At 50.7% G+C, this 59,203-nt stretch overlaps 1 protein-coding gene across 1 annotated transcript; it reads right to left on the bottom strand.

Moving 5' to 3' along the window:
- Positions 1–3,685: 3,685 nt before the first annotated feature.
- LASP1 (LIM and SH3 protein 1) lies at positions 3,686–45,713 on the bottom strand. The gene is made up of 7 exons (XM_084751127.1): positions 45,453–45,713; positions 36,747–36,841; positions 26,600–26,684; positions 18,172–18,279; positions 9,152–9,305; positions 8,662–8,765; positions 3,686–6,506 (listed from the first exon to the last, which is right to left on the bottom strand). The coding sequence occupies exons 1-7, from the start codon at positions 45,519–45,521 to the stop codon at positions 6,333–6,335; spliced, it is 789 nt and encodes a 262-aa protein (XP_084607253.1). The 5' UTR covers positions 45,522–45,713; the 3' UTR covers positions 3,686–6,332.
- Between the last annotated feature and the right edge of the window lie 13,490 nt (positions 45,714–59,203).

Raw genomic sequence — 59,203 nt, 5'->3', positions numbered from 1 at the left:
TCAATTTTTATCTTATGTATATGGGTGTTTTGCCTTCATGTACGTCTGTGACTACATCTGTGCAGTACCTGTATAAACCAGAAGAAATCATCAGATTCTCTTGAACTGGAGGTACAGATGACTGTGAGCCTCCATGTGGATGCTGGGAACCAAAACGGGGTCCTCTGCAAAAGCAAAAAGGACTCTTCACAGCTGAATAATCTCTCTAGAAGATAGGATCTCATGTAGCCAAGGCTGGCCTTGAAGTCCTGACCCTTCTGTCTCTATTTCCCAGGCATTGACTTCTCAAACATGTGCTGCCATACTCCACTTGGGTTCTTTTCTTTTTATTTATTTATTTATTTTTCCCAAGACAGGGTTTCTCTGTGTAGTCTTGGCTGTCCTGGACTCGTTTTGTAGACCAGAATGGCCTTGAACTCACAGCGATCCACCTGCCTCTGCCTCTCGAGTATTTTTTGTTTTTGTTTTTTTTTTGAGACAGTGGTTTCTCTGTGTAGCCTGTCCTAGACTTGCTTTGTAGACCAGGCTGGCCTTGAACTCACATCAATCTGCCTGTTTCTGCCTTTCCAGCACTTTTTTAAAATTTTTAACAGCAACTGAACAACATATTGTTACAAGAAATTATTAATTCATTCTTCTTGTTTATTTTTAACCTAGAAAAGAAAACCAATGCAGAACAGTTATGACGGAATTTTCAAGGCTTCAGGTTAGGGCCAAATCCACCCTGTATCCTAAAACATAGTTTGTCTGTCTTTTTTTTTTCCCCCCAATCCTAACAGGACAAGAAAGTATGGTTTAAAAAAAAAAAGTATGATAACAGTTTATTTTTTAAAGAAAAGGAACATTTAACAATTCATTTTTTAAAAATGTTTTTAAACCCCCTTCCTTTGGGATAAAATTTTCCCCTAAATTAATCTAGCCACTTTATTTCAATGCTTTATAGCTAGTTACAAAGAATAAGAACTTCACAATCATGTTTCTCATCAAATAATAAGCTGGGGACAAATGGAAAAAGGAGAGAGGAAATGATAAATCTTCTTAAAAATGCAAATGACAGTATCTTTTGGAGGGAGGGGGAAAGCTGGAGATCAAGGGGGATACCACACAACCTCAGACTGTACATCTGTAGATTACTGATAAGACAGACAAGCTCAATTTGCCCTTGCGTTTACAAGGTAACGCCTGCTTGTGAAACAGAAAGGCCATTTTAGCATCGTGTGCAGGTGCATTTAGACCTGAGGAAAGGCTGCCCATACGAGTGTGTGGGCAGTTCTCTGCTCGCCTTTACTGTTTCAGCCCTCGCTAGTCTCCAACACCCTGCCTACAGGTCAGACGCATGCAGCAGCTGCCAGTGGCACCCTCGAACTCCTGCTGTCTCCGGGGCGGCTGCTGCCTCACAGAGCCCCTGCTTGCCACGGGTTAGCCACATCCGGATACACTGGAAGAAGTCAGAAGTCAGTTGGGCCTCAGGACTGCTGTTATTGGTAAGAGGCCTCTTGCTGGATGGATGGGACACAGCAGCTGTGGGAAACCCAAAAACAAAGTGCTCAGCTGGGAACTGCAGCAGTTATCTCTGTCAGGAACTCGCAAGAGAGCTAAGGTTCCACCCCGTTCCAAATTCCACTCCTGGGAAAAGTGGGCCCCTCCCCCAGACCTGACCCCCAAGTAAATTTCATTTGCCATTATTTCTCAAGAGGGAAGGAATCCCTGGGGAATTAATGAATGCAGTTGTGGCAGCAGCAGTGAATTAATGAATGCACTTGTGCCGGCAGTAGTGAATTAGTGACTACAGTCATGCCAGCAGTTGGAAAATGCCCTGCCCATACATAAGGATGTGCTGTAGTCATTGCCGAAAGAAAACGGGCAACTTGGTTTTGCGTCAGTCCTCCCTAGCGCATACATCCCTTCCCTCCCCTCCCACCTAAAGCCAAGTGCATTGTGAGGTTTTGTTTTTAATTTTAAGAAATTACATTTGAAATCGGTTCCCAAAAGAAAGCTTGCCTTTCTTATTCTTTTCAGATTGATCCAAGAAGTGCTACGTCAGTGCGTCTTGAGAAATAGCTACAAAAACAAGCTCTGTTTTCATTTTGTTTTTGAATCGATACCCGAATAACGACCAGAAGCAAAAATCCACCGGCGCGTCAGCAAGCAAGATGCTCGGCCCTTCAGCTCCATCCTTCCCCTCGCAGTCCCTGCAGCTCCAGGCCACTTAGAGCAGATAGATAATGTAGGACAGAACCACCAGGCCTATGATGGCAAAGAACATGAGGATGAAAATATCCAGCATGATTCAGGAATATGCAGAGAGGTCCCCTAGATTCCGGGGGAAATGGGAGCCGCAAGCGTGGAGGTCGGTCAACGCGGAGAAATGGCTCCTCGTCTCGCCCCTTTCCTGTCCCCTCCCCCTCCGGGGACCTGAGGCTAAAGGATGCTGCGGTTCCATCAGCAGCTTACTCCCCACCTCCACCATCGCGGTCAGCCAATCACAAAGCCCACGGTGGGTAACCGGGGAACAGCTACATTTAGACCAGGCAAAACCAGAGCGGTTCGATTTCTTCCCAGGAAGCCAGCTCCGCCCCTTTGTGTGGAAAGGCTCTCTGTATTTAGATACAGTTTTTTGCAGAGTGGGAGCCTCCGGGAGGTGTGAGCGGAGGCTCTCTACAGACGTCTTAGGAATGGGTCCTCTTGCCTGCCTTCATCCATTTTCCTCTCACGCATCTCTAGCAATTTATCTCAGAAAACTGTTACCAGTTTTGTGGACCATCGGCTAGTTCAAAGGAGAACCCATAGGAAGGTCTCGTGTGGTTCTCAGGGGGGCATCCCTGGGTATAAACGTGAGTTTTACACTGTGCCAGGGATTACACACGTGGGTTAATTTCAACCCATCTGAAGTCTTTTATAGCCTTGGGCTCAGAGGTAGTCAGGAGCTTGCCTAACATTTCAGTCTGTTAACAAGGGAAAGGACTCAAAGGGAGGCTCTCACATTCACAAATCCATTTTTTTATTTTTATTTATTTGAGTCCACCTTACACTGGCTTGCCTTGGTGGTCTGGGTATTGTCACAGGAGCCTTCCCAGACCCACTGAGCGGAAAAGGCTGCTGTGCCTGCAATCCTGGCTGGAGACAGGCCATCACAGGCCTGGGAAATGGGAGAGGAGCCGGGAAAGCTGCCTTGTGTTGCCTGCCAGACCAGCCTATGGAATGGAGAGTTTCCACTCTGCGGCACTGTGGCCTGTCCTAGTCGCTATCATTTTCCAATTCAAACGTGGCAGTGGTACACACTGGCCTAGAACACTGCCTGGGCTGAGTTTCTTGGTTGGCCTGAACACTTGTAAGGCAGCCTGGCCCTGGCTAGAGACCAGGAACTTCAATGAGACCCCCTGACAGTTCCTGAGCATACCGGAAAGAAGATGCTTAACTGAAGGAAGAGGACAGTGTGAGGAGCCTCAGAACTCAGGCTGGGCAGAGAGAGATGTCACTGATGGATGCCACCAGAGGGCCGAGGTATGTCCTCAATCAAGGACACAGATGCCAGGGCATGAGGAAGAGCCAGCTACCCTTTGGTTTCTAAATCAGTCCTTCACCTTGAGGGGGTAACTGGGCTTACTGTGGGTGACAGGTTAATGGCCCCTGGCTGACAGGACACACACAGAAGTTACTTCAGAGCCAAAGAGGAAGCCCAGTCCGCAGGTAAAAATTATACTTTTATTTGAGTCACCAGGATAAAGATTCACTTTGTGGTTCAAGTCAATGTTGAGAATCATTAACAGGCCAGAAAGAACTGATCCCAAGCACAAGGCCAGGAGGGAGAGGACCAAAGAGATCAAAGAGAGACAACAACCCCATATAAAAGATGAATGGACGGCTTCACACGCACACACGCGCGCGCACACACACACACACACACATAATCACTCACACATGAAATGTCGGACAGAGGCAAACTTCACAGGGACACTTCTGTTTCTTTTTAAATACAGGCTTTGTGGGGTGGTACTTCTTGTCTTGTGTCCAGCTATTAGGAAATAAAATGTTCCCTGGAGGGACATGAGGAGGGAAAAACAGGAAGCAGTGTGGGGAGAATTCATGTCCCTCGCCATGGGGCTTTCTTGCATTACAGGATTGGTCCACAAAAGTTAAGTTCACAGTCTAGCCAAGGCGCCTTCTTTCCTGGGTTTTGATTGGCTGAAAGACCTTTACAAAGGAACAGATCACAGGCTTGGGGACGCTGTGCTCTTCTGGGGGGGTGGGGGGTGGATACGTCTGGGAAAAAAAAAATACATGGACTCCAGCAACCCTGGGGCCCTCAGCACCTTAGATGGTTCCTCTTCCCTCTGCAGGTGTGGGAAAGTGTGCCCGGTTTCCAGGGCAGTAGAAGAGCAGCTGGCTTGATGTGTTGGGAAGGGGGTAGGGGCTCAGCTAAGTGGAACCAGGAAGGTTGTGGCACCTCCCGGAACACAGGCCTTCCAAGAGTAAGTGTCCCTGACCTCTGGTCCCCAGAACTACTTTGTGCTTTGAGATCAAGAGGAAATGGAATGGACTGTGCCTCCCAAGGGGGCTCATGAGATGCTTCAGCAAGGTTCTCCCCATACTGCTCAACAGGACCCCCCCCCCCTCCTTCCCTCCAGCCAGACTAGGGCCAGAAGGAAAGGGACTGACCAGGCAGGAAGTTGGTTACTCTAGCAAGCGCTCTTGACAACCACCTTGCTGACCCGACCGGTGCCTTCAGGTTCAGACCTCCCCCTGCAGCAGGGTCTAAGTGTGCAAAGGGACCTGGTATCAGACTCACAGCGAAGATGAGAGAGTCAGGGAACCCAGGAGGGGTGACAAGAAAACCCAGAGATGAATGAAGCTGAGTGAGGGCTGCCCCAGGCCCCGGGTGCAAAGAAGGAACCTGAGAGTTTAGCACCAGCCCAGAGACGGTGCTGCCCGCTTTGGAGTCCTGGCCTCTCTCCCTTGCTCCAAGGACAGGAGAGCCCTGAGAGAGGGGCCACAGTATGGGTGACTTGGTCCTGCTGGTACCGTACTCTGTAGCCTCAGACACAAAAGACAGGAAAGCACACATGTAACGCAGAAGGCTTCCCTCTCCTCCCGAGTGAGGGGGCCAAATGATGGGGCCTCCTGTGCGGCCAGAAGACTGTCTTCACCTTCTGGCTCTGCAGAGAGCTCCAAGCCCATCTTGCCTTGTTCCGGGGAGGAAGGCCACAGGGAAACCCAGAGACTTCTTCCCAGGGGAGCAGGAAGGAACAGCTCAGTTAACTCAAGTCCCAAAGGCATTCCTCCTCGCTCTACCCTTCACAGCAGGCTCCCATCCAGGGAGATAAAGAGAGTCCCCTGAAGGCTGGGGGAGGCGGGAAGCAAATAGGTCTGAGGAGAACACCCTGTTCCCTCCTTCCTGCTGCTGCCCCTAGAACTAAGACAAGAGCTTGACCCAGACTTTTGCTTCCTGGGGAGCCCTTTGTGGCAGCCCTGGATTTGTGTGGGCAGGGGCGGCACACTCAGTGTGTGACGGAACACACACATGGGGGCAGGGACTCATCCCACAGAAGGAACTCTGCTCTCCTTTAAATGCCCTGAAGAGGCAGAGGGTCAGGAGGGAGGACTAGCAAAAAGGTAAACTCATTACATGGGTCGCTAGGTGACTGAGGCCTCAATCCCCACCCCCTGGGAATGTGTAGAGCCCTACCTGGAGGTATGAGGAGGAGTATGGGGCTCACCCCAACTCTGGGATGAAGGGGTGTCAGGGGAACTGGGCCAGGGAGTTATGAAGGGGCCTAGGGCAGGAAGTGAGGCTGAGAACTAAGCAACAACCCCGCCCCCCACCTCCCCGACGACAGGGTCCTCACTCTATAGCTCTGGCTGTTCTGAAACTCATGATGTAGACCAGACTGGCCTCGAACTCAGAGATCTCCTGCTCTGCCTCCTTTGAACGCTGGGATCAAAGGTGTGTGCGACTACACCCCACCTAACTTATCTCCTTTACTGGGTCTCCCATTTCAGCCCTGTGAGCCCACCCTCCTCAGAACAATCCTGCCCTCCCCAGAGTGCCCAACCTGTTTCCTCCAGAGAGAGAGAGAGAGAGAGAGGGAAGGGAAGAAAAAAAAAAAATCAATCAGTTGGTTGGTCCAAGGGAAAGCCTGCCAGAGGAAGGAGCCCATAACAGTGGCAGAACAAGGCTTGGGTTGGCCAAAGCAGCTAGAGAAGGGGTAGGGGACAAAGAAGCAGTCAAAGATCTTAAAAGACAGAGACACTGAAGGGTGGATGGGCCAGACCCCAGGACAGATGTGATGCCATGGAATGCATTGGAGACAGAGGGTCGGGCAGCACAGGGCTCAGATGGCCTCCACGTAGTTGGCTGGCAGCATCCCCGTGTCACCGGTGCGCTCCACAGTCCCGTACATCCAGCCGTCATCGATCTGCTGCACATTGACGATGGTGTCCCCATCCTGGAATGAGACCTCGTCCTCGTCGGCGGCGCTGTAGTCATACACTGCACGGTACCGTTTCTGGGGGAGCATAGCCAACAGTCAGCCTGGGTGTTGGATGTGGGCTCTCCCTTCTCATGCCCACACCTGCTGGGCCAGGCAAGCGCTCCACAAAGGGGCTCCCAGGCCTTGTGTTTCCCTCTCTCTCTCTCTCTCTCTACCTCTCAGGGGACCTCAGGGGAACAGTGAACCAGAAGATGGGGCCTGGGGTGGGCTCTGCCATGGAGTCTCTCATACCTGTTTTCCATAGAGCAGTAAAGCCCCATAGACTCAACACTGAAATAGTGGTTTTAAAGTGTGCTACGCAGGGACTGGAGAGATGGCTCGGCAGTTAAGAGCCCTAACTGTTCTTCCAGAGGACCCAGGTTCAGTTCCCAGCACCCACATGGTGGCTCACAAACTGTAACTCCAGTTCCAGGTGACCAGACACCCTCACATAGACATACATGCAGGCAAAACACCAATGCACATTTAAAAAAACGTTTTATATAAGTTGATGAGAATCCTGAGCTCAAAGCCAGCCTGGGCTACATAGCTATCTTAGATTAAAAACCCCAGTATGGAGGCTGGAGGGATGGCTCAGAGGTTAGGAGCACTGACTGCTCTTCCAGAGGTCCTGAGTTCAATTCCCAGCAACCACATGGTGGCTCATAAGCATCTATAATGTGATCAGATGCCTTCTTCTGGCCTGCAGGTGTGCATGCAGACAGAGCACTGTATATAAAATAATAAATCTTAAAAAATGAAAAAGAAAAACCCTTGGGTGTAATTCTTTTTTCTTTCTTTCTTTCTCTTTTTTTCTTTCTTTTTTGGTTTTTCAAGACAGGGTTTCTCTGTGTAGCCTTGACTATCCAAAACTTGCTTTGTAGACCAGGCTGGCCTGAACTCTGCCTGCCTCTGCCACCCAAGGGCTGGGATTAAAGGCGTGTGCCACCACACCCGGCGTCTTGGGTTTGATTCTTAACATCACAAAGCAAAAAAAAAAAAAAGGGAGCATGGCCTAGTTACTATTATTTGAAGGAATATTAGTACCAATGTTTTCTTTTTGAAACCATTATTAGTCTCATTTCAGTCCCAAATCGGGGACAAAAGGCTTCTAAGAGATTCCAAGCCTACATGCTAGCAGATCCTGGTCAGTATATTGACCGCCCTCTAAATGACCTCTCAGCCCACCCAGCCCTCAGTCAGCTATCTTTCCCCACATGGGGACCAAGGTTAACCTTTCCTCCCCCCCCCCCCTTTCTTTTCCCTTTTTTAATGTTTAAGACAAGCTCTAGCTATGTAGCCAGGCTAGCCTTGAACTCGCAGTAACTCTCCCGCCTCACGCGCCCAAGTGCTGAGATTACACCCATACTCAACTGCCAGGGTGATTTTCATAAAGCAAAAGACAACTGTCAGTCTGTGTAGATCACTGGCCACAAAGGCCTCCAAGTCCCCAAAGGACCTGACCTCATCTACTTCCTCTTCCTGTCTCCAGGAAACCTTTCAAGGATGTCTGTCACGTTGGCCTTTGTACCTACTGTCCCCTGGTACCATTCACTCCTCTACTCTGTACGGGACTGTCCGTGAATGTTACAGTTTCACTCTGCTGCCCTTCGTCCCTGACCCCACCGTGCGCACAGGTCACTCACCACCCTCTCCTCCACACAGCCTCTTGCTGCCTCCTCCCTAGAGCGAGGCCACTTCTCCCGGGCTACTTTATTTCTCTTCCACTCTGTCTCGAGCGGCTCTGAAACCAGAAGCACCCGCTGTGGAGGGTCAGCCGCGCGCAGCCGGCAGAATGTATCTTTGAACATCCGGACTAACACGTTCACACCCAGGACCGCCCGCCCGGCTTCCTACTGTGGTTCATTTTCTCATCCAGCAAAACTGATGCGTCCTACTATAGGCCTGGCTCAAGGCAGCAGCCACAAGACTACTTCCTGCCCACACAGGAAGTACACAATCCTTTTCTGTGGGAAAGGGGACATAGCACTGGGGACAGAACCCTAAGATTCTGTGCAGAATAGGCAAGTGCTGTGCCACTGAGCTACATCCTTAGCCTTTACCATGTATGTGTGTGTGTGTGTGTGTGTGTGTGTGTGTGTGTGCGCACGCACATGCACGCCTGTACAGAGGTGCAGACAGCTGTGATCTCTCTCACCCCAGGGTCTCCCCATTCCAGGGAGTTACTCACCCCACCGCCACCTGGGGCGCTGCGCTGAACGGAGACAGGAGCTGCAGGCTCCTTGTAGCCACCATATGATGGGGTCACCTGCTGCTGTTGGGGCTGCTGGTAAACTGGAAGATGGAGGAGACAGAGCTCAGAAACTGTCTTGCCTGGCTCATTCCCCCAACCCCTGTGACTCCAAAAGCCACGCGTTCCCTACTCTCCCGAACCCCGCAGCGTTGCTCAGCATCCCCCACCAAAGGCTTCGGGCTGGGCACTCACATTCATCTGCGTCTTAGGCTTCACGCCAGGACTGCACGATGCTCCTCACACACTGGGATCTGCTTTTCTAGACTACCCCCCCAACCCCCGCCCCTGCACTCACCTCCTTTGCAGGATGGGCGTGAGGCTTTAGGGAGTGCTCCTACCTGCATGGCCATTTTCTCTCTGCCCAAGTCTCCTGACCTCAGGGGCCCTCTCGCCCCCTTCCCCAGCGCCCGCCCAGGCTGACACTCACCTGGGGCACTGGTCGGGATGTGGTGAGGCTGAGGCTCTTGTTCTGGTGGCCTCCTGTAGCCACTGCTGTCCTGGAGCTCTCTGCGCTCTGGTTCCACACCTTCACCTCCACTGGGCCCCATGCGGCTCTTCTCAAACTCCTCATGGTATTTGATCTGCAGTGCAGGAGGAATGGACAGAGGGCTCGGTGATAAGTGCCAATCACCTTAGCTACTGAGGCAGGAGGGAGGGGCAAGGCCAGTCTCAGCAGCATAGTGAGACCATTTTACTTATGCATGCGTGCGCGCGCACACACACACACACACACACACACACACACACACACACACACACACACACACACTGTAAGAGACTCCTGAAGAGCTACAGCTGTTTAAGTAACTTAACCATAACAAGCCTCAGCTAAGCCATGCAAGGACTGGCTGGTTTTAGGGTTCAGTTGCTAAGAGTGCTTGGTCTAGCATAGGCCACACAAAGCCCCACACTCTACCCAATATCAGGCACGGTATAGTCCTTTCCCATCAGCAGACACTCAGGAGGCTGACAAGTAAGTGGATCTGAGTTTGAAGCCAGCCTGGTCTACATAGCCAGTTCCAGGCCAAGCAGGGCTGCACAGTGAGCCCCTGTCTCAAAATAAAATAATTCAAGATCATCCTTGGCTACCTACTAAGTTTCAGGCCTGGCTGGGCATACATGAGGCCCTCTCTTTAAATGGGGGGGGGGGGAGGTGGAGAGCTCGTCCTTGTATGAGCCTGTGGCAGGGACTGACCTCTCTAGTTCCCACACCATGGTCAATATTAATCATCACATCACCCCCTAGTTTTTGGCCCTTCCTGTGGTCCAGGCCGTGAGTTGCATACTTAGTATCACAGGCTGTTCATTTGACATGGTCAACCCGTGACACAGTGACTGTGCCAGCCAGCCTCCAGGACTGCCAAAAAGAACTGACTGAATATTCCCCTGGGTACTTTGGCACAATCCTCACGAAGCACGCTACTTTAGAATCATGAAGTATCACCGTACAAATACAGAATGTATATTGTAAAATGCACACACACACACACACACACACAAAACTGATGGGACAAAATTTGAGCTCCAGAAGCAGCAGGCACAGAGAATCTAAGTGTCCTTCCTGCACCCTCATGGGGCACATCCTCACTGCCCGAGCCCCCTAAGAGCCCCCCAAGAGTGAGGTCTATGCCCTGCTCTCCCACAGAAGAAACCGGAGCAGGGAGGGGTAGATCGGCCCAGAGTTTTGGGTAGGAGAAAATGAGACAGAGACAGGAAAGCAGCAGGGGTGACTGCGCCATCCCACGGAGGCTTCTGCGCCTGCCCTTGCCGAGGAGGCTGCTTCCTGGTGGTCGGCAGGACTCTTCTCTGCCCTGTCTTTTCCTAAGGCTGGAGAGCGGCAGTGGAAGGGACGAGAAAGGGAGCCAGCCAAAGCCTGCTCATTCCCTTAGAACAGAAAAGGAAAAAGCTGGGCTCCAGAGCCCTAGAGCCTTGGGAGTCCTGGTGAAGGCTCCGGCCATCCACTCCCAGTCATCTCTCTGTTGCCTCCTCACCCTTGGCTTTTTCTGCACACAGCACACAAGAGGCACGGGGCTGCGGCTAACTTGGAACACCTGGGTCACTACCACTGGCTAAACAATGGTTATTACTATAGCCTGGATGTCAGACTGGCAAGGGGCAGCAGGCAGCATGGCAGTGGGGTGTGAGAGGAGTGTCGTCTGGAGACAGTGAGCTACTGGCACAAACTAAGATCTCTCCCTTCCTCCGCTGTCTCCTCTGTGACCAAGCAGGGATACACACCCAAATGATGAAACAGTCTAACGCAAAGCAGCCAGCTCGGGCTGGACTAAAACCGGAACCCTCGTACCTCCTGGAAGGATGCCCAGGTGTGAGGGGGTGCAAAAGGGGACCTCTCGAGCTCCAGTTCCTTAGGGACCCTGCTCCGTGGCCATCGAGGAGCAGTAGAAAACAGCACATAAAAGACTCAGGATGCCGCCGGCTCTTCCAATGTCTGTTTGTGTTTACAACCTCCTCATATTTAAAAACAAAATTTAACTTTTGGTTTTTTTTTTAAATGGAGTTTCTTTTTCATGTTTATTTATTTATTATTATGTATACAGTGCTCTGCCTGCATGTACACCTGCAGTCCAGAAAAGGGCATCAGATCACATTATAGGTGGTGGTGAGCCACCATGTGGTTGCTGGGAATTGAACTCGGGACCTCTAGGAAGAACAGACAGTGCTCTTAACCACTGAGCCATCTCTCCAGCCCAAAATTTAACTTTTAACGATTACATTCATTTGCTTGTTTGTTTATTGGGAGTGCACATGCCACAGAGGTCAGAGGGTGACCTGTGAGCATCAGCTCACATCTTCCACCATAGGGGGCCTGGGGAATCTAACACAGGAGGGTAGGCTTGGCGAAGCACTTACCCGGTGAGGAAGAGGAGGGAACAGGTCTGCATCTAGCCTGCAGAGCCAGGTGCCCCTGAATGAGAGCCCTTCCCGGAGTGGGGCTCTGCCTTATAGATGGCGAGTAAGGGACCTTTGGAAATGTATGTGGGGCCCACAGCTCCCCACTTCCACGGCAAGACCTAGACGGCACTCTCGCTGGAAAAAACGGACAAAGTCCCAGCTGGACAGACAGGCCTTGTCCTGGGAACAAGCGTCTACACACTCAGTCCCCTGTTCTCGTATCTTCTGTTCAAACACTGACAGTACCTCAGGGGCCCCTAAAAACTGGGGGAAATCCCAGGATCACCCTACCCTAGGGAGGACACAGAAATGCAAACCAGGTGGCCGAAGAGATGGCTCAGCTGCTTTTCCAGATGGCCTGAGTTCCATTCCTAGCGAGCACATGGTGGCTCACAACCATCTATAATGAGATCTGGTGCCCTCTTCTGGTGTGCAGGCAGAACACTGTATATGTAATCAATCAATCAATCAATCAATCAATCTAGCTGGGCAATGGTGGAGCACGCCTGTAATCCCAACACTCAGAAGGCAGAGGCAGGCGGATCTCTGTGAGTTCGAGGCCAGCCTGGTCTACAAAGTGAGTCCAGGACAGCCAAGGCTACACAGAGAAACCCTGTCTCGAAAAACCAAAAAAAAAAATTAAAACTAACAAATAAATAAATCTTTTTTTAAAAAGAAAAGAAATACAAGCCAGAAGAGGAAGCAGGGAGTATAACGGCTGAAAAGTGAGGCCCTGCTTAGGCTGGCCACTGCCTTCCACTTCCGCTCCAGCAAAATGGAGAAGCTGTGTGCTCACTCCTGGTGCACTGAGCAGTTTCTTAAGCAAACAGGCAAAGCAACAGCCCCCAGAGGATCCTGCTGATCATGACTCAGTTCTCATCAGTTTTTTTTTTTTTCCTTCTCTCTCCTTTATCCAAGATAGGGTTTCTCTGTGTAGCCTTGGCTGTCCTGGATTTTCGTTTTGTAGACCAGGCTGGCCTCGAACTCACAGAGATCTACCTGCCTCTGCCGCCCTGAGTGCTGGGATTAAAGGCGTGTGCCACCGTGGCCGGCTCTCACATCAGTTTTGTTTTCCTAACACTATCTTCTGTGTGCGAGTGTTTCGCCTGCAGGCTTGGTGGCCTCAGACGTCAGAAGAGGGCACTGCATCCCTGGCACTGGAGTGACAGCTTGTGAGCCATCACGTGGGTGCTGGGGACCCAACCTAGGTTCTCTGCGAGAGCAAAGCGTTCTTAAGTGCTGAGGCGTTTGTCTCTAGCATCCAAAGATCTGAGCTTTTTAAAAAAAGTCAGTATTTATGGTTGTTAGCCTAGCCTTTAAAAGCCGGATGCGGTGGCAGACGCCTTTAATCCCAGCACTCGGGAGGCAGAGGTGGGCTGTGAGTTCGAGGCCAGCCTGGTCTACAAAGTGAGTCCAGGACAGCCAAGGCTACAGAGAAACCCTGTCTTGAAAAACAAAACAAACAAACAAACAAATAATAATAATAATAATAATAATAATAATAATAATAATAATAATAAAATAAAAGTCAAATAGCTGAGGGTGGTGGCGCACGCCTGTGATCCCAGCACTCGGGAGGCAGAGGCAGGTGGATCGCTGTGAGTTCAAGGCCAGCCTGGTCTACAAAGCGAGTCTAGGACAGCCAAGGATACACAGAGAAACCTTGTCTTGAAAAAAACCAAAAAAACAAAAATAAAAAAAAAAATTAAAAAGCCAAATCCTGGGCCTCCACGGAGGTCTCCACGCATGTGGGCTCAGTAACTGGGGCAGAAAGACCCTTAATGGGCGGACCTTTGGTGGGACTAGGTAGGGTCCCCTTGAGGCCGGCCGGCTTATGTTCTGCTTTTTGAAGTACCTGTTTCCTGACTGTGGTGGGGAAAAAAAAAGGCTGACTGGCCACACGTCCCCCACATGATGCAGCATCATGGCTTAGTCAGTAACACCAAGCCTTAAATGGAATAGTCAGGTCACTCTTACAGCCAGCCTTTTTTTTGGGGGGGTGGGGGGTGGGGGGGGAGGATGAAGTCCTACTTTGTGCCTTTATATGTTTATTGCTCCTTTACTTTTCTCACCTAGCCCTAGAGTATAATATGTTGTCCTTGTCCCCATTTTACAGATGAGGAAGCCAAGGTTGAAAACAGGGTAGGTTAAATAGGTTGTAACAGAATCTGCTCCTAACATAGGAGGCTTAGTTTTTCTTTTCTTTTCTTTCTTTCTTTTTTTTTTTTTTCTTTCCTTTTTTGGTTTTTCGAGACAGGGTCTGTGTTAGCCTTGGCTGTCCGGAACTCACTTAGTAGACCAGGCTGGCCTCGAACTCACAGCAATCCACCTGCCTCTGCCTCCCGAGTGCTGGGATTAAAGGCGTGCGCCACCACGCCCATCTGAGACTTAGTTTTTCAACCATGCAATATGGCTTCCTATTAGAGACTTGTGTTGTATTGGTGTTGTTTTCGAGACAGGGTGTGTGATGCCGGCTGTCCTAGAACTTGCTTTATAGACCAGGCTAGCCTCAAACTCACAGAGATCCACGTGCCTCTGCCTCCCGATTAAAGGCCTAGTGAGGGACTTACGGTATTGTCCAAACATAGAAGAAGCCGGGCATGTGATACCAGCACTCAAGCAGGAAGTCTTGTACAGAGCGAGACGGCTCAGCAGGTAAGAGAGCTCGCAGCTCATGCAGAGGGGCCTGGCTTCAGTTCCCATAGCCCACAGGCAACCCATAGTCGCCTGTACCTTCAGTTCCAGGGAATCCCATGGCCCACTCTGGCCTCACAGTAGCAGGCACACACTACGGCACACAGACAGTCATGCAAGCAAACACTCAAGATACGTAAAAACAGATCTCAAAAGATTTAATTAAAAAAAAAAAAAGCTTTGGGTAAAAGCACAAAATTAAATTGGAGAATTCTGACTGCAGAAGCTCAGTGGTTAAGAACACCTGCTGCTCTTCCAGAGGACTCGAGTTTGGTTCCTAGCACCTGTTTGTGTGAGATGGCTTCACTAGCACCTGTTTGTGTGAGACGGCTTCACAACCTCCTGTACCTCTGGTCCTGGTGATTCCAAACCCTCATCTGGCCTCAGAGAGCACTCACACACATGGCGCACAAAAACACACATAAAGACAAGCAAAACAAATCTTTCTTTAAAAATGAGAACGCTAGGAGCCTGCCTCCTGATGGTTTAACTCTGGGAAGGAAATGGAATTTTCTTTCTTCTTTTTCTTTTTTTTTTTTTGAGACACTGAAGACTGAAACTAATTTCCTGCACAGAAAATGTAGGTTACTTTTGGCTGACAGAAAAGCAGAGTATTCTTGCCTGGAGCAAAGGTGTCTGAGGAGCTTATGGCTTTGCTGTCATTAGCCAGTGTGGAGCCAGCACGGCTCCGATCCACCTCTGCCCCTCTCTTGCCCAGACGAGTCTCTAGCTACTTATAACGGTGTGACGGGAGCTTTGAGAGTCCCAGATCCAATGCTCAGCAAACTCCTTTGAGCTGAGCACGGGAGTCGCTCTTTCTTCCCTTTTTCCCCTTCTTTCTCTCTCTTTCCGTGGTGCTGAAGATCCAAGGCCGAGCCTATGCCGGCATTCCTGGAAATGCGTCTCTGTTGACTGAGGCTAGACTTCACACCCCCAGGCACTTGGTTTTCAACTGCAGTGATCGGTGCAGGGAAGCCAGCCTCATCTCCACGGGACAAGTCTCCGACCAGCCACATACAGGAACCCTATTTATCCAGTGTGGCTCTGGACAGCACCTTTCTCAAGAGTTATGCTGAAAGCTGGCACAACGGAGCCACAGCTCTGCCTGTGCTCCTGGGGATTCTGGGACACAGCCAGGCCTGGTGTCCTCTGACTTCAGGGCTGGTGAGACCTTTTCAGGTTTTGGGGGTATTTGCTTTTTTTGTTTGTTTTTGTTTTTTGAGACAGGGTTTCTCTGTGTAGCCTTGGCCGTCCTGGACTCACTTTGTAGACCAGGATGGTCTTGAACTCACAGAGATCCGCCTGCCTCTGCCTCCCGAGTGCTGGGAGACCTTTTGAATTTTAAGTGATAATTTTCACTCAGTAAGTATCACAGTAAGGCAGTGGGGGCGGGGGGTGGGGGGGGGAGAAGGGAAGTGCACCACACAGTCCAGAGGTGCCGATCTGTACCAATATGAGAGCACAGAGCTAGCATTTATTGTCACCAAGTGCCCTATGATCCTAGGGGGCCCTCTGTGTGGATATCGGGGTTTGTGCAAGCTAAGCACTCTACCACTGAGCTGGGAGGGGGTGGGGGCAGCGCGCTGATAGCCCAGCTGACTGTGGGGCGCCTCTGACAGTCCAGCACAGGAGGCTCTGACAGAGACAGACTTTGATCCCAGTCCCCAACACCAAGAAGAGAGACTTGCAGCTTTTCCGTCACCCCTCCCAGCTCAGAACTAGAGCAATCAGCTAACTGCAGCCCTGAGGCGGCTGATAAGATTCTATCTGTGGTGTAGACACCTTGGCCACAGTCAGGCTTTTGTTACCAGAACTCCTCCCGCATTAATGTGTCCAATGTCCAACAACAAGGTGCAAGGCGGCAGGTGAAACCAGACTGGGTGTCAGGACATTCTGGAAACCTTCCAGAAAGTGAGGCAGAGGTAACTAGGGCTCACTTGTCCCCTCCAAACTCACAAGGTGCATCACTGAGTGATTGTCCTAAAGGTTGGCCTTGGTGACTGAAGGTATCTCAAGACGCCAGACCACATTAATTCCAGCTCTGTGAGCCCATTCCACACTTCCCCAGTCACCCAAGGCCACGGGACTTCCGGCTTTCCATCTAGGGAGCTCCCAGGCACACCCTTTAACCCTCTGTGTGGCCCGAGCCAGAAAGGGAACTCTACGATGTGAGTCAGGCCCAGGCTGGAAGAGGGTAACTGTAACAGGCTTTCCTGGGGGGGCCAAGAAGGGTTTGAACCCCCTGAGGAAGGCCCGGGAGAAGCCATCCGACTCATTTTAAACTTCAGTTCAACTACTGGGTTGCAAAACCCACTTGGTTAGACTAGACGGTCACCAGTAGTTTTGTTTGTTTGTTCGTTTTGTTTTTAATGAAGCAAAACCAGAAAAATATCTGAATGAGCGCTCCAAGTCAAAAGTACCTGTATACACAGGGAAAGGTGGCACACACCTTTAATCCCAGCACTCGGAAGGCAGAGGCAGATGGATCTCTGTCAGTCTGAGGACAGCCTGGTGCACAAAGCGAGTCCAGGCCAACCAAGGCTGCACAGAGTAACCCTGTCTCAAAAAACCAAAACCAAAACCAACAAACAAAAAAAGCACTTATTCATGACAGTGTTTTCCTCTTTATGGCGCTAGCTAAAGAGGGTACTCTGGGCCCAGTGCATTCTGGGTAAATCCTCTAACACTAATATACATCCTCAACCCGCCTTCAGAAAGTTTTGTTTTACACAGGCTTTCACACAGCCCAGGATGGCTTCAACCTCTTCCTTAATCTTGCCTCAACCTCCAGAACGACTTTGAACCCACAACTCTCTTACCTCCTCTCTAGGCAGAGGGCAGAATTTGAAAACTATCGCTCTCCAGCGGGGGTGATTCTGCCTTTAAGGAATCTCCCTGACACAAACACACACACTACACCTCCCCAGGGACACAGCCCAGCTAGCTGTTTAGTGGCAGAATGGAGACAGAGGTGGACCCTAGGTGGGCCATCCAAATCTGGGTCCTATGCACCCCAACCCCAGTCCCTCAGCCCAGAGTGACACAGGCAGGCAACCTGGCGGACCCTGTCCTGTTACAGACGCGAGGACACTGGCCTGCCTCATCCTTCACTTCTAGGGCTCTTGCTGCAGCTGACCAAGGCACATTCTAACTCTGTGCTCGGCCTTGTGCTCACGGTCTGTGACGTCACTCGCGGCAGCACCCTGACTCCCACGTACTCCAAATCGGGCCCCTGCAAGCCTTGGCCATACAAGGAGGAAATTGAGGCCTGTTGTCTAAGCCCCAGCTGCTCTCAGCAACCACACAGAGATCACCACAGCACCACCCACTCTCCACGCCTCTGTCTAACGGCCAGACACCCAGTCAGACACCGATGACCAGCTCCAGACCGGGCCTGAAGGGGCCTGGAGGGGGTGGAAGGCAGGCAGGCAACGCCAGCTGGGTTTTCACACAGGAAGGAAGAGCAGGCTGAGGTGGGAGGGAGGGCGGAAATGACTACAGCGTTAGCACCCAGAGGCAGGCAGGAGCCTCAACCCCCAACCCCAGCTTTGACCCTGGTGCTAATCTGCACTCCAACAACCGCCATGAAAAACACACAAACAATATCTCTCTCTCTCTCTCTCTCTCTCTCTCTCTCTCTCTCTCTCTCTCAGGGCAGTCTCTTTAAGGAGGAAATGCCATTTGGGCAGAATGCCTAGCAAAGAGGGAGGACGAGGAAAAAACACTGAAGTATCCTGACCACTCCCTTCCCTCTGATCAGGCCTTTCCTGAGGCTGTCAGGGGAGCAGATGAGAGAAGGGGCAGAGAGCAGTAGCTAGGGCAACAGCGGTAGGAGCTCACATTACTGATCTGGTCCTGGGTCTTCCTGATCCTCTGCAGCTCAGGTGTGTCTGCCACCACGCTGAAGCCTCGGCCCTTGCTCTTCTCAAACTCCTCCTTGTAGCGCACCTGGAAGCCAAGAAACGGGGGGAGAGAGCCCAGGGTTAGGTGGAATGTGATGACAGGATAGGCGGCCTGCCTAAACTGAGGCCTTGGGCCAGAAGCCACCACCACAGTGTACAGCCCAAGCCAGAAAGGGTCGGAACAATAATAACCCCATTGACACATATCTAGAAGGTTCTGAAGGGAGGTCACACATTGAATGCCCATAGAAAGGCAACACCTTAGGGCTGGAGAGATGGCTCAGGGGTTAAGAGCTCAAGCTGCTGTTCCAGAGGACCTGAGGTGAACACTCGGAACACAGAATAAAGAAAACAAAGATGGAGGTGCTTGTGCCAAAATCCTGACGTCAGGACACGCTGACACCAGAAGAGAGCATCAGTTGGGCGTAGTGGCGGCACATGACATTAATCCCAGCACTCAGGAAGCGGAGGCAGGCGGATCTCTGTGAGTTCCAAGGCCACTCCAGACAACATAATGAGTTCCAGGACAGCCAGAGCTACATAAGAGAGGCCCCTATCTTTACAAATAAAAATTACAAAAGCCCCAGAAGTGAGCACCTGGGTGTGACCAGCAAAACCTGTACTGATCAGAAGCAGTGACCAGAAAGTCTACAAAGGGGAAATAAGCCCCTGCCTGCCAGGCAGCTCAGCAGACTCTGGTCTCTAATGCACCTCAGTGTATATGAGCCGTGTACTCTTAGAAACAAGGACCGTTCCCACCAGGATCCCTTGTCCTGGCTGCCACCTTGGTGACTGGAGAGTGTCAGGCATCCTGGTTGACCTGGCTAAGCACGACTGAGGCCATGAGGGGCTATGAGGGGCTAGCCTCCACTCACTGTCCGTGCCCCAGCAATAGGCTTGCTGTGCACTGGGCTTGCACGGGATTTGCGACCTGTTTGTGCCAACTCTACCCACTGTGGGTGAGCGGGCTCTGTCCTCAGGTGTCCATTGCATTAACTCAGAGCTAGACTGTTAAGATTCATTTGCTGTTGAGTTATTCCCTTCTCCTAAAGTGTGACATGGAAACAAAGTGTGCATTCAAAAAATTAAAAAATAAAAAGACACCAGGCTAGCTGCCATGTAACCCAGGTCCAATTCCTAGCACCCACATAGTAATTCACAACCATCTGTAACTCTAACTCTAGGGGGTCCAAGGCCCCTCTTCTAGTCTCCGAGGCCATGGGGCACATACTTAGTACACACCATGCAAAACACCCGTACACATAAAGCAATACTTTTTTTGGGCAGGGGGCAGCGACTGGGCACTGGTGGCACATACTTTTTTTTATCCCAGCACTCGGGAAGGCAGAGGTAGACAGATCTCTATGAGTTCAAGGCCAGCCTAGTCTACAGAGTGAGTTCCAGGAGAGCCAGGGACAACCACACAGAGAAACCCTATCTTGAAAAACTAGGAGGGGTGGGGGAGCAAAAACTTTTCTTCTCTCTCTCTCTTTCTTTTCAACACAGGGTTTCTCTGTGTAGCCTTGGATGTCCTGGTCTCCCTTTGTAGACCAGGCTGGCCTCCAGCTCACAGAGATCCACCTGCCTCTGCCTCCCTGAGTGCTGGGATTAAACGGGTGTGATATCACACCCGGCTACAAAAACTTTTCTTAAAAGGAAAAATAAAAATCTGTTTAATTAAAAAGGTCATTTCCCCTGCCTGAAGTCACATGGCTTACCAGCAAATGTCCCGAGACGCCAGAATGCCTGACTCCTCACCCTACCCTCCCTCTACAGCTAGCTATAAGAAAGTCCTTGCCAAATCCGAGGCTCCAGCAGCTGGCATCCCAGCCAGGATGTGGTGGAGGCACCCACCAAGAGTGTGGGGGAGTTTTTAAGCAACCAGCTGAGCAAAGGCTGTGCTGAAGGACAAAGCGGCTGCCCAGGAGAGCGGTGAGGCCATCAATGAGCCTTTGACAAGCCAGAACAGCTTCCTGGAGCCTGCCAAGCTGGCCTCTGAGAGGGACTGCTGCCCCAGAAGACTCTCAGAAGAGGGGTCTGAGCTCTGGTGACAGCCCCGCCACACCACTGCTGCCCGGTCTCCTAAGAACTCTCTGGAAAACTAGTGACCTCCAGGATACACTACAGAGAGAACTTTCTGGACACCAATGGAGATTTTTGGAGAGCGGAAGCTAGGAAACACTTGCGGGGCAGAGTACTGTCTCTTGGCTTTGGAGGCTCACTGTCCACCTCAGTAAGCAGCTGCTCCAGGCCTCACCAGCTGCCTAGATTTTCTCTACAGTGGCTGCACTATCCTGAAACAGGTCAGCTCAGGACATGGGGGGGGGGGGGGGGCCAGGACGTTGGGAGTTTCCAGTTAGCTCCCAAGCCACGAGTCACTCACTGGTCCCACGTTTGGACTTTTGCACTGAAGACCCACAGCTTGTGAGTCCCATGGCAGGCCGTGAGTACAGCCAGCTCCTCCACCCGCAGTACGGATCGTACTTTGGTGGGATTCTTTCTCTTTTGATGCAGATAAAAAAAAAGAAAAGAAAAGCCTAAACCGGTTCGGTAGGTCAAACCTGTAAGCCAGCATTCAGCAAGCTAGGTTAGGGTACACAGTGAGAAGACCTGGCAGTTGGTTCATACTAGCAGTCAGAGACAAGGACCTGGGCCTGGGCTGACATAGGCATCACCCTTCCTACGAACTGCCCGAAGCTCCCCGGAAGAAGATTCAGGCCCAGTCGCTGCCCAGAGGGTAGGTAGCCTTTCCCCTACCTGTTGAGGAAGGCCTGAAACAGCACATGACGACCAGAAAGCCCTTCAGAAAGGAGACATGTGGAAAGATAAGAAAAAATGGAGACTGCAGAAACCCAGAAGGCTCTACCTAGTCGTGGTTTCCTGTAAACACACACACACACACACACACACAAAGTGGATTTGAAGCCAGCCTGGGCTACATGAGACCCTGTTTATTTATAAATAAATAGATAAATAAATAAATAAACGCACGTACACAAGTACACACAAACAAGCTGGGCAGAGGCAAGAGGATCATGAATTTGGGGCCAGTCCAGTTGGGGTGAGATCAGATTCCCTTCTTTCGTGTCAAAAGATAGGAGACTTTCCTGTCACTAAATACGGCTCCAGAACCAAGAACTTGGGCTGATAGGCCCAATAATCCTGGGCCAGCGGCTTAACCTCTGACGCCTCAGGTTCCATGTCTGTTAAATGGGAAATCCACAGTGGCGCCAGAGCTAAAGCCCAAGTGTGCTGTGTCGCGCACCACGTGAGGGCGACTCTGCTGAACCAATGCCAAGCCCAGCTCCCTCCAGCTTCCTGGCTTTGCAAGGGTCAGGCCCCCTAATCCAGAACAATCGCCATGGCAACATAGCAATGACCTCAACTGGTTCCCAGGCTTAGGAACCCCGCCTTCCTTCCTTCCTCACCGGGGAAAGATAATCCATTTCACCCCAACCCAGGAGGCAGAGAGATGCAGTGGGAGGAGGCGGCACACAGGGTGGCCATAGGTAGGTCCCCTCTTGAGGCTGCAGTGTAGGGAAGGCGAGCTGGCTAGCTAAGTCTAAAAATCCACTCCTTCTGAAGTCTGTGGCGTTTGGCCTTACCTGGAGAATGGAGGTGGGGGAAAGTTCTCTGGGGTAGCCTAGCTGTCAATCAGGCTGTCCCTTCACCCATGCAAAGGGCCTCAGGATGCCTCAGGAGCCATGGCAGGGTAGCTGTGAGGGGCAGGGCCTGCCAGGTCACTCAACCCACTTGTCAGTTTGGCTACAATAAAGCCTGACTCCATCCCTGCTTGGTGCTGCCAGGGTCTCCCTCTCTAGAAATTCCCACCGCAGCCCAGGACACAATGCCCAGCCAGCCTTTCTACCTTTCCTAGGTGGCTTTACTTACCCTCTCACTTGATCCCAGCTGAGAGCAGGTACACAACCAGTGTTTGCCAGATAAAGAAGGAATGCATTGAATGCAGACACGTCGTCTCTTGTGACCCAGCGTAAGAAGCAGCCAGGCTTGGTAGCACACAGTAATCCTAGCAAGGCTTGGGCAGGATCGAAAGTTCTAGGGTAGACTGTGCTACCAAGCAAAGCACTATCTCTCCCCAAAAAGACAGGGGTGGGGAATGGTGGCACGGCACAGATGCACACTTTTAATGGTGGCAGTGGCAACATGCATTAAATCCCAGCAGTCGGGAGGCAGAGGTGAGCGTATCTCTGAGCTCGGGGCCAGGCTGCTCTACAGAGTTCCAGGACAGCCAGAGAAATCCTGTCTCAAGAAATCAAAAACAAGGGAGGGAGAGAGGAATGGGAGGATACAAGTGATGGGATAACAACTGAGTTGTAATCTGAATAAATTAATAAAATTAAATTTAAAAAATAAAAAACAAAACAAACAAACAAAAACAAAACAAAGACTAAGACAAGTTTTCATATATAGCATAGACTTGTCTTACACTAGCCACGCAACCCAGGCTGGCCTTGGACTCTCTCTCTGTCTCAAGAATACTACCCACCTACTTTGAGACAGGGTTTCTTAAGCCTGGAGCTCTCCAGTCAAGACAGAGCCTCAGGAATCCTCTGGCCTTTAAATCTTGCTGGAGAGACTACAAGCATGAAGGTCTGACATTTTTTTTTTACCTGTGTGCTGAGAACTTGAGGGGACTAACACTCTACCAGTGGAGCTATCTCCCTTGTTGTTGGAGATTACAGACAGGTGCCACCACACCGAGTAAGAGTGACTGCTCTTCAGGATGTGCTGCTGGCATGCTGGTCACACGATGCCTGACAGGAGTGAGACCCAAAACGCACCCCCCCCCCATTGCTGATTTCCCTCCCCTCAGGGCATTTCCTTAAAACACTCTATGAAGGTGACCAGGAAGAGAAAAACATGAGACACTCCCAGCACTTCGGCCTGAGAGAGGGCCAGGACTTAGCCACACCCACACACATCCTCTGCTTCAGCTCCACTCCAGAGCTACTGCCTCCACTAGGTGGGGGTGCAAATGAGAAGATGGGGGGTCAGCCGGGCATGGTGGCACACGCCTTTAATCCCAGCACTTGGGAGGCAGAGGCAGGTAGATCGATGTGAGTTCGAGGTCAGCCTGGTCTACAAAGTGAGTCTAGGACAGCCAAAGCTACACAGAGAAACCTTGTCTCAAAAAAATCAAAAAGAAAAGAAAAAAAGAAAAAGAGGGGGGATCTGGGAGCAACTGCCAACTCTGACAGCACCACTCAGAGTGTCATTTCTGGGCAGTTCTGAGGTTACAGAGACCCAAACACCCAAAGTGCCACTTTGGGGACCAATATAGCAGTGGGAAAACAAAGCTGAAATGGCCCCGGGCAGCTCCCCAAAGGAAAAAGAACCCACACATGAAGCCAGGCCAGGAAGCAGCCAGCTCTGGAAGGAACCAATGACAACCCTGCTGGGATGGGGCAGGGAAGGGGGGAAAGGCTCCCACTTTCTTCTAAGCAGCCACACAAAGCTCTAGCCAGCCCTGCCCCCCAACGACAGCCACAGATCTATCACCAGGCCAGCCAGGCAAGCCTGTCCTTCCAAGCCTTGTCAGGCCCAGCCCCCCGGCATCTAGGCAAATGTGTCTCTGTCCCCATTTCACTACTCACAGGGGGGTGGGGGGGTGAATTAGAGGAAAGGAAAACAAAAATGGCTCAGACTGCACAGATGGTGGGAGGTGGGAAAGACACACAGAGCGAGCCCTTTCCTTTACACGTCATCCTGTCCTCCAGGTCCCTAGGTCCAGGAACTGAGCTGTGCCCCCGGAGCGGAAGGTCAATTCTCTCACCTACCACCCTGTTGACAGAGGTCACCCAGGCCTTCCAGTGTGGCACCGCCCAGAAGCTGCTGCCAATCGGCTCTATTGGCTCCACCTGTCTCGTACCCACACAGCAGGCAGCAGAGAGAGACTCCAGGCAGCCCTCGTCTGGTAGCCCAGGGATCCCAACGCACAGAAGGCTGAGAGTGGGGAACTAACAGGGGTTTGAGGCCAGCCTGGGTAACCTCCTTCACAAAGCGGCTACAAAGGGCACACAGTTCCAGCTGTGAGCTCTGAGGCCAGACCAGCTAAATTTAAAATCTGCCCTTGAAGCCGGGCGTGGTGGCGCACGCCTTTAATCCCAGCACTCGGGAGGCAGAGGCAGGTGGATCGCTGTGAGTTCGAGGCCAGCCTAGTCTATAAAGTGAGTCCAGGATGGCCAAGGCTACACAGAGAAACCCTGTCTCGAAAAAACAAAAACAAAAAAGAAAAAAAAAATCTGCCCTTGAGCTGGGCAAGTGGTGCTGAGAGACTAGCAATTACACAGGTTGCCCAGTAGGCAGACAGACAGGGAGAGGGGCCCCTGGCTAGATAATAAAGACGGTGAGGACCGGGTGGCAGAGGTAGACAGATCGATGTGAGTTCGAGGCCAGCCTGGTCTACAAAGCGAGTCCAGGACAGCCAGGGCTACACAGAGAACCCGTCTCAAAAAAAAAATCAAAGTAAAACAAAATAATACAAAAATAAAAGATGGTGAGTTTTCATCCGCGTGGCCTCTCCATGCCTCAGTAACCCCACCTACGTAATAAAACAGCCCCTTCTGAGGCTAGGAGTGGCGGCTCATAACTAAAATGCCAGTACCCGGGAGGCTGGGGCAGGAGAATGCCAGCTTGGACTACATAGAGAATTCTAGACCAGCCAAGGATACAGTGAGACCCTGGATCAAAACAAAACAAACCAACAACCAAAAGAGGTAGCGCCCGAAAATGGCTCCTCCCTTTCTATTTGGTTGTGAAAGATACTCACAGGGCCTGTCTCTCAGTAAGAACCCGAGCGACCGATGGCCACCCCTGGAGTCTGCATCAGAGCTGATAGTCTTAAGAATGTCCAAATCTGTGTGTGGAGAGCAGAACGCCCTGCCAACATCAAGCCCAGTCCTGGTGCCCATGTACACAGGCACGGGTGGGGAAAGGGGGGGAAGGGCTGGCCGCCTCCAGTTATCAGCCACACCCTATAGGGTCAGATTCCAGAAAGAAAAAAAAAGCTGAAGGTGAGCTCCTGTGGGCTCACGTGGGCAAGGGAGTGCAATTTCTCTGCAGTAGGATGTAGAAAGAGAGAGACAGAGATACAGAGACAGAGACAGAGACAGAGGGTAGGGGGTTCCTCCCTGGCCCAGGCATCTGGCCCTCTGACCCCTCCCCCTGCCTGCTGGACCATTCCATTTGAAGCGTAAGCTCTGCGGCTTTCCCAGGAACTGCTAAGGGGACAAGCTGCTGCCCGGACTGTGGCCCATTCTGGAGGGCCACACATACTCGGTGAAAAGACCAGAGCCCAGATCCTGGGACCTCACTCAAGGTGGCCCGGAAGTCTTTGAGACTCCGTTTCCAAAGAGGGACAGGAAGGGAACTGATCTCCCATCCGCCCTTGGAGTTGCATCAAGGACAAGAAAGGAGAAGTAGCTACTTCGCCTTGAGGTTTCACAAGTTCCCAGAAGCACTGGGGGCGAATGTGCTTTTTTTAAGGGGGAGGAAAATTGTTCATTTCAGGTAGTAGATAGAAAACCAGATGGTGCAGCCTTGGGAGACGGAGGCAGGAGGATGAGGAAGGAGTTCACTGCTATTCTTTTTTTTCCCCTCCTTAAGATTTTTTTTTTCAGCCAGGCATGGTGGCCCACGCCTTTAATCCCAGCACTTGGGAGGCAGAGGCAGGTGGATCGTTGTGAGTTCGAGGCCAGCCTGGTTTACAAAGTGAGCCCAGGACAGCCAAGGTTACACAGAGAAACCTTATCTCGAGAAAAAAAAAAAAAAGAAAGAAAAAAAAAGGTGTTTTTTTTTTTTCTTGTTCAATTGTATGTCTTCTCTGAACCAGAGCAAGCGGCGTTTCCTTCTCTACTGTAGAAGCCTGGAACCCCTCACACTGCCCTCCCTCCCAAGAGATGCAAAGTTTTGGGACGTGGTTACTGAGGACAGGCCGCTTAACACAGACCATTTTGGGTTTAGTTTTTTTTGGGGGGGGGGGGCGGGGGAAGGAGGAGTTGGCTCCAAGCCCTTCTGTATTAGGTATAAATGGAGAAGCAGGCACAGGACAGCTTCCTGTCGAGGAGCCCTAGCAGAGTCAAACAGACGGGCCACACCTCCCCAAGCATCTTTCAGGTAGGAAGGCAGTATTTACGCTCTCCTTGACCTCTGCGGAAGTCAGGAAGTGTGAAGTGACTGAGGCACGGTGGGGGCAGGGAGACAGGCAGGCCCAGGATTTCAGCACCACAGCAGGCCTTACAGAGACCACAGGTGCCCTTGCCCAATGCGGTTACACAGGCCCCTCCTCCCGCTGCCGCCCCCTCCCACCACCACCACCCACGGAGCGCCAGCCCCCCCTCCCTTACCTGACTCTGCAGCTCGCTCTGTTGCTTGAGGCGGAGGTTTTCCGGAGTGTCGGCCACCATGGTGAAGGACTGCTTGGGGTAGTGTCTGTGGGATGGGAAAAAAAAAGATCGGGGCGTCACTCAGGGGAAGAATACGGAGCGCGCGGGGGGGGGGGGGGGGAGGGGAAGGGGGGGCTCTCTTACTGCTGAGCTCAGCCCAGCCCCTGACAGAATGCCAATGCTTGAGGGAAATCAGGGACTTCCCAGGGGGAGCCTAGGCTGGCTGAGAGGGCAAGACACAGCAGGCCTGAGTAGCAGCCTAGCAACTAGGATGGTCCTGGGCCACAGGAGGCTTCTAAGGATTTCAGATTACCCTAATTTTGCATAACCCATGCCTTGGAGTTTCCCATAGAGGATTCCAGGGACAAGCCATGGAGGAAAGCCAGAAAGGGACAGGATCAGAGCTGAGACTAGCAATGGAGACCAAGCCCAGAGGAGTGTGGGGGACCCAAGAATGAAGGAAAAATGGACAGGAATACTCAGGAGGCTCCCTGTAGAAGTAAGTCATGAACTGCCCCGCACTCAGGAGGCAGAGGCAGGCGGATCACTGTGAGTTTGAGGCCAGCCTCATCTACAAAGCCAGTCCAGGACAGCCAAGACTACACAGAGAAACCCTGTCTCAAAAATTCATGAACCGCTATGATAAAGGCCGGGAGCACATCCTTAATCCCTACACTCAGGAGGCAGAGGTAGGTGGATCTCTGAGTCTGAGGCCAGCCTGGTCTACAGAGTGAGTTCCAGGACAGCCAGGAAACCAGAGAAACCCTGTCTCAAAACAACAACAACAACAAAAACAAAAACAGAAAGACATGGCCAAGCAGTGGTAGCGCACACCTTTAATCCCAGCACTTGGGAGGCAGTGGCAGGCAGATCTCTGTGAGTTCGAGGCCAGCCTGGTCTACAGAGTGAGTTCCAGCACAGCCAGAGCTGTTACACAGAGAAACCCTGTCTCGAAACCCAAAACCAAACAAACAAAAAAACCAGAGAGAGAGAGAGAGAGAGAGAGAGAGAATACATGTGCCCAACACAGTTCAACTTGCAGGGTGGGTGGGAAGATCTGCTTGTGTCCCGTCATCTTCAAGTTACAGGTAACAGCTGTTAGTATTGCACTGTGCTAAGGGCTTATGTGCCTTAGTTATCAAAGTTGCAGTCACCTTACGTTAGTGTTCTCACTGCCCCTATTGACAGGAGAGCAGACGCTAGAGAGGTCGACCAGTACGGTCGAAACACAGAAACAGATCAGGATTCTGACCCCTAGAACAACAGAGGTGGCCCAGAACCCAGCCTTCAGGGACTCATAGGGTAACTAACATCCTTGTTGTACGGGGCGGTAAACTGTGTGCACGTGTACTCAGCAGGTCTCTGCGTTCACGTGTTCGCCACACAGCCACTCTCTTAACCAATTCTCCATGAGCGGAGAGCACTGTTTCCGATTTATCCAAGCTTCCAGAAGCTTAACAAATACTTGAGTAAACAACCGTCAAACCAGGTGTCGGAGTGAATCTAGGGCCAGAGAACTTCAACAGTCCCCTTGTGTCACCCTGCAGTCCTCACGTAAACCAGCCCGAGGAGAGGCAGGCCTGAGCCACCCTGCTTCGTGTTCAGTGGTGCAATGTGACATACGTGGGGGTCCACATGGACCTTCACCCATCCCAGGGACCAGGAGGGTGGCTTCTCCAAGCAGGAATTGTATTGTACAGTCTGACTTAGCCACGTTTAGTTCTGGGCGACTGTACCTATCATGGCTGTGACCGGCGCTGACCCCCTGACTTACAGACTGCCAAGTGCCAGGTAAGAAAAAGACAGATGGCCCATGAGGGTCTTTCCCCAGGTACGACCCACCCAGACTGGCCAACATGCCCACCCCACCGGAAGTCATGAGCTGCCACCTGCTTGTGCGCGTCAGCCAAACCTGGCAAGTTCTCTAGTCACCTGCACCACCTTGTACACATGATGTCCCTCTAGGCCACCTTGGGTAGAGAGGACTCAACCAAAGAAGGGACACAGTGATGGGGCTTTCTTACACCCCTATGCTGAGGTCACCATCCCAGGCCTAGGCGATGCCAATGGGAGCTCTGGCCATCCCACTCAGCCAGATAAACAACAGCTCCCTCAGCGAAAGGAGGGAAGCCAGAGGAGAAAAGCAAACACAGGTGCCTGCAGCTGGCAGCAGCTATGGCGGCAGAAGAAGGCGGGCAAAGGCGACATGTCTCCCTCCCCCACCCCCCCCAAGGTTTGGTCCAGCGCCCTGCAGCCAGGCCACCCACAGCTCAGGAGCCTATCCAAACTGCCCTGCTCCTGTCCAGGGCAGGGGAGGGTCTAGAAGGACTCTCTTCCTAGAGACAACAAACGAACTGCGGGAATTCCAGTGAGATCTCTAGAAGAACCGGCTGGCCCTGAGACGCTAGGAGCTAGGGCTTCGGAAAGGACCCTCCGCACAAACTGGGGCCACTCTGAAGGGAAGCGGGGTGCAAACCAGGGTGAGCCGGGCATCTGCGTCAGTGGAGATACACACAGCAGAAATGAGGGATTCAGGAATCCAGGCAGCTCTGGCCAGGTGTGAAGGGTCACGGCAGATAAGGGCGGGCTGGCGTCGTGTTGGACAGGGAGGGTAGAGGCAGCCTAGAGAGCTGAAGGCAGGGATACATCCAAAAAGCCTGGGGACTGGTCTCCTTTGACCACATGTACAGAGTTAGGGCAGAAAAAGCCATTGCCGTTGGCCCGAGGATAGCCAGACACACACCACCAGACGGCCACGCCCTCTCCCCCCAGTTCTGCAGCTTCTGCACACACAGTACACACAGTGTGCGCATCAGGAGTGATTGATACATGGGTGTGTCCTCTGCATAGTCAAGCATTTCCTGGACACTGAACTGGCAGCTGCGGGCACCCCCCATATTCACATACCTCCCCCATTCACCCTGTCCCCGTTACACCCTATATATACACACACACACAAATACATACACATACATAGTGTCTTATCAGAAGGTCCCAGGCACCAAACGCTTCAGATGGAATTGGGGGTACTTCACTTCCTAGTAACCACCATGACCTTCTCAACCCCCTAGAACAGTAATATTAATGGGAGGTGGGGTGGGCCAGCCTAGACGGGGACTCTAGAGCGAGCGCTAGGGATGGTGAAGGAATTTAAGGCTGTATCAGCTCAAAGTAGGTTAAGACACTCCAGCGAACCGCCACGCCCAAGCCCAGGCAGAGGAAGGGCACCACAAGGACTGCATCGCCCCCTCCCTTGATGGGTCAGCCCAGCCCCCTCCCCACAGCCCCCAGCCCTGAGTGAGACAACCCTGCCTTTCCCTTCTCCTGCTAGCTGCTGTGCTTCAGGTTCCCATGGCAACCTCATCCTCAGCTCCAGGCAGGAGAAGCAGAGAAAGGGAGAGAGGAAGGAGGGAGAGAGAGGTCTATGGGGTATGGGGGCAGGGGAAGACAGACTGCAAGAGTATCCTCAACCAAGGAGATGCCCAAGGGGCCTGGGCTGGCTTCTTGTAGACAGATGTGCTCAGGTTGGTTTCTAGGAGGCGGGACTTCAGAGCACTGCTGTAGCACCCCTCCCCCAACATGGTGGTCAGTGCCGAGGACTCCAAGTGATCTTGCAGGAACCATCGCTAGGAATTCTACTTCCCTTCTCCCTCCTAGACCCCAGGGTAAAGCCATGCCTTCACCTTCAGATTCAGGGGACAGGGGCGGTAGGGGTGTGACAGGAACACAGCAGTGTCACTTGTGAAACAGCGAAGACCACAAAACCACCCACCCCAGCCAATTCCTCAGGCCACAACAGAAACAAATGGGGACAGTGTTAAGGGGCAGAGGTGGAGCTGCGTCCACAGCGTGGCTGCTCTTTAATCATTCCCAGAGTGTGCGATGCCTTTGCTAGAGGCCTCTTTGTAGTAGTCTTGTTATCACCAATGACAGCTCTAGTGGGAAAAGAGACACATGGGCAGGCCAATAGGACAGGGAGCTGAGTGGGGAGTGCGGGACAAGGAAGCTACCTGGCATCTGGAAGGTGAAAGGCAGGAAAAAGCCTGCAGTAGCCAGAAGGTAGCGGGGGGAAGGGGGTGCTGGGCAGCTGTGGGGAAACACCACAGCCTCACAGCTCAGCGCCTCCACAGGCTGGCAGGTGCACAACTCCTCCCCAAATGCCCCACAAGGCAGCAGTATCAGGACACCGATTTTGCATAGAAGGAACCAGAGGCTTGAGGTCAAGGATAGAGAGACTTTGTTGGGTTCACTTTCCCCTGCCCCACAGCTGCCTGGCCAGCTGAGGGCATGTACTTGGGGCAGATGGGCCCCCCCCCCCCCAGTCCAGTGCCAGCTCCGTGGAAGGTGTAATTGGCAGAGTGACTGCCCAGCCCAGCCCACTTCCCTACCTGGCCTTGAAACCCTTGAGGGGGGCAATGACCTAAGGGATCAGGAGACGTGCCCCACCCCCACCCCCCAATCCCAGGAGATGAGTTTCCCCGCTGAGGTCCTGAGCGCCTAAGATGACAGGGAGTGTGCGTGACAGTGTGAGCAGGAGCTGTCTCCCAGGGGCAGAACAAAGGACAGGCCACAGGTCCTGAATGCCTAGCTCGTCATCTTTATAGGGAACCATCACCCCTTCCAGGCTGGGACCTCTTGAGAGGAAAACAAAAACAAAAACAAATCACAGCTTTGTGTTGAAAGACGTCTAAAAACACATCGACAAAAATAAGGAACTGTTGTGCCGGGCAGTGGTGGCGCACGCCTTTAATCCCAGCACTCGGGAGGCAGAGGCAGGCGGATCTCTGTGAGTTCGAGGCCAGCCTGGTCTACAAAGTGAGTCCAGGACGGCCAAGGCTACACAGGGAAAGCCTGTCTCAAACAAAACAAAACAACAACAAAAAGGAACGGTTGGTTTTATCAAAAGGAAGGGAGAAAAAAGAGCCCTAACATCCTGCCTCTGGATCCCCAAAAGCTGTAGATCCCTAAAGCTCCTACTGGGAACACTGCCCACAGGCAGGAGGAGAGGGGGCAAGGCTTGATTAGCCTCAGTTCTTACCAGGCCCCCTCCAGGCCTATGGGACTAAAGTGCTAAGGATAGGGAAAAACAGGGAGGCATTGTTTGAAGCGATGGGCTAAAATGAGCAGTCCAAAAGATTAAAGGTAGACTGGAGGAAGAACTTACCAGCCCTTAGGCCTTGCAGACAAAGTAAAAAAAAAAAAAAACAACGTCCTTTTATTTCTTTTTCCGTTCATTAACAGCTTTAAGCAATGTCCACACTTTCTCCCTGTTGGCAATATTTAAAGAAAAAAAAAAGAGTCTTCTAAGCTAAATAAGACATGAAAATACTGTGGCCTTCATTTTCCTTTCTTTTTGTTTTTGTTTTTTGTTTTTGTTTTTGTTTTGTTGTTGTTGTTTTGGTTTTTTCAAGACAGGGTCTCTCTGTGTAGCCTTGGCTGTCCTAGACTCACTTTGTAGACCAGGTTGGCCTCGAACTCACAGCGATCCGCCTGCCTCTGCCTCCCGAGTGCTGGGATTAAAGACATGCGCCACCACTACCTGGCCATCTTCTTATCAATAAATAGGGTGTCCTGGAGGGGAAGTGACCCCCAAGATTCCTTGAGGCCCTGTCACGTCTGCATGTAGAGCTATGGGGGGCGAGTGAGACAGGAGAGGTGCTGGACGGCTGTATCTGACACTCTCGGCTGCCTTTTTTTCTTTGCCTCCATCACCCCAAACATACTGCCAACACCCCTCATTCTAGTGTTACTCCCTGCTCCCTGGGAGACTTGATTCAAGTTTTCCCAGTAAGGGGCAGAGAATTTGAGGGAGGCAGGCAAGCTTGAGATGCCACGGAATGCCTCTCCCCAGGACTGTAGCAAGGCTACCCAGCTCTACATGCATAGCAAGGCTTATCTGTGACGTCGGTAGAAGGCTGGGCCTAGCTAGCACACACAAAGCCCTCGACCTCCAGCTAAGATAAACAAGTTAACGAGGTGTGGTGGCACACACCTGTCCTCCTGGCACTGGAGGTGGCCGCAGGACAATCATTAGTTCAAGGTCAGGCAAAGGGAGCAAGGTACTCATATCCATCAATTCTACACGCACGCCTTGGCTCGTGACTGCCCGTGTCATACACTGACCTCTCTCCCCCTTCACATCTACATAATAATAAAAAAAAAAGTTCTAAGTTCAAGGCCATCCTTGGCTACATAGTGAGCCTAAGGCCAGCCTGGGCTACCTGAGACTGCTTTGCAAACCAAAACTGAACAACACTGGGACTGGGGTCAGGATGTTAGAATATACTGACCTGACGAGGAGGACTCAAGTCTATTCCCAGGTTAGACCCTGGAAATGGGTAGATTCAGGAACGTTTCCACCCTTCTCTAGTCAAGCCCTCGCCTCACAGCTCAGGCACACTGAATCAGGAAGATGTCTTCTGTCGGTCTAAGGGGAAGGGTCCTACTAAGGCCCCTTTTCCTTCCCCAGATAGTTCAGCCTACAGTGGGCCTTCAGGTCTCCAAGCAATTTGTTCCCATCCTCACCCCAGCCCCAGCCCCAGGCCCAGGCCCAGCCCTGACCTCCACACTCTGTGACTGCCCCCGCATGATCACAGTGAAACAGGTTTGCACGAGCCAGGATTCTGATGGTCCAATTTACAAAACAAATACTCTAGGGCATAAATATTTCTCCAGGTGACAAAGCAGGCCCACCCCACCCATCTGGAAGCTGCATGAAAGAACAGGTGTGTGTGTGTGTGTGTGTGTGTGTGTGTGTGTGTGTGTGTGTGTGTAGGGATATGCTTGGGTTACTGTGCAGGCAGGCAGGTGTGTAGCCCCTGCCTTACATCAGAGAGCTGACCAGGAGGAATCTGCAGGAAGCTCAGCGGGTGCCCAGGCTAGGAGGCCACTCCAGGACAGCATGTAATTGCATGCCTGTGGCTCACAACGCCAGGCAGGCTGGCTGCAAGCCCCAGCCTGTGTTCGTGGCTCCTGACTCCTCCTCTGACATGTCTGGTGCGAGGAGAGAAAACAGAAGCCTCTTCACTGCTCAGTCCCCCTCTTGAACTTTGGACAGACGGATGGGACAGATGGACGCCTTTCTTCTCTTGCTCCTACTTCCTGTACAGGAGCCCAGCGGCCCTCAGGCTCAGACACTGGCCAGAAACAGGCAGCACACACACAGAAGTTCCTTGCACACCAGACTCACCCCACACTCCCTGGGTGGCCTCGAGCCCTGGCAAAATGCCAGGAGATGTCACCTGGTTCTGTCCGTCCCAGCCCCAGTCAGGCTTAGCCCAGTGGAGGGGAGGAGTGCTCAGCAGGAGGAGGGCTGGCCTGTGGCCCACAAGCACAGCTGGGGCTGGAGGGAGTCTGGGTTGCAGGGGGAGCTAGTTCCCAGAAGCCCAGAGACTCAGGAACTGTAAAGGCCACTGGGGGGGGGGGGGGGGAAGAGCCAGAGACAGCTGAAAACCGGAGGGGATAAAGCCGTCATTTGACACAGGGCCTGGCACACAGCAGGAATTCTGGCCTCAGGCAGGGGAAGCCCCAGTTCAGGCAGGTGCAGAGGCCACCTATCTGCATTTGGCTAGGGATGAGGAACTCGGTAGAGAGCAGCAGTGGTGGCTAAGGGGCTGCTGCAGCTGAAATGCAGCACAGCTCAGATACACACACACACACACACACACACACACACACACACACACACAGGCATCCTCCACCCCCACCAACACACACATCCCAATGCAGCTCCTTCCTAGCAAACACTCACTGGGCCAGAGGTCAAAGGTCACTTGGATAGGGTTGAAGTTGGTGACTGTAAAAGAGGGAGAACAGGGAGGGAGGACGCCAACCTGCTCCCCTAGCTGACTGTCGGGGAAAGGGACAGAACCGATGACTCTCTCTCTCCTGCTTCTCTCAGACCCTCAATTGCTGCAGTCTCTCCCCTCTTCCATTTGCGGCCTGTCTCCCCAGCAAGACCAAGCTAGAAAGCCTGCCACCAGGGCTAAGGGAATTACGACAGAAAACATTCTCCAACTGACTTCTGGTGCTCACTGGGCAGTAGGGAAGCCGGAAGGATGAGAAGAGAGCAAAGAGTGACGCTCCACCAAACACCTAACGTCTGCCAGGAAGTGAGTGGAGGCCCTGCCAGAAGATGCCCAGACCAGGCTGAGGCAAGTCCAGCACCCAAAGGGTTAAGTGCCCTGGTTTTTTTTTTCCCCCTGAACCCTCACACGACTCCCCAAAGGAGAGAGGAACTGGCAGAGAATCAGGGTTTGTGTGAGCCCTTAAGAATTCAAAGAATTTCCCATTTCCCTTGGGGCTGGAAGGTTGAGGGGTTGGGGAGTGGGGGGGGGTTGGGGGGGTTGGCAGAGGAGCCATAGAAATCAGAACTAAGGGACCAAAACAAGCTGTGGTCCTTCCTTCTACTCAAAACTGCGGAAGCGCGGGTCCTTCAGAAGGAACAACAGCCACGCTGCCTCTTGGGCTTTAGATGTTATCAGAAACCAGGTTGCTAGCACCTGATACAGGTTGTTATACAGCAGAGGGCAGGGCAACAAGCGCCTGGTAAATGTTCAAACCCCCAAGGAGATGAGGCCATGACAGGCAGCCCTCAAGGAGGCGAGCCTCCGGTTTCCCCTTCCTGGCAAACTTCGGCTAAGCAGAATTAAAATGGGAGACCAGCTGGTCATGGTGGACCAAGTCCATAAGCCCAGAAATCTGGAGGTAAAGGCAAGAGGATCAGAAGTGTAAGGTCATCTATCCTCGGCCACCTAGTGAGTCTAACCTAGCCTGGGACAGATGAGACAAACACACACACACACACACACACACACACACACAAACCATCAATTTAGCCAGGCGCAGTGATACACACCTGTAATCCCAGCACTCGGGAGGCAGAGACAAGGCAGATCTCTGTGATCTGGTCTACAAAGTGAGTCCAGAACAGCCAGGACTACAAGAGAAACCCTGTCTCGAAAAACCAAACCAAACCAAACAAACAAACAAACAAACAAAAAAAGCCCCGTTCCTCTAGAGTGGGAGGCAGTGGCCTCTCTCTCCAAGCCCTGCCTCCAGCTGACCAGAACACAAGATTCTGTACAAGAGATGGAACCCAAACTAGCAACACTCAGAGTAATGATCAAACAGCACCTGCAGTCTCCTTGCAAGGCAGAAAAGGAGCTGTCCATACCGGGCCACACCCTTCCAAATACATGGACGAGAGTTTGGGAAGATGGCTCTGTGGTTAAGAGTACCAGCTGCAATCCCAGCACTTGGGAGGCAGAGGCAGGCGGATTGCTGTGAGTTCAAGGCCATCCTGGTCTACAAAGCCAGTCCAGGATAGCCAAGATAACATAGAGAAACTCTGTCTCAAAAAAACAAAAAACAAAACAAAACAAAACAAAAAACCAAATAAAAAGAGCACTGGCTGCTTTGGCAGAAGACCTGGGTTCAGTTTGCAGCACCCACATCTAGGTTCACAACCACCTGTAACTCCAGTTCCAGGGGAGCTGATGCCCTCTTCTGGTCTCCATGGACACCAGGCACACAAGTGGTACCAATATATACATTCAGGTACAACATTCATACACCTAAAATAAAATAAATGAATACGTCTTTTTTGTTTTGTATTCTAAAAAGAAAGAACGAGAGAGAACAGAAACAAGAGGTCTCTAGAACCTTCTAGAAGAGACAATGGAAAAAAGAGCCACGAAATGAGAGTTGGCTAAGGGGAGAAACCACACTCCCAAACCTGGGTACGATGCAGCAGGCACAGGCCAGGTCCTTAATCCCCACTGTGCCCTTTGTACCACAGGGTACAGTGGAAGCAGCCCCCTGGCTTTACATCCACAGGCTCTCTGTAAACCAGAGTGATCACCTCAGCCTGGCCATGTCATCTTCAGAAAGCCCCTCCTCCCTTTCCCAAGCCTGTTTCCTCATCTGTAAGATGGGGACAGTAAGAGCACGCTGCTATGAAAGGACAACGTGACCACACTCTATGAAGTAGCGTGTGCAAAGTGCTACAATGCCACCTTGGGCTACCGGAGGGGAAAGAACTTGGGAGGGAAGCCAGGGTTCCCCCCACCCCCGAAAACCGCTGTCTCCCCGTCCCCCCGAGACTCACGCATTGCAGTAGGGCTTCTTCTCATAGCCCTTGTAGTTCTTCATGTTCAGGGTCATCTTGCAGGTTTCGCAGTGAAAGCATGCTTTATGCCAGAACTGGGTGGGGACAGAGGGAAGACTCCATTAGACAACCAACAGGACCTCCCTAGGTACGGACGGACGCTCAAGTTCTCCACCCAGGTCCCACGCGCAAAGCTGTCAGAACACCCGGTGAACGGAAACATTGCAAGCCGCAAGCTCTGACTGCCAACGACATGACCCTCGCCGCCTCACGCCCCGCTGGGCCGCTATTTGACTATCAGGACAGGGAGTGGACCGGATCCGAGAGTAAAAGGGACAAGAACCCTCTTAAGAAGGAGGGAGCAGCCCCCCAGAAAGGTCAGCTCCACCTCCCCAGACCACTCCGGCCCAGAATTGGATGGGCCTCATTGCTTATGCAAAGCGGCACTCCGTTGCTAGGCAACGCACAGGGGGAAAGAGCTGGTCCTTTTTCCACCAAGCCTGCAGTAGACAGCCTAGCCCCTGGTACAAAGGCCCAGACCAGGGCACATCTCACGACCCTTCTAAACGTCTCTCTAACCCTCTGGAGCTCCCCTCCGTGATGCTCTGGCCCAGTTGGCTCCCATTTCCCAAGGGACCCAGGATTAGAGGAGCTGGGGGGAGGGGCAGCCACACCCATATCCTGTCTAGTCCCATCTCTCCTACACCCCAGCAGGACCAGGATGGGAGACACCTGCCAAGGCAGAGGGGAGTTTTCTTTCAAACCCTGCAACTAGACTCCAGGTGCGTCCATATCAGAACCCCACCCTGACAGCTGGCTGACCTTGGCCTCGCCTGCCCGCACTGCACCTGGGAGTCTGAGTCTTACTTCCTGTCTACCAACTGCATAGAACAATGCCCATCCTCCCGGGACCATTAAAAGATTCATGAGAAATCATCTGCCCCCAGCAAAGCACCTGGCACCTCCTGCCTCCATGCCCGTGCAGGACACTGGAAGAATCCAGGGCCCAGCTTGAGCGCCAACGCGTGTATATGGCACTGAGGAGCAAGGCCAGTAAACCTAGGGTTCTAAGGCGGAGCCAGCAAGACCAAGCCAGGGTGGTGGATGGAGGGAAGGAGAAAGCATGTCAAATGACTCCCTCCGTCCCAGAATCTAGGCTCACTGGGTGTCTCCGAGTGTTTTGTACCTTCTTGCTTCCCGGCAGTCAATGGAGACACTCCTGACCCCCAAAGGAGGTAGCCAGAGGCCAGAGAGAGGCCCAGGAAGACCTCACAAAGTGCCTAAGTGAGCAGTAGGACTGACTCCTGGCCATCTGTCAAGGAACTCCCCCAAAGTGGTGCTTTTTAAAAACATATTTCCCAAACTAAGAGAGAGCTTCAGACACACTCGGAGGAGCCGGAAAGAAAGGACGCTCAGATGCTGGGACTCCAAAACCAGACACCAGGGCTATTTCTGGGGGCAATCTCCCTCTAAAGGGACATTTTTCCTATCAAGGAGACCCAAAGGGAAAATCTAACAGGGAATGTTAACAAGCGACTGAGGAAACCACTCTTTGGGAAGGAAGCCAGCTTTAAGTCTGGAAGTAAAGGGTTGGCTACTCTGTGCTTGGCCCCACCCCCACCTGGGCCTATCCTAGAGCCATTGCTCCCCCTCCCCCGCCCATAGTAACTTTCAGAATCCTTAGCGTTTCGGGGTGGCACATAACCCCAATATACAAACTTGCAGGAGGAAAAAAAAAATTCAAAACAGGGTGGTCCTTTCCCCATAGGTTTCCCTGACTGGGAGGCATTGGCAGACTGCCCCAACACTGTCACCAGCTAGGCTGCGGCCCCTGCCTGCATGCCCCTGCCTGGGCCTCTGCCTCCCCCACCCCCGCAGAGGCCTGGCAGGAAAAACATTCTGCAAAATCCAGACCATGACCCACTTTCACACACACACACATATTACACAGGAATACACTGTCCTAGGGCTAGAGACCTCCAAGGCCGTCTCCTGACTGACTGGATCAGGAATCAGATCTCTAGAAGATGGCCAGGCCCTCACCCTCCACCTAAGCCTTATAGAAGAGAGGAGAGAGTGGAGAACACACAGACCAAGCCTCCAGCTAGAATTTCCACATCCTACTTAAGGCTGCCCCCAAGAGTTTGCTCCTATTAGCAGTTTACCCCCCAGGGATCCTTAGGGGGTCAGTGTTCTCAATGTGATCCATCAGTCCGGGACAAGGGAGGGAGGTCATCTGTCCTTTTTTTTGGGGGGGGTTGCTGCTCAATAATGGAACCAGGCATGGTGGTGCACACCTTTAATCCCAGTACTCCAGAGGCAGAGGCAGGTGGACCAAATGTGAGTTCAAGACCAGCCTGGTCTACAAAGCGAGTCCAGGACAGTCAAGGCTATACAGAAAGACCCTATCTTGAAAAACCAAATTTTAAAAAAAATAAGAGAGAAAAAAAAAATAATGGAGTGAGGACGGGCTGGGTGACTCACCCAGGGAGGTTGCCATATCTGTAAAGTGGGGCCACAATGATTATCTCCCCCAGGAACTGTAGGAGAACCAGAAGGCCACTCCTTGGGGCAGTGTTGGGGGTAGGGAGCTGAGGGTAGGGCAGGGGTGGGGCAGGAAATGGCCATTCATTCTGTAGAGCCTGGGAACCAACGCCAGGATGAGAGAAACTTCATCCTGTCTCAGTCGGGTATGAGGGAGAAGGATGCTGCTGAAGAGAGAAACCATCCCAAGAGGGTCTGCCTTCTTCCTCTGGCCCCAAGAGCCTTGGTGGCCCTGTTTGGAAGATCCAAGACAGACTTTGGAACTGTACTCCTGGGACTTGGGACCGTGACAGCAAATCATACCTGGAGGCATGTAGCTCACATGGCGTCCCTAGTCACAGGCCAAGCTGCTCGGCTCCAGGCACCAGAGGATAACAGCGGTTCCCTTGCCTGGCCTGAAATGCTGTATGGAAAACTGACTCCACAGAAAGACAAACAGGCCAGTGGGGATAGAAACTCCCACAAGGATCCCACTCGCTTGAGCCCGATCTTGGGGCTCCAGGGGAGGAGGAGATGAGCTTCATTCAGGTCCCTGTACCTGTAGCTTGTCACCTGCTTCCTAGGGTGGGGGTGACTCAGGGATGGAGTATGAGACTCCTCCCTTCCTGTAGCCTAGAGTTAGGGTTTGCCCCTCCTTTAGGGTCAACACCAGCACCACCCTGGCCCATGGTTATCAGCCTAACTCGGGGCTTCTAGCTTAGAAATGCCAAGTACCAAATGCACTCTCACACAATTCCTTTCTAGTAACCTGAAGTTCCTTAAACCTCAGGATGCCAGGTCCAACACGCTCCAGACAGAATGAGGAAGGGTGGAACCTGTTTTGTCTGCACCCCTATCCTCACCCCTAGAAAGGATTTCACTATGTAATTCAGGCTGGCCCAGGCTACTACTGGTCAAGCTCAGAGGTCCTCCTGCCTGCCTCCCAAATGCTGGGATTAAAGATGTGCACCACAGTTCTCCCTGAATGGGATCCACTTTTGGGAAAGAGACAGTATAAATAAAAGTAACTTTTATTCTTTGCAAACTAACCAGCAGAGGAGCTAAACAGCAGGAACTGGGGCAGTGGCTCAGTTGGTCAAAGGCCTGCCTAGAAGGTCAAAACCCTGGGTTCAGACCTAGGCCAGGCAAAATCTGGGTGTGGTGGCAAAACTCATCCGAGGTCCCAGCACTTGGGAGGCAGGGTAAGAGGAGGATTGGGAATTCACGGATAGCCTTCGCTACACCAGATTATATGACTATAATCTCAGCGTTTAGGAAGCTGAGGTAGAGAATTTTAAAAAAAGAAAAAGAAAAGTAAACCAGGAGGAGCTGGGGAGTGGTGGCGCACGCCTTTAATCCCAGCACTTGGGAGGCAGAGGCAGGCAGATCGCTGAGTTCGAGGGCAGCCTGGTCTACAAAGTGAGTCCAGGACAGCCAAGGCTACACAGAGAAACCCTGTTTGGGGGGCAGGGAGAAGCCAGGCATGGTGTGGTGCACTCCTTTAATCCCAGCACTCAGGGAGGCAGAGGCAGGTAGACTGCTACGAGTTCAAGGGCCAGCCTGGTCTATAAAGCAAGTCCAGGACAGCCATGGCTACAGAGAAACCCTGACTGGAGAAAAAAAAAGAAAAGAAAGAAAGATAAAACTTTGGCTAAAAGGAAAGGAGCATACCATCCACCAGTGTCCTCTTGTAAGCGGTACATTCCAAACCACAGTCAGAGGGTAGGTAAGGTTAGGGAGAATGTAGCCCAACACAAAATCATCGGAAGCTTACTTAAAACATTATAAGAAAAAAAAATTATTTTTATTTTTTATTTATTTATTTATTTATTTTTTGCAATTTGAGCAACTTGATTGTATATTTCTCTACCGAGAACTTTGTAGATGACAATGTCATGTCCCAATGTCAAAAGGTTGAACACAGTTGGTTCTAGGGCTCCCTATTTACAGGAGCTATCCCCACGGGACTGTGAGGCTGCGCAGCTCAGCACACGGCCGTTAGCAGGACCCAGTATGAACGGCAGGTCCTGAAGTGATTGCAGGGTATTCTAAGCTTTTAACAACAGCAAACACCCAACTACAAACCTGGGGGCAGGGGTGTGTGTGTGTGTGTGTGTGTGTGTGTGTGTGTGTGTGGTGTGTATGTGTGTGGTGTGTGTGTGTGTGTGTGTGTGGTGTGTGTGGTGTGTGTGTGTGTGTGGTGTGTATGTGTGGTGTGTGTGTGTGGTATGTATGTGTGGTGTGTGTGTGTGTGTGTGTGTGTGTGTGTGTGTGTATGGGTGTGGTGTGTGTGTGTGTGGTGTGTGTGTGGTGTGTGTGTGTGTGTGATGTGTGTGTGGTATGTATGTGTGGTGTGTGTGTGGGGTGTGTGTGTGTGTGGTGTGTGTGTGTGTGGTATGTATGTGTGGTGTGTGTGTATGTGTGGTGTGTGTGTGTGTGTGGTGTGTATGTGTGTGGTGTGTGTGTGTGGTATGTATGTGTGGTGTGTGTGTGTGTGTGTATGGGTGTGGTGTGTATGTGTGTGGTGTGTGTGTGTGGTGTGTGTGTGTGGTGTGTGTGTGGTGTGTATGTGTGTGGTGTGTGTGTGTGTGTGGTGTGTATGTGTGTGGTGTGTGTGTGTGGTATGTATGTGTGGTGTGTGTGTGTGTGTGTGTGTGTGTGTGTGTATGGGTGTGGTGTGTATGGGTGTGGTGTGTGTGTGGTGTGTATGTGTGTGGTGTGTGTGTGGTGTGTATGTGTGTGGTGTGTGTGTGTGGTGTGTATGTGTGTGGTGTGTATGTGTGTGGTGTGTGTGTGTGGTGTGTGTGTGTGTGGGGTGTGTGTGTGTGGTGTGTATGTGTGTGGTGTGTGTGTGTGGTATGTATGTGTGGTGTGTGTGTGGTGTGTGTGTGTGTGTGTGGTGTGTGTGTGTGGTATGTATGTGTGGTGTGTGTGTGTATGTGTGGTGTGTGTGTGTGGTGTGTATGTGTGTGGTGTGTGTGTGTGGTATGTATGTGTGGTGTGTGTGTGTATGTGTGGTGTGTGTGTGTATGTGTGTGGTGTGTATGTGTGTGGTGTGTGTGTGTGGTATGTATGTGTGGTGTGTGTGTGTGTGTGGTGTGTGTGTGTGTGTGTATGGTGTGTGTGTGTGTGTGATGCTGGAACAACAGCTCAGTGGTTAAGAGCAATGGCCTCTCTTCCAGAGGAGCCTGGTTTGATTCCCAGAACCCACGTGGTGGCTCTCAGTATTTTGTAACTTCAGTCGCAGGCAATCCACCAGCTCTGGCATCCTCAGACACCAGGCACACACATGGTGCACAGACATATATGCAGGCAAGTATTCACACACATAAAATAAAACAAACAACAAATGACAGCAGAAATGTTATTCGCAGCCACATAGACTCTCTTCCTTTGAGGGAAGCGGCTGTCTCTAATGGGGCATTCCAAAGCAACTGTCAGCGGAGCAACTCCCTAAGCCTCCCTGAGCATCCCCACCTGTTTTGAGAAGCCGAGGGAGAAAGAAAGTGAGAGGAAAACTGTGGCAAGATTCTTAACAGTGTAGGTCACTAGATAAAAAGTACGTGTTCAGTAAATATTTGCTAAATGAATGAGGTCACCCTGTTTCTCCTTCCTGCTCTAATCCCAGATTGCCTCCAGGGAAAACAAACCTCCACCTCCTCCCTCCAACACAGTCATCGGCACTACATAGTGATCCAGCAGCAGGCAGAGTGCGCGATGCTGGTGCTCTGGGCTGGGGACAGAGTGGCCTCCATTGGTGACAAGGTTTACCCACTTCGGCTTTTGAAAGCTAAGGCTCCGGGTGGAGAAAAGCCTGAAATCAGTTTCCGTTCCAGGCGTGCTGCAGGCTGCGTGCCATCGGGGACTGCAGTAAATCAGGCCAGTTCAAGTGGATCCTCCCTGACTGCAAACCCAGAGGCCTTGGGAAGTTGGGTAGCAACCGTGCCTATGGGATTGGACTTTCCCCACACCCAGGTCTCTGCTCGGCATTCTCCAGGCTTCCAGCTCTAGCTACTTACTGCCTGTAGGGCAGGGAGGGAAGAGAGGGAATACCTGGATTTTCTAGTCTGGGGGAGGGGACGGGGCGAGGGGAGGTGGGATGACGGACAGTTGTCTCTCCACTTCCGCTAGGGGGAGTTCTAAAACCGGGAAGAAATCACTTAGTCCCACTTTCCAGGGCAATCCCAACCTGACTGAATACCTTCTTCTAGCCGGGGCACCAATGATCACATAGGATCCCTGCCCCTTCCCCTCCCTGGGATGCACAGCACTGAAGGTCTTTACAAGGAGAGTGCTTGGAGTGCTGAGCAGAAATGGAGAGGCTAAAACAGGCTGGACCACACTCCCTGCACTGTCCACTTCCAAGGCAATGACATCATCCGGAGTCATCGGATCACGGACGGAATCCTGAGGCCCAGAATCATTCATGAAAACTGATGGAGCTAGGACCAGGTCTCCCACTCCCCCAGGCTAAGCAACCTTTCCATGAGTCATTACCCGGGATCTTAATGGGCGCCCACTTGCTGGCCCAGAAATCTGCAAATGCAGGGAGTCAAAATACCTAAAACCCTCGTGTAAGGGCAGTTAACTTTGAGGGTTTTTTTTTGGGGGGGGGGTGTCTCCATCTAGGAGTGCCATGCACAAGTCCTACCCTCCAGAGGCTGCTACAGTGACTTGGGCAGGTTCCTTCTCGCCCTGGTGCCTAGCCAAGCCCCATGTCCCTTTCCATCAGGAAAAAGTTCAAATGTTTCAGAAACCTGAGTCCCCACCTCCTGACCTGGACTGGGGTGGAGTCAAAGGTTCCTAAAAAGGAACTAATCCTAGCCTGGAGAGGAGAGACAAAGTATCCAACGAAGTATCCAGTCCCAAAAAACTAGATGCTCTCTTTCAGGAGCCTGCCCTCTGGCCAGTTCAGACACAGAGGCGGAAAAGGTAAAATTGAATCCAGCTTGGAAAGCTAGCTAGGTGCCATGTACCTTTGAGGAGCCTAAAGGCGTCCCTGAGGAGGGGAACACCGAGAAGGGACAGGTTGCCTTAGGGATTTAGGGGGTTCACAGCAAGGCAGGAGGGTCCTACCTCAAACTGTACCGCAAACACCCATATCTACTCCTCAGTCCCCCTTGGAAAAGTGTAATGGCAACTAGATGACCGAGGCCAGCCCGAGCTGGGGAGGCATAAGAACCCCTAGGGGACAGCTAATTTCCAGAAGGCTACGCTCTCCCTGCTCTTAACACGCGTGCACACACACACACACACACACCACAAAAAAAGCCTGCCTTTCCTCTGCCTCCCTAGAACTCAGCCAATCCCACCCTCCATTGGAAGAAACCAGCTCTGAAAAGTTAGCTCTTTGTTCTCCAAGCCGGTCTCCAGGCTGAGCACAATTTCACATCTCGAGGAAGCGTGCCCCCCCCACTACCCCCATTCCAGCACCCCACCCCACCCAGCTCCTGCTAGGCTGCCCAGCACCCAGAGTGGCTTGCAATTTGAATTGGGGGTTGGGGTATCTATGAAGGAGGTCTGCGGGTTCCCCAACCACGAAACCAGTAAAGGCGGGGGGCGGGAGGGGGCAGTCCAGCAGGTCGTTCAAAAGAAGGAGTCTCACAGTGAGATTCCGGTGCTGCCCCTCCCTAAGTCCCTTTCACCACAATTGACACTCGCTGGCCGATGGACCGGACCCAGCTTCCAGGCCAGGAAGCCCGGCTACCAGCAGCCCAAGCCGGGCGGGTTGCGCTGGCCCCAGCCTCCGCCCCGCCCCCGCCCCCTCCCCCTCTTCCCCAGCGCCGCGCGCTTCCGCCTACTTGGCGCTAGGCGCCGGGGGGGAAAGGGAGCGGCCGTCTCCTCTCTCACTCCGGGCCCAGGGGGGCGGGGGGCAGCACCTCTAACCTCCCGCACACAGCCCGGCGAGCCTGGTTCCCTAGTGTCCTCCAGCCCTTCCAGCCCTCCCAGCCCCGGCGCACAGAGCCCCATCCTTCTCCAGCGGTGGCTGCACACCATCTCGCCCTGGATCTCCGGTGTTCCAGACTGGAGTCTGTCCCCACACCCCCGAGTCGCCTCCCGCCTTCCTTCCCAGCTCTGGGGATCGCAGGGAAGAGTCTGCAAGGACCCAGCCCCTCTTCCCTCCCCCGATTGGGGAGCTGTACTGGGACTGCCTAGCTCGAGGCGCCCGGTGCCGGAGCTCACCTTATCCAGACAGTTCACCTTCTCCGTGGGGTACACGATCTTGCCGCACCGGGCGCAGTTAGGGTTCATGGTTCCGGGGAAAGACTGGGGCGGGGATGCCCAAGCTGGTGCGCGTTCCCTTTCCTTGAGCGAGCTGGTGGGAGGCGGCGGCTGCAACAGTGCAGACGACGGCGACTGGAACTGGGGAACTGGCCTCCGCCTCCGCCCTCCTTCCCCTAATAAACACAGTGGGGAGGAGGGGCTGCACTGGCTGGGGCGGGGACGCGCCTCGGGCGCGGAAAGAGGCGCGCGCGACAAGGCGCGCTCCCCGGGCGACGTGGGGCTGCGCGGGGGCGGGTTCCAGCGAAGGCTGCAGGACCCGAGTGCTGGAGCCCCTGAGCTCTTGGGGTGCACGTGCCCCTAGGTTCCCTGGGCCACAGCCCTTCCCGCGCTGGAGACATGTATGCGACTACAGCAGAGCCCGATCTCTCTTGAGAGAGCCGATCCCATGTACCCCATGAGGGTGGGGATGGTACGGATTCTCCCGACTCGGGGACTTTCCTTATGCCAGTGGGTACACAGCATGAACCTGCGGGGAAACCACCCTCTGCCCCTCCCGTCCCCCAGTTAGTTCCCTTCCCGCCCACATTCTCTCTTAAGATAGTAAGTACCTTCCCCTTCCCCTTCCCCTTTGGACTCGGCACCTCCGGACGTTCACCCTCCCCGCGCCTCTGCGCTGCCTCTCAAGGTTCTTCGGATCCAGGCATCCTCTGCTTTTAGCTTGCTTGGCCGGGTTTGCTCTTTCAGTGTTTTACCTTCACTCTACCGGTGAAACAGCTGCAACAGTATCTTTATACTGAAAAGAAGCTGCTCCGAGCCTTACGGCGGTGCGGGGGTATAGCTCAGTGGTAGAGCATTTGACTGCAGATCAAGAGGTCCCTGGTTCAAATCCGGGTGCCCCCTCAGAGCCTTTTCTTCACTTTAATGACCAAATAAAATTACAGTCCGTTTCACATATGATCCTGATTCAACCCTGGGTTAAAACAGGCAGAAAGACAATGACCATTCCACATTTTATGGTCTTAAACAGAAAGTTTTGCGACCTCATTTGACTGGCGCCAGACTCTTGGAGATTTCTGCCTACCGCAGCCTTGCGAATTTTGATTGGATGGTTCCACACTTTGGGTCTGGGAGCCAAGGTCATTCCCCAGCTTGGCGTTCTGTGTCCCATGAGGGCAAGAGTAGGTTAAAAAAAAAAAAGGAAAGGAAACACGTGGACATAGCCCTTCTCCAACCTAATCTTTCCTTTTCCTTTTTGAATTTTTTAGTATTCTCTATTCTTCTCACGCTTCCTTGTTGCTTAGTGACGGGGACAAGGTAAAAGCGCTTCGAGACCGTGAAACCAGCCCATGCGCACCCATCAACTCTGTTCCATGCAAAATACGCCCCCAAAGCCCAAGTAATGCAGTGGTTCTCACATTTGCGCGTACTCCAGAAAGACCTGAAGGGCTCACTAAAAACACCCCCAGTTTCCCGTTGTGTAGACCTGGAGGAAGGCCTTGGCAATTAGCCCTGGGGCGGATTTTTCAGGTGAGGCGCTCAGGGACCAGAGGACTGCTCTTTGAGGATCACTGGAGTGTTACTACAAGTTACTACAAAGCTATCGGGTTTCAAGTCCTCAAGGTAGGGACAGGTTGCTATCGACTGAGTGTGCGGTTTAGGGTATCTGGGCTGGAAGAGAGGGAAGCAAGGGCGGCCCCCTCAGCTAGGTTTTGCCCAAAAAAAGGAAAAAGAAGAGACAGAGAGGCATGCGGCCCTGGGTCAGGGTGCGGCTGTGATATTTTAAACACGGAATCTGGTTGTGTCATCCCAGGACCCCAGGGGAATACGCTGCTGCATTTTTCCCTCCTAGTTCCCATTACTGTGCTCCGCCGGGCAGAACAAGGAAGCGGGTAGAGCAGAGCTGCCGGGCAAAGCCCTGAAATACCTGATTCTCCATTTATTTCCAGGTGCTGCTTGTACTTTCTCGGCCCTCAACTTTTCAGCGAAGAAGAAACTGATTTTTATATCTTTACACTCAGTCTGTTTTTGTTTTTGTTTTTTTTTGTTTTTTGTTTTTTGTTTTTTGTTTTGTGCAGATCGTATTGTAGCCTACGCTGGCCTCGATTTTGATATATAGACCAAGGCTAACCTTAAACTCCCTTGGACTCCTGCCTCTGCCTCCCAAGTGCTGGGATTAACAGCCATGGACTAGCACAGCTGGCTGGAACATGTCTTAAAACAGGCAAGCACATAAACATTGTTTCCGGATTCATCCTTTAGTCATTTGGGTCAGGATAGAAGTAGGTAAAAAACATTACTACTACTTTCAAATTTCACCAGCCAGTGTATTAGGAGAGAAATGTTGGATTTGGATGAGAAAGCCAGTGGAAAAATATGCACACACACTAAGGGGGCACCCGGATTTGAACCGGGGACCTCTTGATCTGCAGTCAAATGCTCTACCACTGAGCTATACCCCCTCTGCTGGTGAAAGCCTACAAAAATCTTTTTACTTGATTTGTATCCTTTTCATATTGAATTTTGCTTCTGTTTAAAAGTATATTTTTTCCTAAGTAATATTGAATTTAAACAATAAAGAGGCATACATTACAAAAAACACACACTGACAGTTAGAAAATGTGAGTTTAGATTGTAAACTTCTTTTATCTTTCTCTTGCAAAACTGTATTGGAAGACTTTACCCACTCTCCAAAATACAAATACCCTCTCACTCTGAGTGTCCATTGAGAGGCATTCCTAGCTTGTCTGTCGCAATTTCCCTTTTTAATTCATAGAGCCCTCACTGTGCAGCCCTAAGAAGCAGCACAAATTCTCAACTAAAAGATTCTGCCTAGTGTAAAGGAGACAGAGAGAAAGAGAGAGAGAGAGAGAGAGAGAGAAAGAGAGAGAGAGAGAGAGGGAGAGAGGGAGAGAGAGAGGGGGAGGGAATATGAAAATTGGGAACCTGGCAAGATAGCACAAGTAAAGGCCCTGACTACTCAGCCTGGTAATCTGAGTTCATTCCCCAAAACCCACATAGTGGAAGGAGAAAATTAACTCTTTTTTTTTGTTTGTTTTTCGAGACAGGGTCTCCCTGTGTTAGCCTTGGCTGTCCTGGATTCGCTTTGTAGACTAGGCTGGCCTTGAACTCACAGAGATCCACCTGCCTCTACCTCCCGAGTGCTGGGATTAAAGACGTGCACCACCACCGCCCAGCTTTTTTTTTTTTTTTAATATTTATACAATATTCTGCCTCTGTGTGTGCCTGCATGCCAGGAGAGGGCACCAGATCTCATTATAGATGGTCGTGAGCCATCATGTGGTTGCTGGGAATTGAACTCAGGACCTGTGGAAGAGCAGCCAGTGCTCTTAACCTCTGAGCCATCGCTCCAGCCCCCAGAAAATTAACTCTTGCAAGTTGTCCTCTGACCTCCACACCCACCTAAACATAAATACAAACACACAATAAATACATCTTTGTTTTTATTTTTTAATCTTACTTTCTTTTAGGGGGGGATTTGAGACAGGGTTTCTCTGTGTAGCCTTGGCTGTCCTGGACTCACTTTGTAGACCAGGCTGGCCTCCAACTCACAGCGATCCACCTGCCTCTGCCTCCCGAGTGCTGGGATCACAGGTGTGCGCGCCACCACTGCCCAGCGAAGGTAAATTTTTAATTTAAAAACCCCTCATTTTGAAAACTCTCATGCAGATGTGCTGGGTCACACCTGCAATCCTAGCACACTGGAGAGACTGAGGCAAAAAGATGGCCAGTTCCAGTTCCAGGTCTAGTCTTTGTTATATAATGTGACCTTCGCCCAACAACAGCAATAATCAAAGTTTCATTCACAAGAAAGTAATAGAGCCGGGCATGGTGGCGCACGCCTCTAATCCCAGCACTCGGGAGGCAGAGGCAGGCAGATTGCTGTGAGTTCAAGAGCAGCCTGGGCTATGAAGAGGTTCCAGGAGAGCCAAGGCCACACAGAGAAACCCTGTCTCAAAAAAAAAAAAAAAGTATGCTGAATTTGGCTCAGACAAATGGCAAGCTGTGTGTCTTTCTTGCTTGCTTTTTCACAGTGATCCGCCTGCCTCTGCCTCCCGTGTGCTGGGATTAAAGGTGTGCGCCACCACCCGCCCGGCTACACGCTGCAGCATCTGTTTTCTGCAGCAAGGGACTGGCTGAGTGAGGAAAGAAACAAGAGCGTGGGAGACTCAAGACAGGAGATGCCATGGGGTGGTCGTTTTGGAAAGGAAAAGGATGAACATACTTGGGGAAAGGTGTGGGGATATTAGACAGAACCTCTCAGAGACGGGTGGAGTGACACAGACATGTGCTTTTTCTTAGCAACACTCAACCCCTGGGTGTAGTCCTGGAGCGCTCCTATAACTGAAGTTACTTAGCTTATAGATTGACAAGCGAGTACAACCGAAGGCTCACGGTGAACCAGGCGGTGTGCCAAGCAAAGGACCTTGGAGAACACAGAATGACATATGATCCCTGCACTCAGAAACACACAGTTCACCGGAGTTGAGGTGGGTGAGACAGCTCAACAGAAAGATATTTATACTAGGGCTGGAGAGATGGCTCAGAGGTTAAGAGCACTGCCTGCTCTTCCAGAGGTCCTGAGTTCAATCCCCAGCAACCACATGGTGGCTCACAACCATCTGTAATGTGATCTAATGCCCTCTTCTGCAGATAAAGTACTCATATACAATAAATAATTTTTTAAAAAGATATTTACACTAAACCTGATGGCTGATGGCTTGAAATCAAATCCCTGGGACCCAATAACCCAATAATGTAAGAATCCATTCCTATATGGTGTCCTCAGGCTCACTGGTATTCTCTCTCTGTCTCTCTCTCTCTCTCTCTCTCTGTAATTTAAAATATTGAACAATATATGTGTTCTAAGTAACAAGTAGTCCAAAATCAAAATTCAGAAAGAATATCTTAAGACAGGTCTTTGATGATGACAGATACAAAATCCAAGACATGCCAAGTATGGTGGGGCTCACCTTTAATCCCAGCGCTCAGGAGGCAGAGGCAAGAAGATCTCTATGAGTTCACAGCCTGCCTGCTCTACCAAGTTCTGGACAGCCAAGGCTACACAGAGAAAGAAACCCTGTCTCGAAAAAACAACAACAACAAAAATCTTAGACATTGTGCTAGGAGTTGAATCCAGAGCTTTGGGACCTACTAGGCCAGTGATCTCACAGACTTTTACCCAGATAAACGTAGCCTTTACCACTAAACAAGGAAACTTCCTTTTGCAAACAGAGACCATTATAGGAAACACCATCAGTCAAAATGCAGAGTAGGGCTGGAGAGATGGCTCAGAGGTTAAGAGCACCAGCTGATCTAACGAAGATCCTGAGTTCAATTCCCAGCAACCGCATGGTGGCTCACAACCATCTACAATGAAATCTGGTGCCCTCTTCTGGCGGTTTAGGGGTTAGGACTGAAAGAGAGAAAGAAGAGCCTGGAGAGACGGCTCAGTGGTTAAGAGCACTGACTGCTCTTCCAAAAGACCTGAGTTCAATTCCCAGCCCCCACATCATGGCGGCTCACACCTGTCTGTAACTCCATGATCTAACACCTTCACATGGACATACATGCAAGCAAAACACCAATAAACATAAAATAAATTTTAAGCCAAGCAGTGGTGGCGCACGTCTTTAATCCCAGCACTTGGGAGGCAGAGGCAGGCAGATCACTGTGAGTTCATGGCCAGCCTGGTCTACAAAGCTAGTTCAGGATAGTCAGGACTACACAGAGAGACCCTGTCTTGAAAAACCAAAAGAAAGAAAAAAGAGAGAGAGAGAGAGAGAGAGAGAGAGAGAGAGAGAGAGAGAGAGAGAAAGAAGTGTAGGGGAGATAAACCTGTTTTTGTTTTGATCCCAAGTATGGGATGGGGAAGAGAGAAGGATGCTCACGTAGATGTGAGAAGACAGGATGTTTATGACTTAGATGTGAGAGAGCAGGATGTTTTCCATCTGGAAGTTGAACCACTTCAGGGGACTTGGTTGTTGCCAGCTGAAAAACATCCTTGAACAGACTGAGAGGAGATATATATATATATAATATATGAGCCCAAAAAACAGGAGGCAGAGATTTTTGATGGTACTTGGTTTTTGGCTGTTCATCTGGGCACTTCGAGAAGCTCCTAGAGAGAACTGCTCCAGGGAAAGCTTCAAGGCTTTGGACTCCCGCTGAGGCTTCAGGTTCCAGCAGCAACTTTGGTGGGATTGCTGGTTTGCCGAAATCCTGCTGACTACACCAGGAGAATCGTTGCCAGGAGCTGATACCCAGAAAGTTTCATTCCTGTTTTCCTTAATCTCCTTTCCCTCTTATTTAGGCCAGTCAGGTTGTAAGGGAGGTAGGCTCATTTAATAAGTTCATAATAAAATATACTTGTTGAGAAAATTCAGCCTAGCCGGGCATGGTAGCGAAAGCCTTTAATCCCAGCACTCGGGAGGCAGAGGCAGGCAGGTCATTGTGAGTTCGAGGCCAGCCTGGTCTACAGAGTGAGTCCAGGACAGCCAAGGCTACACAGAGAAACTCTGTCTCGGAAAAAAAAGAAAAAAAGAAAAAAGAAAAAAAGAAAAAGAAAAAAAAGAAAAGAAAATTCAGCCTACAAAGAAAGAAAGGCTGGGTGTGGTGGCCCACCCCTTTAATCCCGGCACTGGAAGACTGTGAATTACAGGGCAGCCTGGTCTAAAAAGTGAGTCCAGGACAGCCAAGACTACACAGAGAAACCAGGTCTCAAACAAAACAAAAAAAGAAAGAAAGAAAATGCAAAGTAACGGAGCTCAGCCCCAATGGACATACCTACACAATGCTCCTGTACCTAAGGCTCGGAGAACACTGCAGGAGAGGAGGATCAGGGACTTTTCCTGTGTCTCCTAGTACCATCAGAAACGGTCCCCATAACGTCTCTCCAACACAACCACTCCGACGTGAGCCGAACAAGGACAACACCAATGAATATACCAAACTGGACAGGGAAAACTCCACAAGGCCTCAACCATGTATAAAGAATGAATCTGGGCAGCAGTGGCACACGCCTTTAATCTCAGCACTTGGGAGGCAGAGGCAGGTGGATCGCTGCGAGTTCGAGGCCAGCCTGGTCTACAGAGTGAGTCCAGGATAGTCAAGATAACATAGAGAGACTTTATCTCGAAAAACAAAACAGAAACAGACAAACAAACCATAAAGAATGACAGGCTGGGCAGGAGAGAGATGGTTTGGAGGTTAAGAGCGCCGCCGGCTCTCCCAGAGGTCCTGAGTTCAATTCCCAGCAACCACATGGCGGCTCACAATCATCGGTAATAAGATTCGGTGCTCTCTTCTGGCTTCCAGGTATAAAGTACTCATATACATTAACTTAAAAAAAAAAAAAAAAAGAATGACAGGCAACTGAGTGAAGCTGGAAGTTGGGGGATTGTCCTCCCCAGGGATGAGGACACCAATTGGTTGTTCAGTTCAAAGCGGTAAGCCTGAAAACATAAGTACAAGCCACATTATATACATAGAACGCAACAGGTTATATTTAGGAATATAAATGATACAGAAATACACATATAGGGCTGGAGAGATGGCTCAGCGGTTAAGAGCACTGACTACTCTTCCAGAGGTCCTGAGTTCAATTCCCAGCAACCACATGGTGGCTCACAACCATCTATAATGTGATCTGATGCATACTATATACATAATAATAAATAAATCTTAAAAAAAAAAGAAATACACATATACATGCAATAACAATGGGGAAAGAGGCAATGACTTTGAAAGAGAGCAGGGAGGGCTCTCTTTGGAAGGGTTGGGAGGGAGATAAATGAAGGGAGAAATGTTGTAATTAAGTTTCAGTTTCAAGGGCTGGAGAGATGGCTGAGAGGTGAAGAGCCCTGTCTGCTCTTCCAAAGATCCTGAATTCAATCACCAGCAACCACATTGTGGCTCACAGCCACTGAGATCTGGTGCCCTCTTGTGATGTGCAAGCTCACATGCAGGCAGAACACTGTATAAGTAATGAATAAATAAATCTTTAAAAATAAAAAAAAACTTGGGGGCTGGAGAGATAGCTCAGCGGTTAAGAGCACTGACTGCTTTTCCAGAAGTCCTGAGTTCAAGTCCCAGCACTACGTGTTGGCTCACAACTATCTATAATGTGCTCTAATGTGCACTGTATACATAATAAATAAATCTTTTTGAAAAAGTTTCAGTTGGCCGGGCGTGGTGGCGCACACCTTTAATCCCAGCACTCGGGAGGCAGAGGCAGGCGGATCGCTGTGAGTTCGAGGCTAGCCTGGTCTACAAAGTGAGTCCAGGACACAGCCAAGGCTAACACAGAAAGCCTCTGTCTCGAAAAACCAAAAAAAAAAAAAGTTTCAGTTTCAAAACTAAACAAACACACAAGACATTGTTGAGAAGTTGGGCTTGGTGGTGCGCATCTGCAGTCCAATCACTTGGAAGACAGAGGCAGGAGGACTGCCTCAAGTCCAGTGGGTTTAAGACCCGGAATACAGGAGGACCTTGTCTGTGGGGGTGGGGAGGGGTGGGGGTTGGGAGGGGAGAAAGGGTCAGTACTCCTTTAGTCCCAGCCATCTCCGAGGGAAAAGCTGGTGGATCTGTGTGGGACCATCCTGTCCTGCATAGAGTCTCAGTCCAGTTAGGGCTACATAGTGAATCCTTGTCTCGAAAAGAAATAATAATCAACTATTTAACTGGTAGGTGGGGGCGCACACCTTTAATGCCAGCACCGGGGAGGCAGAGGCAGGGAGGATCTCTTGAGTTCCAGGCCAGCCTGGTCTACAGAATGAGTTCCAGGCCAGCCTGGTCTACAGAATGAGTTCCAGGCCAGCCTGGTCTACAGAATGAGTTCCAGGACAGCCAGCACTACACAGAGAAACCCTGTCTCAGAAAATACATACATACATACATACATACATACATACATACATACATACATAAAACTATTTAAATGAGTGAAAAGATAGGTAGAATCCCACATTAAAGCAGCATTTTCCTAGCTGGAAGAAAGGTGTCTATGTCTGAAACAGCTGGAAAGCCTGGGAGCACGCATCACCTGAGGCTCCCAGGGAAAAAGGCTGCTCCTGCCTTACACGTTCTGAGCTTAACTGATTAGACATCGGTGTTTGTGGAGGGCTGGAATGCTGCAGGTCCAGAGCCAGATTCTCCTGGGCTATCTTAACCTCTATGTAGCCATTCGTTGCGGATGTCTGCGAATGACCTAACGCGCTCGTGACTATTAGGTAAATCCTTGTGGAATGTAGGAACAGATGCCACCAATCAAAGGCTGGGAATGTAGTCAGAAAACATTCCAGGCCCAGTCCAAGATGTAAGCTGGTATTTTCACCAATCTCTCTCTCTCTCTCTCTCTCTTTTTTTTTTTTTTTTTTTTTGGTTTTTCGAGACAGGGTTTCTCTGTGTAGCCTTGGCATCCTGGACTCACTTTGTAGACCAGGCTGGCCTCGAACTCACAGCGATCTACCCGCCTCTGCCTCCCGAGTGCTGGGATTAAAGACATGCACTACCACTGCCTCACTGACCTTTCAGTTTGTATACAGCCTTTCTTTTAAAAAATATTTTATTTCATTTTAATTTATGTGCGTTGGTATGAGGGTATCCGATCTTGGAGTTACAGACAGTTGACTACCTTGTGGGTGCTGGGAATTGAACCCTGGTCCTTTGGAAGAGCAGGCTCTTAACCACTGAGCCATCTCTCCAGCCTTTAATCCCAGCACTCGGGAGGCAGAGGCAGGCGGATCACTGTGAGTTCGAGGCCAGCCTGGTCTATAAAGTGAGTCCAGAACAGTCAAAGCTACATAGAGAAACCCTGTCTTCAAAAACCAAAATAAATAAATAATCTGTAAGCAATATGAATACTCATGAAACAATTATGAAGACTATCACTTAGGAGAAAGTACCTTACTTTCTATCCTATCTTAGTGAGTTCAGAATTCTGTACTTAAATCATTTTCTATCATAGTTTGTATTCATCAACCTAGAAATCAAACAAAACAAAAAGCCATATTATGTAGGTCTCTGGAGCTTTTTGTTTGTTTATTTGGATGGTTGCTTTTGTTTTTGGTGTTTTGAGACAGGGTTTCTCTGTGCAGCCTTGGCTGTCCTGGACTCAGTTTGTAGACCAGGCTGGCCTCAAACTCTCACAGACCCACCTGCCTCTGCCTCCCCAGAGCTGGGACTACAGGCATGCACCAACATGTCTGGTTGGTCTCTGAGGTTTCTTTCTTTTTTTTTTTTTTAATTTATTCTTATTACATCGCAATGGTTATCCCCTCCCTTGTATCCTCCCATTCCTCCCTCCCTCCCTTTTTCCCCTTACTCCTCTCCCTTATGACTGTGACTGAGGGGGACTTCCTCCCCCTATATATGCTCATAGGGTATCAAGTCTCTTCTTGGTGTCTCTGAGGTTTCTGAAGACCAGCTATCTATTTATAGTATATCTGAATAGGTGAAACTTGCTATCTGTCCAACTTGGAAGCATATTTCTGTAATAAACTAGACTAGTATCTGAAAGACCATAAGTTTGATTGACTGACTACTAACTTGCATTACTTAATTATCCTAAACAGTTTGTAATAGTAGCTTTCAAAAGGACAGGAACTTCACATTGCATTTTTATATGAATTGCATAGGTACAATACCTTATACAAGAGTTAATATGGGGCTGGCGAGATGGCTCAGAGGTTAAGAGCACTGTCCAAAGGTGCGGAGTTCAATTCCCAGCAACGGTATGGTGGCTACCATCTATAGTGAGATCTGGTGCCCTCTTCTGGTGTACAGGTGTACATGCAGGCAGAACATTGTAGACATAATAAGTAACCACATCTTTAAAAAGAAGAGTTGAGCCGGGCTTGGTGGTGCACGCCTTTAATCCCAGCATTCAGGAGGCAGAGGCAGGCGGATCGTTGTGAGTTCGAGAACTCTACCCGTTGTCTCCTGGTATGCCAATAAAGCAGCTTACAGACAATTGCTGAGCAGGGGAGAGAACAGGGCAGGCAGATCATTGTGAGTTCACGAGGCCAGCCTGGTCTACAGAGTGAGTCCAGGACAGCCAAGGCTACACAGAGAAACTCTGACTCGAAAAATGAAATAAATAAATAAATAAATAGAGTCAATAAGTCATTAATCTATTTTGGGGAGGGGTCCCATATTCCCCTTCTGTTTTGTTTGTTTGTTTTTATTTTTGTTTTTTTCCAGACAGAGTTTCTATGTGTTGCCTTGACTTTCCTGGACTTGTTTTGCAGATCAGGCTGGCCTCGAACTCACAGTGATCCACCTGCCTCTGCCTCCCCAGTGCTGGGATTAAAGGCATGCACCACCACGCCCGGCTTCCCCTTTTGTTGTATGAACATTTTCCTTAAAGTCCTGTTAGATTTCTCTACAATTGCTTGTCCTGTAGGATTGTAAGGTATTTCTGTAACATTTTCTCTATCACGTATAAAATATTATTGTATTGGGGCTGGAGAGATGGCTCAGTGGTTAAGAGCCCTGTTTGCTCAGGTTCAATTCTCAGCACCCATACGGTAGCTCACAACTGTCTGTAACCCTAGTTCCAGGGGATCTGACACCCTCACACCAATGCACATAAACTAAAATTAAATAAATTGAAAAATAAAAACCAAGAAAATGACAAAACAATATTATTGTACTTTCCTGGGTGCATCTGTTGAAGCTTTATCAGCTTCCGTCTGGAAAGGAATTTCTAAGATATCTACCGTCTCTAATAAACGTGCAATCTCAGAATCGTCTTCTTCAGAATTCAAGGCAAGAGCCCCTTGCAATTCTGAATACGAATCTTTGGTATGGCGCACAGTTTTTAGTTTTCCAAACTCTGCAAAATGAAATATATAAGCTATTGTATGGCATTTCTCTAAGATACCATTCAATAGAATCTGTTTTGTTTGGTTGTTTTTTGTTTTGGTTTTTTTTTTTTTTTTTTGGTTTGGTTTTTCGAAACAGGGTTTCTCTGTGTAGCCTTGGCCATCCTGGACTCACTTTGTAGACCAGGCTGGCCTCGAACTCACAGCAATCCGCCTGCCTCTGCCTCCCGAGTGCTGGGATTAAAGGCATGCGCCACCACCGCCCGGCTGGTTTTTTTTTTTTTTTTGGTTTTTTGTTTGTTTGTTTTTCGAGACAGGGTCTCTCTGTGTAGCCTTGGTTGTCTTGGACTCACTTTGTAGTCCAGGTTGGCCTCGAACTTAAAACGATCCACCTGCCTCTGCCTCCCAAGTGCTGAGATTAAAGGAGTGTGCCACCACGCCCGGCAGAAACTGTATTTTTAATTCAGCATATAATTCATCTAGTAATTGATCCTTGACAATATATTCAGTCTGATTATGATGGTTCATAGCTAAAGCCTCTTTACCTAGTGTCTCAATGGCTTGTCATTCTGCAATCTTGCCAAAAGATGGTGCTGTAGGCTTTAGGTTGGATTTTTCTGAAACCTTTTTTTTTTTTCCTTTTTCTTTTTTTCTGATTTAAAGAATCCTCCATGGGGCTGGTGAGATGATGGCTCCGTGGTTAAGAGCACTGTCTGGTTTTCCTGAGTTCGATTCCCAGCAACCACATGACGGCTCACAAGCATCTATAATGCAATCTAGTTCCTTCCTTCCTTGTGCAGGAGTACATGCAAGCAGAGCATTGTATATGTAATAAATAAATTTAAAAAAATAAAAAGAATCCTCTAATCGTGTGGTATGGTGCACAACTTTAATCCCAGCACCCGGGAGGCAGAGGCAGGCGGATCTCTGTGAGTTCAAGGCCAGCCTGGTCTACAAAGTGAGTCTAGGATAGCCAAGGTTACACAGGGAAACCCTGTCTTGAAAAACCAAACCAAGGCCGGGCGGTGGTGGTGCACGCCTTTAATCCCAGCACTCGGGGAGGCAGAGGCAGGCAGATCGCTGTGAGTTCGAGGCCAGCCTGGTCTACAAAGTGAGTTCAGGACAGCCAAGGCTACACAGAGAAACCTTGTCTCCGGAGGGGGGTGGTGGGGGGCGAAGAAGAAGAAGAAAAGAAAAACCAAACCAAACCAAACAAAACAGAAGAGACCAGCAGGACCAAAAATAAATAAATAAAATAAAATAAAATAATTAAATAAATAAATCTTTTAAAAAAATAAAATAAAAGCAACCAGGAACAGTATTACTGAGTGAAATCTTCTGGAAAGTATTCTCTGAAAGCCTGATTGTTAACTGGTTTACTTTTTTGTTTGTTTGTTTGTTTTTGGTTTTTCTCGAGATAGGGTTTCTCTGTGTAGCCTTGGCTATCCTAGACTCGCTTTGTAGACCAGGCTGGCCTCCAACTTACAGAGATCCGCCTGCCTCTGTCTCTCGAGTGCTGGGATTAAAGGTGTGCGCCACCACACCTGGCTGCTGGTTTACTTTTTTTCTCCTTATAAAAAGCCTTATTTTAAAAAAAGTAAACCAATGTCATGGTCTGATTCCCGAATTTGTATGGTGGCCGAGACCGGTCAGCTCTTGTTCAGCTTTCAAATAAACTTCCATCAGTCTGAGTCTGGTGTTGGAGTGCTCAGTGTGTGGCTATTCCTGAACCCTAATAAATATTTCCATCTTTTTAATTTGATTGTTATGTAGATGAATGCTTGCCTGCCTGTGTATATGTCCACTATATACTTGTCTGATGTCCTCAGAGCCCAAAGAGAGTGACAGAGTCCCAGGCACTAGAGT

The sequence above is a fragment of the Acomys minous genome (genome assembly GCF_964271855.1).
Source record: "Acomys minous genome assembly, chromosome: 12".
In the NCBI taxonomy this organism is placed as follows: Eukaryota; Metazoa; Chordata; class Mammalia; order Rodentia; family Muridae; genus Acomys; species Acomys minous.
Note: the sequence above shows the minus strand (reverse complement) of the source record. Positions and strands in the feature narration are given on the sequence as shown.

Excerpts from the sequence above, each read along its gene's own strand:
- LASP1 (XM_084751127.1), bottom strand. The coding sequence starts at position 45,521 with ATGAACCCTAACTGCGCCCGGTGCGGCAAGATCGTGTACCCCACGGAG. Across the intron at positions 8,766-9,151 it reads CATCCCGACCAGTGCCCCAG|TTTACCAGCAGCCCCAACAG; the intron begins GTGAGTGTCAGC and ends TCCATCTTCCAG. Across the intron at positions 6,507-8,661 it reads GCGCCCCAGGTGGCGGTGGG|AAACGGTACCGTGCAGTGTA; the intron begins GTGAGTAACTCC and ends ATGCTCCCCCAG.